The sequence below is a fragment of the Lolium rigidum genome, chromosome 2 (genome assembly GCF_022539505.1).
Source record: "Lolium rigidum isolate FL_2022 chromosome 2, APGP_CSIRO_Lrig_0.1, whole genome shotgun sequence".
Lineage (NCBI taxonomy): Eukaryota > Viridiplantae > Streptophyta > Magnoliopsida > Poales > Poaceae > Lolium > Lolium rigidum.
Window position 1 is genome coordinate 273,952,650 of NC_061509.1, and position 70,430 is coordinate 274,023,079.

A 70,430-nucleotide genomic window follows, 5' to 3' on the forward strand; every position below is an offset into this window, starting at 1 on the left:
GAATTCGCATCACCGCGAACAGACCGAAGCAGCCCGATGGATCTAAGTCACCGGCAGACCGAGCCTTATTTCCTCTCGGCAGAACCCTGAACCCTGGAAATACATCGGCATCCAGCCTCACCTCCTAGCCGTCTCCAACCGACCGCGTCGGCGGGGAAGGCATCGGAGTGACCCGGTTCACCATGTGACAATTCTCGAAACCCTATAGCTGAACCGGAGACGGAAGGGATAAGAATGAGTCAACATTACTAGAGGTCTAGAACTTTCCACGGAGTATATTTCCTGTCTTGGCAGTAAAATACCAGCTGCAGGCTAGGTCACCGGCCGGACTTAGCTGTTCGCACCTTGCAAGGTAGCCCGAGTTGGATCCGGTCCAGCTCGATGCACGTACCCTACCACTCCGTCTCCTTCTTCTCCTTCCTCGCGTGTGGGGTGCGCCGATAAGTCAGCCGTGTGGTGTGTATGTAAATCGTGAGGCCGTAGTGCTTCTCCACTCCTAATCAACCTGCCTGCACGCCTCTCTGCCCTCCAAAACCCTACAAAGCCCCCACACGACTATAACACTTTTCTCAATCCGGTGCCTGTGAAACCTCTCTCGGTTTATTACCTTCCCAGCCATCACGTTCTCCACCAATATTTAATCCCCTCTCTCCAGCCTGCCCGTATAATAATACCCAATCTTGTTCCTCTCTCTCTGTGCCTGTGCCTTCAGCCATCATCTTCTTCCTCCTTGAGCTGAGAGTAGAAGAAGGAGCGGGGGTTCGAATTGAATTGAATTCCACCGACCGGCCCACGCAGCGCCTCTTTCCATTTACCTCCACCTATATAGCGCCCCGTATTTCCACCCCGCCCTCGCTCTCTCTCATAAGAGTACAGTGCGGTGCTTGCTCTCCATATAATTAGGCCGGTGCAACACCAGGCGCGCAGCAGCTTTCTCTTCCTCACATACTCGGACAACACAGCCAGCCAGCCATGCAGCAAGAGTGCTAGATAGCTAGCTAGTTAGATAGCTTTCTCTTTCTCTTCTTGATCGGCAACGGCAGCAGATAGGAGGAGTTTCTTGTCAGTTTTCGCACCAGGCAAGCCAGGAAGAACGGGAGAGAAGTGAAGCCGGTGATCAGTTTTGGAGGAAGAGAGGAATTCGTTCACAGGTGAGTCAATCACAGGCGGTGCATAAATTCCCGTTTCTCTGTGCACATAGCCAGTTTCTTCTCACCGGGAAAAAGGGGGCAAATGATCAAAATTCAAGTTCAGAAGCCCCTCTGCAGTCTTTGGTTTCTTCACCGCCGGTTTTGAATTTACAATTGTCATTTTCGGCAACTCCCTGACAGTGCTGCGCCATGGCCGTCCGCCGTCACGGCGGCAGCGGCAGCTTCGTCGCCATACCCAATCAATCTTGCACACCGTTTGCATGATTGACCAGTTCTTTCACCATCCCGTCAAAAAATGACAAATGAGCGGGGAAAATTGCACCAATTTTGGGAAATTTTGGTTTTCAAAACTTGAAGGTTTCCAGTCAATAATTTCTCCCTGAGCCGTGGGTTCCTTCGAGGAAATGGGGAAATTTCCGCCGACGACGTCACGGCGGCTACCGTAACAACAACTAGATGTGGATGGGATGCTCTGGCACGGTATTCCTGCCAGCCCAGCTTTTCCCTCCAAGTCCATGTTTTTTCCAGTTTTCCTACTTTTGTCCTTCTACCAGTCTGGATTCTTCTCACCCAGGGAACAGACGTGAAGGTCTCACATGTGCATGATTTAAAAATCTTGGTGTGAACAATTTTACCCGGTCGGCAGTAATGAAAAGATTCCTTCCATCGCGGACGCCGAGATTCCCTTTGTGTGATCCGTACGTACTGTGCGCGGTAAACGCGCTGCTGCGATAGATGGATCGAAGCATCCCATTTTCCTCGGTTTTTCCACCCGTTGGAGTCTGGGGAGGCGATAGTAATTAGCCGCTTTACCCAGGGGCGAGGCGGCTTCCTCCCGTGCGTTTGACGCGTCCCACATGGCGCGCCGGTGACGCGTCCGGGCCAATGGCGCGCCGCCGCGTCAGCAAGCCACGCCTTTCTTTTTGACGGGTTCCTTGTGCTCACCGGTTTGACTTTTACCTTGGTGGTGAATCAACCCGGACCGAACAACAACAACTAGGAGTAGCTTTTTTTTTCTTTGGGATGGAGTGGTGCGCCATCTGGATGGTAGCCTTGCTTCGGAATAAAGAAATCGGTGGAGAAAAAAACCCGCACGTCACATGCGCGTGTCACATGGGGCGTGGGTGGGCCCGGACCACGCCATCATCATGCACCGCATACATGTGGGGCCCTAGCCGGCCCGCGCCTGGGTAGGGTGCCGTCACTTTGAAAAAGGAAGTTCGTCGTCGTAGTATATCTCGGCGCCGTTTCCTTCCTTTATTTACAGCTCCACAAAGATATCGCGTTTCGTTTCTATCCAGATTAGGAGTAGCCAGAGTCCGAAACAAATCGGATCCTTTTATTTTTTGGGAGGGGACGGAGGCAATCAATCAATTAGTAGCATAATAGGTGGGTGTATCCGCGTTGCCTTAATTTGGTTCCTTATACTAGGATTACGATTAATGCTATGCATATCCAGAAATTACGATCTCCCATTCATTCATATGCCATCCATCCCGGCCGTGTATTTATATAGTTCCCTGACCGATTGTGTTTCTGTCAGACTCAGAGTCATCAGAAGAGAGATTGCGGAGGCGATGGCGAGCGGGCGGTTCATGGAGGAGATGATGAGGGAGCACGAGCAGAGCCTGCTGGAGTCGGCCTGCGGCGGGCTCTTCGACCACATCGACGACCTGCTCGACTTCCCCAAGGACGACTGCGCCGCCGACGTGCTCCTCCTCGACGCGCCCGCCCCCGGCAGCCCGCTCGCGGCGCGCGTCCTCGACGCCTGCGGCCTGCCGCCCGTCAAGCCCGAGCAGCCGGCCTTCCTCGCCCTGCCGCCGCCGCCGCCGACGCAGTCCGCGGCCGGGGTGGAGGAGTCCGCGTTCATGGCCGCCCTCGGCGACGGCCACATTGGCTCGGTGAGTTTGTCAGACGATTTTTTACTGCTGTTTTTGTGCAGTTGGTTCAGTTCGTCGGCGTGCCTGCGTACGGTTGGGTGGTTGCGACGGACTCCGCGCGCCCGCGCGTACGGCCGAGTTTAAGGAAACCTAACCTAACCGACGAATTTGCTCGTCTTTTTTTCCAATCTCCCATCGCCTACCTGCCTCTGCCTGCCTGTGCGCCGTGCGCGTGACCACCGCCCCTGTCGGCAGTTTCAAAAAAAATCTCCCCCTTGTTTCCTCTCCAGAGAGTTCGAATTCCAAGTTCAAAACAGCTGGGCGCCAATCACGCGTCCAAATAATCACCGGTACTATCACCACGGAGCCAGGACAACTTCACTTCACCCACCTGCGTTGTCCGGGTGCGAGCGGGAAGGGGGAATAATGAAATCAAATCAAATCGAGCCAAACCGACCGGCACCGCCACCGGCGTGAATGGCTCTGGTGGTTGGGTCATGGGCAGGGCGGAGGAGGTGTCGGTGGTACGGCGAACGTGATCGGAGTTACGCAGCACCGGTTGCTTTTCTTTTCTTTTTACCGGGCCGGACTCCGTGGGGTGCGGGCCCGGCCATGTTACGTACCGGGGGCCCATCGCTTTCGGTGGGTAGCTAGCCCAACAACAACTGAGCAACTACTCCAGTGCACCACCAGCCCAGTCCTACCTGTACTACCTTTTCCCGTAGCTATTCTCTCACCTTTAAGCAACACAAATTAAACCCACTCGTCATGGGCCCCGGCCCGACGGGACGTAGATGGAGTGTCATTGCCTTTACTGATTGAACAGTGCTATTGTAGTATACTAGTCTATTCCGATGCTAGTGTCAGTGATGTGTGGATAGATTCAGTAGGGAAAAGCTGCGGCGAACTGTGATTTTCCTGACAATGGTGTTTGGTTTTGAATGGGTGCAGTGTGTCGTGCTGGACATGGACATGGATTTGGCGCAGCTGGAGTGGCTGTCGGGGCTGCTGGACGACGCGTCCATCCCGACCGAGCCGGCCTTCGCGGCCTGCGCGCAGCCCATCATCAGGGCCTCCGCCCTCAGCGCCAACGCCGGCGTCGTGCTGCCGCCGGACCACACGGAGGAGGACGCGCTCTTCCGCAGCTCCAGCCCCACCTCCGTGCTCGAGGACAGCGCCGGCGGCTTCAACGCCAACAAGAACGCCAACGGCGGCGGCGGCGGCTCCTCGGCCTCCTCCTCGTCCTCCTCCGCGTCGTCCTCCTCGGAGTCCTTCTCCGGGGCCGCGCGCCCCTGGTCGGTGCCCGTCTCGCCGCGCCCGGAGCCGCCCGTGTTCGTCGTCCCGGCGCGCGCGCGCAGCAAGCGCTCCCGCGCGTCCGCGTTCCCCACGGCCATCCGCGCCGCCGCGCCGCCGCCCGAGGCCACCATCCTCGTGCCCACGCCCATGTACTGGCCCACCACCTCGTCCTACTCCGAGCCAGAGAGCATCGCCGAGTCCAACACCTCGCAGAAGAAGAAGAAGAAGGCAAAGAGGCCGGCGCCTCCGGTCACCTCCGACGCCGAGGGCGACGGCGATGCCGACTACGAGGAAGGCAGCGGCGGTGGCGCCGCGCTCCCGCCGGGCGCCGTGCGGAGGTGCACGCATTGCCAGATCGAGAAGACCCCGCAGTGGCGCGCGGGGCCGCTGGGGCCCAAGACGCTCTGCAACGCCTGCGGCGTCCGCTACAAGTCCGGCCGCCTCTTCCCGGAGTACCGCCCCGCGGCCAGCCCCACCTTCGTGCCCGCCGTGCATTCCAACTCCCACAAGAAGGTGGTGGAGATGCGCCAGAAGGTTGAGCCCAAGGGCGACGATCTGCTCCAGTTCATCCGCCGCCGGGATTGAGAGCTCCCTGCCGGCCGGCGACGGTCGGTCTCGTCTCCCTTAGCTACAATATATTATATGTATACATGCTAGTATGTATGCATGCATGCTTGCTTCCAGCTAGTCAGTCAGTCATCGTCATCGTCCTCATCGCCATGAACATGGACAGTGCTCGCCTGCTCGGCATTGTTTTCATGAATGCATCCACCCACCTTCATCGCCATGCATTGGTTTTCCCTCAGCATCCATCCATCCACCGCCGGTCATCCTGGCTGGCGTTAGTTCAAATAGGGCTTTTCTTTTGGGTTTTATTTCACCTTTTCTTCTTCTTTGTCTATTACTTAATTGGTTCCCCCTATGAAGATTTTTTTTCCGTTTGTATAGAGGAGGGTGAGGAGGGCAGGAGAAATAGATGAATCAATCACAGAGTGGTTGTTGCATTGCAGTTGCTTGCAAGTTAGGTAGGTGAGAAGGAGAGCTGAGCTAGTTGCAGCAGAGGGAGACAGATTTTAGGAAGGAAACTTTGCAGCTAGGCAGTCAATTAGGAAAGAGGCTGTGCTCCAAGGGAGAGTGAGAGGTCAAGGAAATTTGTTGATTTGCTAAGTTAGAAAGTTTGTGTCAAGTAGTAGCCATCAGGAGGTTGAAGCAGGGGGATCACCAATCATAGTCAGTTTATATTGGAGCTTGGTGTACTGAACTCTGAATATTCTTTTTGCAGTTCGTCTGTGTCTAGGGATTTATAAGTGCTGTTTGGTTTTTATACTAGTAGTGTCACCTTTGTATTAGACATTAATTACTTTTTCTTTTCTGCTGCTCATGCCTTGTTGCCTCAACACAAGATGTGATCATCCAATCAGAGGAAATATAATCCTTTAGCTCTTGCTCAGCTGTTTGCCTTCAATTATGCACACTAACTCTGACAGTGACTGCTGTAAATGCTAATGTGCTGGATCAGTCCAATAAAACAACATAACACACATAATGCAAACATATGCTCACAATGAGGGCGATGTAGAATGGAAGAGAGACAGTGCACATGGTCAAATTCAACGTCCTGGTCCTGGTGCACTCATATGTGGCCTGTCAATCCATATAATAAATTGATGATTGATGGCAATGAACATTCCCCTGCTCCACCATGCTGAATTGGATACCTTGACCATGTGCTCTGCTAGTCCTCCAACTCATAGAGAGAGTGGGTCACATCGTGTTGCCACCACTCAAGACATGGGCTTACTGGATTTAAGCACTAATAATTGTAGCAAAATGCTACTGGGTCTTGCAAATTACCACTTCCTCATCTGCAGCTCTTGTGCATTATCAGTTTCATCTCAACTTGCCTTAGAACAATTCTTATTTTTGTAAATAGCTTGTTCAAAAGAAACCGGGCAAAAGATAGCGAATTAAAGAAAACAGATGATATATGAAGAATCTATTTGACTCGAGCTTAGTGGAGCTGGGTTTGAAAAAATGAAAATCTATTAAAAAGTTTCAAAACAGTAAAGAAACTGTGATATGTACACACGGGATCTATATCTCCTTCAAATTTTGTTAAAAATACTGTATATTTTGAGTTGTGCAAGAAAGACAAAACTATGGTTCCAAAAAGGAAAGAAAAAACTAGATTTTGATCCCTAGATTTTTTTTTTTTGGTGTAGACCAAATATTATCATATGTATGGACACAACATTGTAGGCGCATACTATACATGTTTATGTACTTGTCTATTTGTTTTCAGAAATTTTTGTGTTTTAAAATGAATTTTTTATTTTATTTTTCAAAACGAGCATCAGTGAGCTCATGAGCCAGAGAGACTTTTTCATGGACGAAGGGCTATAAGAAATTGGTCTAAGGCCTATTTATAGTGGTCTGCAGGCATTGGTTACTGGGTTAAAGTAAACTGTAGCAAAATGCGATTGTTTTTACCAAATGACACTTCAGCATATGCTTCGAGGTAAAATCATTTGAACAACTTACATTTTTATTTGTGCCCTTGTTGGAATCCGTTCATGTACCTATTCAAATTAAAAATTCAGAGTGGAAAGCTCTCCTTTGTCGACGATTCACGAAATGCAGCCGGCAAGCTAAATCACCACTGCATCTATAATTCAAATGAATAGGTGCAAACTCTTATGTAGCTTCACCATAGGTTCTCTGCAAAGCAGCAACAAAATGATACAGACAAGGGCAACATATGCAAAGGAACATAGCAGCAACACTTCAAGAATAAAGGTGAAGAGAAGACATTCTTATACACAAATGAGAGAGGTTACCAGATCCAGATCATCCAGTCCACGGGCTAAGCAGCAGAGCACGGGGTTGCTGCCTACAGTGAACGCCTTTAGGTAGGCTCAGCCGACGGACAAAACAATGCAGCGACAGGCTCCACTTTTCACAACCTGAAACTTGAAACATCAAAAAATCTTAGCATGCAATTCCTAAATAGAGATGAAAGTAAAAAAATAAACATAAAAGTGAAGTTTCTTTTTGCAACCAAACTTTATCCGTCACCCGATGGACAAACAAAGCAGCACCATTTTCATGTTTTAGAAGTTCCCTTTTTTATATAAAACGAATATATTAATACCAGGATGATATGAAATACACCCAGACTTTGAACAAATAATAAATGACCGTGAAGGAATTATTCCATTGAACCAAATCTACCAACCAGTCTGAAATTAAATCCAAATTCAGTGACCCTGTTCTCTTATCTTGCTATGACTTTGAAGGTACAGGTACACGATTGTACAAAGAGATTACGTTGATCAAGCACGACACCTCATGTCGTCAACCCGTGAATACCGGTTCAAGAAGGAGGGGACGGCGTTGGGAGGTCAAGCGCCCATCACCGCGAACACTTCCCCCTCCAGTGGTATCCAACGGCACAGACGATGCAGGCAGCCTTGAATCTCCAAATAGCGGCGTGGGTTCCGGAGCAGCGCGAGGATCCCCATCATCCGTAATCTCGCATCAGGGAAAAGCGCTCTACATGCTGGCGGCTAGCCGCCTTGGCCGGCACCGACAGCCATGGGGAAGGAATGACCTAGATGGGCTACATGGAGATAGTTGACGGAAGCCCATGTTGTTGGGCCCATTCACTACATTCTAAGCGCAACACCACTTTGATCGAATCCAGAAAATTCTCTTTGTCCATCTAGGTCATTCCTTCAAATAAAAAATAAAAAATAAAAAAAGGAAAGCCATGTGAAGATAGTCTTGAAAGGGTATTCGGTCATTTGAGTCTCATCTAATTAATCAACTGCTCAGGGAGTAGATACTAAAAGGCGCTATATATTTCTTTCAAGAAAGAAGTATATATGATATGGATCAGCATGGTAATCAAATTAAATTTTCATTGATAATTTTTCATTTTTATGACAAAGTGATTCGATACATTTCATTGAACCGAAGCGCTGGAACTACTGATAAGAGAAAACTGAACACAAAGTCAAACAAAGATGTCATGAACTTTATCTTGAGCAGATTTGCAGTAAATAACCGAGTTGATGCATTTCATTGAAATGTAGTATGGAACTACTGGTAAGAGAAAAATGAGCATCAAGTAAACAAAGATGGCCTGAATTTTGTTTTGAGAAGATTTGCAATAAAGAGAACACTTAAAGCATTAGAAGTGGCAAGTTCGTAGATTAATTTGTCAACTTGCACAATAAATAGTTCTCCACTACCACAACATCAGGATGGTGACAAACATATACTATTATGAAGCACAGAAAAAAGATGCACTGCTCATAATTCGAAAATAAGAAGTACCTTAATGCTCCTGTATCATCGTAATCCAAAAACAAAGTGAGTATATATATTACTACATTTATGCTCCTTTGTACAGCAATTTCACGTGTCCAGCAGAAAATAGAAAAAAGTTCAGGTATTGACGCAGCGATGATTCATAACTTGGGGAAAGCAAATATATAATTTTGCTCCTGTATCATCGTAATCCAAAAACAAAGTGAGTATATATATTACTACATTTATGCTCCTTTGTACCGCAATTTCACGTGTCCAGCAGAAAATAGAAAAAAGTTCAGGTATTGACGCAGTGATGATTCATAACTTGGGGAAAGCAAATATATAATTTTTTTTATGCTTCCAGCTCTTACTATGACCATTTGGTAACTTATATACTGTCTAGTTGTAATTAAGGATGAAGTGGTCCTTTGTGTCTTCTCGAAAAATTAAAGACGAAGTAGCAGCGCAATCTAAAAGCAAGGAAACATGGCACATGATTACATTTAATATTCCTATTGATCATGATTACAAACAAAAATACCAGAGGGTGCAGGTGTTAAATGTAACCAAAATATTAAAATTGCATTAAATTCCCTGTTTTTGGGAAAAACAAATATACAGTATGAAATAATAACTCTCTTAATATAAAGACATCATCCAGAACAACATATTCTCAATCGAGGCGCAACCGAATTTATGACGGGTGCATTAAGTAAATTATCTTTACAAATCACATATGTGAAGTTGAAATGCTAGAGGAGGTTGATTTCTGAAATCATGCACTACACTGAGAGACAAAGAAAAAAATAGGTTCTCATTCATATAATCAATCCAAAAATAATGAAAGATGTAAAATTCCAAAACAAACCTACTACTTAGCCACACAACTTCAGAAGTTTAAGTAATATGGTTGATCCCATTGTAGGAATCTACAGAACTTTCAGCTGAAAAAAAATCGTAGGACGCCAATGATATTGTTGGGTGGGACTCACAAGCATTGACGCAATGTTAACTTCGCCAAATGTACAAATTAAACAGGCAAGGGGGTTTCCTTGAAATTTTGGAAATAATATGGCAGTTGAAATTCGCAATTGCATATTCCTTAAAATTATAAGCTAACCAAAATGAAACAATTCGATACCACGGAGACAGTAACACCATGCATTTTTTCCAGAATATTTCAAACATAGTTTGTGGATGTTAAATGAGAGGGGCCGGTGATCAAATATATGCCGGTAGAATCATGCCCATCTCAAGCTTACCAGGTGACTTGATCACCTCCGCGAGTCCTGCCTCAAGGGCCTCCATCACATTGGCTTGGGTCAAGGTATTTGTCTAATGCCACGCCGCAAGAGTTGTTCAGCATAGTATAGTACTTATTTGCCTCGTGTCCGCAATCCAGTTTGCCGGTGGCTGATGAGCTTCTGCGAGGTAGCATGGAAGCTACCTCGCCATGGGCAGAATGGGGCACCATATCTTAACAACATGTGACAACTTGCAAATAGATGGTGTGCCGTCTCCTCAATAATTAGGTAGAAAGGGCACTCATCGTTGTGTGGCCATCCTCGACGCGCGAGTGATACGTCTCCGACGTATCGATAATTTCTTATGTTCCATGCCACATTATTGATGATACCTACATGTTTTACGCACACTTTATGTCATATTCGTGCATTTTCTGGAACTAACCTATTAACAAGATGCCGAAGAGCCGATTGCTCGTTTTCTTCGTTTTTGGTTTCGAAATCCTAGTAACGAAATATTCTCGGAATTGGACGAAATCAACGCCCGTGGTCCTATTTTGCCACGAAGCTTCCAGAAGACCGAAGAGGAGTCGAAGTGGGGCCACGAGGCGCCGCCACACTAGGGCGGCGCGGCCCAGGCCCTGGCCGCGCCGATCTGTGGTGTGGGGCCCTCGTGTGGCCCCTCGCATTGCCCTTCCGCCTACTTAAAGCCTCCGTCGCGAAACCCCCAATACAGAGAGCCACGATACGGAAAACCTTCCAGAGACGCCGCCGCCAATCCCATCTCGGGGGATTCTGGAGATCTCCTCCGGCACCCTGCCGGAGAGGGGATTCATCTCCCGGAGGACTCTTCACCGCCATGGTCGCCTCCGGAGTGATGAGTGAGTAGTTCACCCCTGGACTATGGGTCCATAGCAGTAGCTAGATGGTTGTCTTCTCCTCATTGTGCTTCATTGTTGGATCTTGTGAGCTGCCTAACATGATCAAGATCATCTATCCGTAATACTATATGTTGTGTTTGTCGGGATCCGATGGATATAGAATACTATGTTATGTTAATTATCAAGTTATTACCTATGTGTTGTTTATGATCTTGCATGCTCTCCGTTATTAGTAGAGGCTCGGCCAAGTTTTTGCTCTTAACTCCAAGAGGGAGTATTTATGCTCGATAGTGGGATCATGCCTCCATTGATATCTCGGGACAAGTGACGAAAGTTCTAAGGTTGTGGATGTGCTTGTTGCCACTAGGGATAAAACATTGATGCTATGTCTAAGGATGTAGTTGTTGATTACATTACGCACCATACTTAATGCAATTGTCTCGTTGTTTTGCAACTTAATACTGGAAGGGGTTCGGATGATAACCTGAAGGTGGACTTTTTAGGCATAGATGCATGCTGGATAGCGGTCTATGTACTTTGTCGTAATGCTCAATTAAATCTCACTATATTTATCATGACATGTATGTGCATTGTTATGCCCTCTCTATTTGTCAATTGTCCGACTGTAATTTGTTCACCCAACATGCTTTTATCTTATGGGAGAGACACCTCTAGTGAACTGTGGACCCCGGTCCATTCTTTTATGCTGAAATACAAATCTGCTGCAATACTTGTTTTACTGTTCTTGCAAACAATCATCTTCCACACAATACGGTTAACCCTTTGTTACAGCAAGCCGGTGGGATTGACAACCTCACTGTTTCGTTGGGGCAAAGTATTTTGGTTGTGTTGTGCAGGTTCCACGTTGGCGCCGAATCTCCGGTGTTGCGCCGCACTACATCCCGCCGCCATCAACCTTCAACGTGCTTCTTGACTCCTACCGGTTCGATTAAACCTTGGTTTCTAACCGAGGAAACTTGCCACCGTGCGCATCACACCTTCCTCTTGGGGTTCCCAACGGACGTGTCAACTACACGCATCAAGCAAATTTCTCGGCGCCGTTGCCGTGGAGATCAAGACACGCCGCAAGGGGAGTCTCCACTTCCCAATCTCTTTACTTTGTTTTTGTCTTGCTTTATTTTATTTACTACTTTGTTTGCTGCATTATATCAAAACACAAAAAAATTAGTTGCTAGCTTTACTTTATTTACTGTCTTGCACTCCATATCAAAAACACAAAAAAAAAATTAGTTCACTTGCATTTACTTTATCTAGTTTGTTTTATTTACTACTGCTAAAATGGCCACCCCTGAAAATACTAAGTTGTGTGACTTCACAACCACAAATAATAATGATTTCCTATGCACACCTATTGCTCCACCTCGCTACTACAGACAGAATTCTTTGAAATTAAACCTCGCTTTATCGAATCTTGTTATGAGAGAGCAATTTTCCGGTGTTAGTTCTGATGATGCTGCTGCCCATCTTAATAATTTTGTTGAACTATGTGAAATGCAAAAGTATAAAGATGTAGATGGTGATATTATTAAATTGAAATTGTTTCCTTTCTCATTAAGAGGAAGAGCTAAAGATTGGTTGCTATCTCTCGCCTAAGAATAGTATTGATTCCCGGACTAAATGCAAGGATGCTTTTATTGGTAGATATTATCCCCCTGCTAAAATTATATCTTTGAGGAGTAGCATAATGAATTTTAAACTATTGGATAATGAACATGTTGCTCAAGCTTGGGAAAGAATGAAATCTTTGGTTAAAAATTGCCCAACCCATGGACTCGACTACTTGGATGATCATCCAAACCTTCTATGCAGGACTAAATTTTTCTTCGCGGAATTTATTGGATTCAGACTAGCTGGAGGTACCTTTATGTCCATCACTTTGGGGGCGGCTACAAAGCTTCTTGATAATATGATGATTAATTACTCCGAATGGCACACGGAAAGAGCTCCACAAGGTAAGAAGGTAAATTTCGTTGAAGAATCCTCTTCCTTGAATGATAAGATTGATGCTATTATGTCTATGCTTGTGAATGATAGGACTAATGTTGATCCTAATAATGTTCCGTTAGCTTCATTGGTTGCCCAAGAAGAACATGTTGATGTAAACTTCATTAAAAATAATAATTTCAACAACAATGCTTATCTGAACAATTCTAGTAATAACTATAGGCCATATCCTTATAATAATGGTAACGGTTATGATAATTCTTATGGGAATTATTATAACAATAATAGGAATACACCCCTGGACTTGAAGCTATGCTTAAAGAATTTATTAGTACACAAACTCGCCTTTAACAAATCCGTTGAGGAAAAGCTCAATAAAATTGATATTCTCGCTTCTAAGGTTGATAGTCTTGCCTCCGATGTTGATCTTTTGAAATCGAAAGTTATGCCTAATAGGGATATTGAAAATAAAATTGTTACTACAGCAAATGCCATCCAAGTTAGAATTAATGAGAATATAAGATTAATGGTTGAACTGCGTGCTAGGTGGGATAGAGAAGAAAATGAAAAACTAGCTAAAGTTTGGACTATTACCACCACTAGCAATGCTATTGATTCACATGTTGCTGCACCTCCTACTATTAATGGTAAAATAATTGGTGTTGGCAATATTTCTACTCCTAGTGCAAAGCGCGCAAAATTACCTGAAACTGCTAAAACTGCTGAAACTGCTCGTGATAAACTCGCTGAAATTTTTTCCAACCTTGGGGATGATAATCCCATTGCTGTAGCTCATAATGATTTAGATTTTGATGATTGCCACATCTCTGAAGTTATAAAGTTCTTACAAAAACTTGCTAAGAGTCCCAACGCTAGCGCCGTAAACTTGGCTTTCACAAAACATATTACAAATGCTCTCATAAAAGCTAGAGAAGAGAAACTAAAACTTGAAACTTCTATTCCTAGAAAGCTAGAGGATGGTTGGGAGCCCATCATTAAAATGAGGGTCAATGATTTTGATTGTAATGCTTTATGTGATCTTGGTGCAAGTATTTCGTTATGCCTAAAAAAGTCTATGATATGCTTGACTTGCCACCATTGAAAAATTGTTATCCGAATGTTAATCTCGCCGATAATGCTAAAAAGAAACCTTTGGGGAAAGTTGATAATGTTCATATTATGGTTAACAATAACCTTGTCCCCGTTGATTTTGTTGTCTTGGATATTGAATGCAATACATCTTGCCCCATTATATTGGGAAGACCTTTCCTTCGAACCGTTGGTGCTACTATTGATATGAAGGAAGGTAATATTAAATATCAATTTCCTCTCAAGAAAGGTATGGAACACTTCCCTAGAAAGAGAATGAAGTTACCTTATGATTCTATTATTAGAACAAATTATGATGTTGATGCTTCATCTCTTGATGTTACTTGATTTACACTTTCTGCGCCTAGCCGAAAGGCGTTAAAGAAAAGCGCTTATGGGAGACAACCCATGTTTTTAGTACAGTATTTTTGTTTTATATTTGAGTCTTGGAAGTTGTTTACTACTGTAGCAACCTCTCCTTATCTTAGTTTTGAGTTTTGTTGTGCCAAGTAAAGTCTTTGATAGTAAAGTAAGTACTAGATTTGGATTACTGCGCAGTTTCAGATTTCTTTGTCGTCACGAATTTCGACCTGCCTCCCCGTAGGTAGCTCAGAAAATTAAGCCAATTTACGTGCATGATCCTCAGATATGTACGCAACTTTCATTCAATTTGGGCATTTTCATTTGAGCAAGTCTCGGTGCCTCAATAAAATCCATCTTTACGGACCGTTCTGTTTTGACAGATTCTGCCTTTTATTTCGCATTGCCTCTTTTGCTATGTTGGATGAATTTATTTGATCCATTAATGTCCAAGTAGCTTTATGCAATGTCCAGAAGTGTTAAGAATGATTGTGTCACCTCTGAACATGTTAATTTTTATTGTCCACTAACCCTCTAATGAGTTGTTTCGAGTTTGGTGTGGAGGAAGTTTTCAAGGATCAAGAGAGGAGTATGATACAATATGATCAAGGAGAGTGAAAGCTCTAAGCTTGGGGATGCCCCGGTGGTTCAACCCTGCATATTCTAAGAAGACTCAAGCGTCTAAGCTTGGGGATGCCCAAGGCATCCCCTTCTTCATCGACAACATTATCAGGTTCCTCCCCTGAAACTATATTTTTATTCGGCCACATCTTATGTACTTTGTTTGGAGCGTCGGTTTGTTTTTGGTTTTTGTTTTGTTTGAATAAAATGGATCCTAGCATTCACTGTATGGGAGAGAGACACGCCCCGCTGTAGCATATGGACAAGTATGTCCTTAGGCTTTACTCATAGTATTCATGGCGAAGTTTCTTCTTCGTTAAATTGTTATATGGTTGGAATTGGAAAATGCTACATGTAGTAATTCTAAAATGTCTTGGATAATTTGATACTTGGCAATTGTTGTGCTCATGTTTAAGCTCTTGCATCATATACTTTGCACCCATTAATGAAGAAACACCTAGAGCTTACTAATTTGGTTTGCATACTTGGTTTCTCTAGAGTCTAGATAATATCTAGTATTGAGTTTTGAACAACAAGGAAGACGGTGTAGAGTCTTATAATGTTTACAATATGTCTTTTATGTGAGTTTTGCTGCACCGTTCATCCTTGTGTTTGTTTCAAATAACCTTGCTAGCCTAAACCTTGTATCGAGAGGGAATACTTCTCATGCATCCAAAATCCTTGAGCCAACCACTATGCCATTTGTGTCCACCATACCTACCTACTACATGGTATTTATCCGCCATTCCAAAGTAAATTGCTTGAGTGCTACCTTTAAAATTCCATCATTCACCTTTGCAATATATAGCTCATGGGACAAATAGCTTAAAAACTATTGTGGTATTGAATATGTACTTATGCACTTTATCTCTTATTAAGTTGCTTGTTGTGCGATAACCATGTTTTCTCGGGGACGCCATCAACTATTCTTTGTTGAATATCATGTGAGTTGCTATGCATGTCCGTCTTGTCCGAAGTAAGAGAGATCTACCACCTTAATGGTTGGAGCATGCATATTGTTAGAGAAGAACATTGGGCCGCTAACTAAAGCCATGATTCATGGTGGAAGTTTCAGTTTTGGACATATATCCTCAATCTCATATGAGAATAATAATTGTTGCGACATGCTTATGCATTAAAGAGGAGTCCATTATCTCGTTGTCCATGTTGTCCCGGTATGGATGTCTAAGTTGAGAATAATCAAAAGCGAGAAATCCAAAATGCGAGCTTTCTCCTTAGACCTTTGTACAGGCGGCATGGAGGTACCCCATTGTGACACTTGGTTAAAACATGTGTATTGCAATGATCCGGTAGTCCAAGCTAATTAGGACAAGGTGCGGGCACTATTAGTATACTATGCATGAGGCTTGCAACTTGTAAGATATAATTTTCATAACTCATATGCTTTATTACTACCGTTGACAAAATTGTTTCATGTTTTCAAAATAAAAGCTCTAGCACAAATATAGCAATCAATGCTTTCCTCTTTGAAGGACCATTCTTTTTACTTTTATGTTGAGTCAGTTCACCTATTTCTCTCCACCTCAAGAAGCAAACACTTGTGTGAACTGTGCATTGATTCCTACATACTTGCATATTGCACTTGTTATATTACTCTATGTTGACAATTATCCATGAGATATACATGTTACAAGTTGAAAGCAACCGCTGAAACTTAATCTTCCTTTGTGTTGCTTCAATACCTTTACTTTGATTTATTGCTTTATGAGTTAACTCTTATGCAAGACTTATTGATGCTTGTCTTGAAGTACTATTCATGAAAAGTCTTTGCTTTATGATTCACTTGTTTACTCATATCATTACCATTGTTTTGATCGCTGCATTCATTACATATGTTTACAAATAGTATGGTCAAGGTTATAATGGCATGTCACTTCAGAAATTATCTTTGTTATCGTTTTACCTGCTCGGGACGAGCAGAACTAAGCTTGGGGATGCTGATACGTCTCCGACGTATCGATAATTTCTTATGTTCCATGCCACATTATTGATGATACCTACATGTTTTATGCACACTTTATGTCATATTCGTGCATTTTCCGGAACTAACCTATTAACAAGATGCCGAAGAGCCGATTCTTTGTTTTCTCGCTGTTTTTGTTTCGAAATCCTAGTAACGAAATATTCTCGAATTGGACGAAATCAACGCCCGGGGTCCTATTTTGCCACGAAGCTTCCGGAAGACCGAAGAGGAGTCGAAGTGGGGCCACGAGGCGCCGCCACACTAGGGCGGCGCGGCCCAGGCCCTGGCCGCGCCGACCTGCGGTGTGGGGCCCTCGTGTGGCCCCTCGCGTTGCCCTTCCGCCTACTTAAAGCCTCCGTCGTGAAACCCCCAGTACAGAGAGCCACGATACGGAAAACCTTCCAGAGACGCCGCCGCCGCCAATCCCATCTCGGGGGATTCTGGAGATCTCCTCCGGCACCCTGCCGGAGAGGGGATTCATCTCCCGGAGGACTCTTCATCGCCATGGTCGCCTCCGGAGTGATGAGTGAGTAGTTCACCCCTGGACTATGGGTCCATAGCGATAGCTAGATGGTTGTCTTCTCCTCATTGTGCTTCATTGTTGGATCTTGTGAGCTGCCTAACATGATCAAGATCATCTATCCGTAATACTATATGTTGTGTTTGTCGGGATCCGATGGATAGAGAATACTATGTTATGTTAATTATCAAGTTATTACCTATGTGTTGTTTATGATCTTGCATGCTCTCCGTTATTAGTAGAGGCTCGGCCAAGTTTTTGCTCTTAACTCCAAGAGGGAGTATTTATGCTCGATAGTGGGTTCATGCCTCCATTGATATGCGGGACGATGTGAGAAAGTTCTAAGGTTGTGGATGTGCTGTTACCACTAGGGATAAAACATTGATGCTATGTCTAAGGATGTAGTTGTTGATTACATTACGCACGATACTTAATGCAATTGTCTATTGTTTTGCAACTTAATACTGGAAGGGGTTCGGATGATAACCTGAAGGTGGACTTTTTAGGCATAGATGCATGCTGGATAGCGGTCTATGTACTTTGTCGTAATGCCCAATTAAATCTCACTATATTTATCATGACATGTATGTGCATTGTTATGCCCTCTCTATTTGTCAATTGCCCGACCGTAATTTGTTCACCCAACATGCTTTTATCTTATGGGAGAGACACCTCTAGTGAGCTGTGGACCCCGGTCCATTCTTTTATACTTGAAATACAAATCTGCTTGCAATACTTGTTTTACTTGTTCTTGCAAACAATCATCTTCCACACAATACGGTTAACCCTTTGTTACGGCAAGCTAGGTGGGATTGACAACCTCATCTGTTTCGTTGGGGCAAAGTACTTTGGTTGTGTTGTGCGGGTTCCACGTTGGCGCCGGAATCTCCGGTGTTGCGCCGCACTACATCCCGCCGCCATCAACCTTCAACGTGCTTCTTGACTCCTACTGGTTCGATTAAACCTTGGTTTCTAACTGAGGGAAACTTGCCGTTGTGCGCATCACACCTTCCTCTTGGGGTTCCCAACGGACGTGTCAACTACACGCATCAGCGAGCACGTCGGCAGTCAAGCAACGGCCTTGCTCTTCCAACCAAGCAAAGATTCGGTAGCGTAGAGGAGCGTCAAAAGACCAGATTGTCACCTTGTAATCTCGTCCAAACGCACCTTCAAATTGAAATACTACATGAGCCAAATGATTTAGCCTATTTATTTCAACACTATCAACATTTATTTACATCGATTTGTTCTTTAGTGTCAAGTTTCCTCGGTCTTTGGACCAGGACAACATCACTTGTCCGCCCAGCCGAACGTCACAACTCTGCATCTTGTTCTTCAGGATGGACAGATTGGAGGCTTGTCGCTGAATCCTTGCATTTTTTTCTTTCCAGGTGGGTTAGGGTCGTCCATCCTTTTATGTCACGCTTAGTTGTCATTATTTGCCTTGTGTCTGCAATCCAGTTTGCCAGTGGCTGATGAGCTTGCGCGAGGTAGCATGGCAGCAACCTCGCCATGGGAAGAATGGGGCACCATATATCTTAACCAACATAGGGCAACTTGCAAAACAGATGTTGTCTTTGTCTCCTCGATAATCAGGTAGAGAGGGCACTCATCGTTGTGTAGCCATCCTCGACGCGCGAGCACATTGGTTGTCAGGCAACGGCCTTGCTCTGCCAACCAAGAGAAGATTCGGTAGCGTAGAGGAGCGTCAAAATGCTAGATTGTCACCTTGTAATCTCGTCCAACCGCACCTTCAAACTGAAATACTACATGGGCCAAATGATTTAGCTATTTATTTCAACACTATCAGCATTCATTTACATCGATTTGTTCTTCAGTGTCAGGTTTCCTCGATCTTTGGAGCAGGACGACAGCACTTGCCCGCCCAACCGAACGTCACAACTCTGCATCTTGTTTTTTAGGATGGACAGGTTGGAGGCTTGTCGCTGAAAAATCCTTCCATTTCTTTCTTTCCAGGTGGGTTAGGGCCGTCCATCCTTTTATGTCGCGCTTAGTTGTCATTATTTGCCTTGTGTCCGCAATCCAGTTTGCCTATGGCTTTTTTTCATGAGCTTGCACGAGGTAGCATGGCAGCAACCTCGCCATGGGCATAATGGGGCACCATATCTTAACCAACATAAGGAAACTTTCAAACAGATGTTGTGCCGTCTCCTCAATAATCAGGTAGAGAGGGCACTCATTGTTGTGTGGCCATCCTCGATGCGCGAGCACGTCGGCGGCCAGGCAACGACCTTGCACTGCCAACCAAGTGAAGATTCAGTAGCGTAGAGGAGCGTCAAAAGACCAGATTGTCACCTTGTAATCTCGTCTAGCCGCACCTTCAAACTGGATTGCATATGATGAAACTGCAGTGTATTCGCCTGATTCAGTCCATCTCCAGGTGACGGTGTCCTCAACATTGTTGTGCACGTCAACTATTTCAATGTCTTGTTACCTTTTGGAAACATGTCCATTTTCTTGTGTGATGTGGTTAAAGATGTACTTCCTCCACCCCATAGAAGTTGTCTAAGATTTTTCTGAATTTGCATGTATCTAGATGCTAAATGACACATCAATACATCTAAAATTTAACAAATCTCAGCCAAATTTACGAGATGGAGAGAGTATTTTACTTCATTACACATGTGCTTATTAGAAAGTATACTCACCGATTTCTTTCTTTCACGATGTTTACATTCAGTTTCTTTCCCAGCTTTGAAGTCATGGAAAAACATACTATTTAGGATTACAAAAGGTATTGATTAAATAATTTGAAGAGAATAGATTTTTTTTAGGAAAATTTGAAGAAAATAGATTACACCTTTTTTTGTTGATCTAATCTCCTACGTGGGCCATCTTGTTTAGTCGGCCCAGCCCAAGTATCACTCCCGGCCTAGCCTAACCCTCTCGCACGCTCCACACCCACACTCCCTCACTCCCGACGGTTCACATGGAGGCGGCGGCGGTGGATCAGACCACCTAGCTCGTCTCCCAGCCGCCGCCGCTCCTCCATCCCACCGCCGCATCCCGTTCTCCTGCTCCCGTCCGTCGCCTTCCACTTGCGCCGCCACCATTTCAAACGGATCCGCCATGCCGCCCTTCCGGCTCTGGGAGGAGCTGCCGCCGGAGCTCGTCTGCCGCATCGGCGACATCCTCGACCTCAAGGGCTACGCCAGCGCGCGGGGGGCCTGCACGGCGTGGCGATGCGCGCTCCCGCAGCCGTTCCCGCTGCTCCTCGTCGTCCCCGACCACGACCGGTGCCGCCCGTCCGCCGCGCGCCTCGGTCCCCCCACGCGCCGCTCCTTCGAGCTCAAGGCGGTCCCTTTCGGGGCACATTGCGTAGGCTCCAGCTACGGTTGGCTCGCCCTCTCCTTCTGCATCTACGGCGGCCGGAGCCTGTTCAGCCTCTTCAACCCTATCACCGCCGCCGAGATCCTCCTGCCGCCACTGATATACAGCAGCAGGTGGGTATCAAAGTCCAAGCTCGTCTTCGCGCGCAACCCCGCCAGAGACGACTTCACCGCCGTCGCCATCTGCGACCTCGACAGGCTCGCCTACGTCACCGCTGGGGCCAGGAGGTGGGCAATCCTCGACCCCGTCCGCCTCCCCCACGGAGACCAGCTCGCTGACATCGTCTACCATGATGAAAAGAACAGAGTCTACTGCCTCACAAGCTATGGAGACGTCCACGTGCTGCTCCTACCTGAGCGCCGCCGCAGGGCCGACAACCCATCATCGCTGCCGGCGATACGACCTTCACTCTCGGGTCCGGCGAACCATGCTGAATTTGCTAGGTGGCCGATGAAACAACAGCATGATTTCATTCGTAGGAGATCTTTGGGGCCAGACCTGAATGCGGCGGCCAAGGTCCAGGCCCTGCCGTTTGGTCCTGCAACCAGTTTCGCCCCGCCATACAACACGGTCTCTGCTTTCGCTGGTGCCAAGAATCTGGTGTTCTGCGAGGGTAACTTGTACCAGATATGGAGGAACTCGAGCTGCACGGTTAATGTGCGGCTGCCAGAAGGCGGCCGTCGTCGTGTAGCAGAGAATGAAGTGTTTGTTTTTAGGTGTTTTCCGCAGCGCCAACCATGCTGGGACGCTGTGACCGACTTGGGGGGCTACTCGGTGTTTCTCGGGAGGAACAACGCGGTGTCCATGCCCCCTGCTGAAGGTCTTCCGGGGTTCAAGGGTAACTGTGTCTACTGGATCGGCGGGAGGGGTAGGGATCAGGGCATGGTCTTTGACATGGCAACCGGGAGGTCTACACCTTGCCTTCCCGCTGCTGCTGCTGCTGCTGGGGTCGCTCCGCAAAGCACAGTTTGCTGGTACTTCGTCAACGACATGGTGAATAACTGCAACAATATTAATGGAGGCAAATGAGTTTATCAGACCTGTGCGGGGAGTCCTGGCTGATCGAGCAAAAACAACAAGAGTGATGCGTCACCAAACTTGTTCAGTGAGCTCCACCAGCCATGTCTGCAAGTTGTGCGTATGGTGCCTGAGAAAGAGCCTGATCTGAAGGTGCTGAAGATATATGTAGCCAATAGTTATGCTACATGTAGCCAATAGTTTGTTCTAAGTTATCTGTTCCCTAAGATAATTTGCTTCAGCCTTTTGTTGTTGGTTTGTAGTACACCATATCATCTGATTTTCTATGTTAATGTCATGTAATGGGAAAGTCGTTTATATTCATCACAGTATGATGGAGTATACCGGCGTATATCTGGTTTATACTACCATCGTGAGGGTCTTGGTCTCTCGGACCAATCCAATGAGTTCATGTAGGTGCTTGCCGCCGGCGCTGACATGTTTGGTGTCGGTTTCTACTCTGCCTACCTTGTGGTTGAGAGGGTTGTGGTGGCCGCCAAGCACAACGGCGACAATCAGTACATCTGGGAAAGTGAGACCCCAGGCTGGTGGCTCCTTCATCGTTCCTCGTGATATGTCTGGGTATTTGGATGGTCCTGTACCTCAAGGATGACCAGGTATGAAGTCCAAGCGTTCTATATTGTGTTTATCCTACCATCAATGCTTTGATGTGTGTTTGTGCTTAGCTTGGCTGCACTAAACAGCTATAGATGCGCTTATCTTGGCTGCACTAAACAGCTATAGATGTGCTTATGCTTGATCTAAACTGTATTGTTTTGTGGCCGGTAGATCCTTCACTTTAGGTAGATACTTGGTTTATTAGGTGTCTATTTTTACTTTTTAGATAGTGGAAAAAACTCTCTTTATGTGTTATAAATATCTGCAATATCGTAACTTGATACTGATAGACCGTCTCTAGCTCCCGTCAAATGTTAGTTCATTGTATTGTCAACCTGTAGTGCCTGCAATTGAATTCGTATCGAAGCCTTATTTAACTAGCTTACTCTCCAGATGTGGGATAATAGTTCCTTCAGATATGTCAGTACGCCGGCGCTCTAACAGACTAACACCTTCTTATGCCCCGACAAGTCCATCGCAGCCGCCAGCATCAAGTTCACCCCCATATACATCCTGCTCGTGAAGTAGGACGCCAAAATGCATATGCAGCGAGTCAAAGGGGCTTATGTCTTTGATTGGCCTTTTCGGGCAAACAATCGAGTTAACTGAATCCAAAATCCAGCAAGTGCTAAATATTACAGCCTCTACTCCTGAATATAAGACGTTATGGGAATTCAGATTGAACTCTTAAAACGTCTTTATATTCAGAAACGGCGGGAGTAGTTAGTTCATATAGTAGTGATTGTGGTGGAAGTAATCGTAGGCTCTGGCCATGCATATTCAAATGACGCAGCAGCCAGCAGTAGTGGCCTAGCTAGAAGAGGCTAGAACTGCATGGAGGAGGTTCTTCTGCGTGGGCTACCGTTGGTTGGCTCTTGGCTGCTGGACGAGTGCGGCCATCTCTGTTTTAAGCTGAATCAGCATGCATGGAGGAGAGTTTGAGTTAATCAACCGCGCGCAGAGAAACCAGCAAAAGGCAGGAACTGAAGGGAGATGGACGAGGACAATGGTGTAGGACGCGCGCGCGTACCTGTCTGAATTGTCGTTTCAGTCTGAGGGTGTCGTCGGCGAGCCGGCGGACCTCCTTCTCGAGCTCCTGCACGTAGGCCCTCTTCCTGGCCCTGGAGCGCAGCGCGGACTCCCGGTTCTTCATCATCCGGACACGGGCGGTGGTCCCCTGGCCGCTGCTGACGACCTGGTCCTCCTCATGCTCCTCCCCGCCGGTGCCGATGCTGAGGGAGAGAGAGGGCGGCGGCAGGTCGTGGTGGTGGTGGTGGTGAGGATGCGGGGTGGTGGTGGAGATGGAGAAGAGGGAGCTGAAACCGCTCAGGCTCAGCCGCGGGCTTCCCGCGGCATCGTCGTCAGACATGCTTTCTTGCTTAGTTGCTTGTCGATTTGGTGATTGGGGATGCCGATGCCTTCTTATGTGAGTGGATGATAAAGACGACATACTAGCACGTTGGGCGATCCACCAATGGATCACACCACCTACCAACCCACGTGAGTAGAATTCGAATGATCCGTACAGGAGATGAAGATGCGCGGTCCAGCTGATTTCACAAAGAAAATTGGCTGGCTACAACGACGTCCGAAATTGGATGCTTGGTCCTGTGCGAAGCAAGAACGCATGACACGCTCACGGAATTGGCTGCCTACAACGACGTCGCGTGCGTCCGTACCACTGCTCGTGACTCACTAACCACTACAGTGAGGTCCATCGATCCAGATAACACACGTCTAATGAGGGGTGGTTCTCGAGATGGAGATGCCGATCGATGCCTTCTTGGATATAAAGATGATGTAGCGAGCTAGCACCAAGTTACCAACTTGGGCATCCACTGATGAATCGCAGCTTGAAATGCTCCATAATGCTTTGTTTCCGAGCTTTGCTGCGGGTGAATCGCCACAAAACTCATCCTCAATTCAGACTATTGAGTGAAACTCCTACCTTTACCCGATCTTCACAAAACGCATCTCCGATCCACAAAGATTTCAAGAGAAAGTGAGAATAAAGGACGATTAAGCTCAATACGCTAGCAACGAACATGATTTTAAAAAATAAATAAAAATTTGAGGTTTGGTGGAGATTATTTTTACTAATCCTCGCAACAAACTTTAGTGTCTAAAAAAGCCTACATGAGTGGAAGACGTGTGATCCAGCTTAAAATGGGTCTGGCAAGCACTGCGTAGGTCCTGTTAAACCAAGAATGCATGACACGCTCACAGAATTGGGTTGCTTCATTGCACGCGTCCATGCACATACCAGATCGAATGTTACATAAGAGCAATGATAATTAGAAAAAAACGAAAATCCTAAAAATATGCATTATAATATTCACATTTGTCATTTATTATATGTAAAACTTGCTAAAAATGGAATGCTTTTTTCGGGTCCTCAGTGGGGCTGGAATTCGGTTTGAACCAAGCCAGCTCCATTGAGCACACCACATCTTGTTAAGATAACAAATTAGCCCCTTCCGGACTTCACCAATCTTAGATTTCAAAATCGGCTAGCTCATGTGGTTCATGAGTTAGCTCGTTTAACTTGGCTCATTAAAATTGGGGTATTAGCAAGCTCATATTACAACTTTGGCCAGTTCGTTAATCAACGAGTTGCGCTGAGTAAGGAGCTACTCGTTTAGCTACCCGGTTTTGAATTGTATTTCTGGCCCTTGACCTCATGTCGGACTGAGCTGGAAAGTTATTCCACACACAAAAATATGCATAGATACCTGAAATCCATATGGGCATGGATATTGATTTTCATAATTTTATTTCAGAATTCAGACTCCTTGAAGGAGAGCTCATTTTTGAGTTTCCAATGTTAAATCTCATATAGATGCTATTGGTTTCCTAGCCAATATAGACCGTCCGATGAGAACGCGGTGAATGAGTAAAGTAATTGAAAAACACATTCACAAAGACGCCACCCAGTTCCACAGATATCTAAGTCATTATGTTACCCTAGAGGGACATGATCACGGTGAGTCAGCCCTTCTTGGTAACTTCTACAACTTACTTCTAAGATGTTACTTAGGGCGTGTTGGGAAGTAGTCCCGCTTCTCCAAATCCTCAAATCTAGCTCCATAGACCAAGATGCTACGTTCCATATGGAGCTCAAAACGTTCGGCACAGCTTCTCCGATTTCAGTGGGATGCCAGCCCATTTATAGCCGTTCCAGCACATTTGGAAGAAAGTTGGGTCAGCACCCCAAATCGGTGGAATCAATACTTCCTGCCACCTTCGACACACTACTGAAGGTGGCAGTACAATTTCACAAATCGGTGGCCACCAATTCGTAAAATTGGAACTGCCAATTGATTATAGGGATGGAGGGGATCCTTTGTATAGCATAAACTGAATCTGGGCTGACAACAGACGACAAATGGAGCCAATTCATTTTCATACCTTCGATTTGGGGAACGGGAATCAATCAACTCAAAGTTGCGGGAGACAACAAAGACAAAATTTGACCGAGGTCGTCGCAGCCACCAGTTCACTTTCACGGTTGCCTTATGCTTGTGGGGACGTGGCTAGGGTCGGGGTCGCCAAGCTACATGGGTCGTGTGGATGATATTATGGAGGAATGAAGGGAAATGTGAGAACATCGGAAGATGGAAGAGGAAGGGCGAACATCGGTAGACGATGGGTCACTGTCTAGCGGGCTCGTGTGGGACAGGTAAAGGAGGACGAAGAAAATTCTAATAGAAGCGGTAAGCTTCACTTGGTGGTGGAAAAATTCTGTAAATATACACGGCTCCGGATTTTGTTATTCTACGGATCTTCAAAAGACCAGATTCGCGTTTTGTACACAAAAACTACCCAGCTTCGTAGGTCTAGCTCCATGAAGTGCACGTGTTCGGCGTTGCCCCACACACAAAGTCGGAGAAGCTAGGAGCTGCAGAGATTCCAAACTTGCAAAGATGAACGTGAGAGAGTTGGCTTGCATTGCTCAACTGCTCAAAAGATTGTGGTATAAAGGTGCAGGTCGATCCGTGGTAACATAGATAGATAATACCGATGTCCTCTAAGCAGGTAAATATGTTGTGGCTGGTGGACATGCACACTAGTGAATGTCGGCTTAGGTGAGTGGTCGTATATGTAAATGCATCGTGAAATTTTCATGATATTTAGAATGGATCAAGTTTCACTACTACTCACTAATTATGTTGTGTCCTTCTAGTTAAACATACAACATGACAACATTTTGACCTAGACCGTAGAAACAAACGGTTATCACCTATTTATACTGATTTTTTAAATTATTTTTTAGTTTGTTTAAGGATGAAGATTATGTTTTACCTTTTCTATGTTAGTGTTCACATAAAAGTTATCTAGTATTTTATTTATTATATGTAGCACCATTAACAACATATATTTAAAAAAGAAATACAATGCTATTTTCATAAGATTCTAACATTTATCCTTACATGAACCTAGCACAGAACAATGTTAATCATAGAAATCTTGCGAGTATTTTAATTTTTAGTTTGCGATATTTAGTGTCACTCAGTTGTATTGTAGTACGTTTATATGCATATTTTCCTATTTTAGCATGTGTCAACATACCAGAGGGTTCTACAACATATGCGACTAAAACATATTGCTAATTCCCAAAGGAGGTTTGTATGTTTTAGATGGGAGAATTATCTAGGAGTTTTTGTAGAGAAGATTACCTATACTAAATAGTTAACTATAGTGCGAACTGTCTTCATATTGGTTTCCTCGTCATTACCTCTCTTCTTTGACTTTTTTTTTTGGTTAAAATTAGTAAAACTCATATTTTCTCGTAGGCTCAATAGCTCAATGACACATTTAGATATCTTTATATCATCACATTTGTAGTATCTATACAATCTTTTTCATATAGTTTGAATTCTTATAAGTTTGTGTGGTCATGTTTTATCGCAGATAAACAAATACCTACTGGCGAGAGCGTAGAATGACTCGAGTGAAGAGTGGAGGATAGTGGAAACAAGATCATACACGACATCCTTGTAAAAATAGATGAATAGACTATACAAATGGGACAAAAGCAAAGAAAACCAAGAATGTTCTGCTGCAATATAATCTTCTAATTTGTGGAATGATACTAGGAATAAGTATCTCTACGAGGATAAATTATTATATTTTCAGTTCATTAAGTAGTTAAGATATTGTTATTCCAACTAAACTATGGTCTTAATATTCAACATTATTATAAGCACATGAACAACTATTAACTTTGCGTTGCGTATTAGACTATTATGTTCTTCATCAAAAACATGTTGTAGCCCTAATATATGCATCTTTTATTGAAATGCATTTTAAAAATATTTAAAAATATCAAAAAATACAAAAAAAACGTCTTGTGTATATCTTGACATGTTGCATGCTCACAATTTTGTTTTTTGTTCTTGACTACATGCATGCTTCATCATCATAACATCAAGGTTTATAGATTGCTCACAAAGTTGTTTTAGCAAAAACTGACATGTTTTATGCCCTATGTAAAAAAAACTTTTGGTGCTAAAATAATCTACTTCTTGGGACATTTTTGTCCTTTTTTACATAGGGCACAAAAATTGTATGTTTTATGTGAAACTTTACATGCACTCATAGAACATGTCCCTCTACATGCGAAATTTTTTCTATTTTTTTTTACTTTTAAAAATATGGTTTGTACATGCCCGGTGCATAGCACCCGGGATCAATTTTGAGTTTCACGAAGATATGTTCATATTTTATCACATCAAAAGCATAAATGCTCATCGGAAAGAACAATCCAGCTAAAAAATCACAAACTAGAACAAATTAAGGACATTGCTAGTTCTGCCATTTTCATTAGTTACGCGAGAAGTTAAGATAGTTTAAAACAAATGGCCAACAAGATGGCCCAAAAATTTCAAAAACAAATAATACTGTCACAACCTCCGTTTCAAGGAATAAGACGCCCTCGTTTTACGTGCTTTTTGTTTCATAAAAAATACTTTAAATAGATAAAGACTGTTTGTATGAAATTAGTATTATTAAAAAGTGTTTTTTAATACGAATCCAACGATATATTAATTACATATAATATAATTGCGATTTTTTTGCTTAATTTTTATGGTCAAAGTTCGTTTTGAAATACGCATATCTCTTAGTCAACGCACCCGTCAAACGAACGGTCGAGTCCTTCCCCGCCCGCTTGGAAGCCTCGACCCAGATGCGAACATGCGTACGTACACCCGCGCCCGCCAGCCCGCCCACGGACGGAAATCCATGCCTCGATCACGCGCGACTAAAAATTAATACGGAAATCCTGCTTGCCCCCGCTCCCAACACAATCACGGGCTGTCTTCCGCGCGCGCCGGCCACTCATCGAGCATGCATCCCTTCGTCTAACTAAACCGCCCGCGTCTCACGGGCGGGCGTTTGCCTAGTAATCTGCGGCATCTACGCTCCACGCTCCATGTCACCGATCCGCGGCGTCAGCCATCTCTGCCGTTCGTCCTGGTGCTCATCCAGCCATCCATCCTCAGAGCGCAGACTTATCTCCATCTATAAAACAAGCCCATGGTCGCCGCCGCGGGCGGCAGCGCGTGCCGTGACTTATGACTTTGGACTTTGGACTTTGGCGACGGGACGGGACGGGGAGGGCCAAGATGCCGCCGGAGACCTCCTTCCCTCATCCACGAGCGTCTCTCCCGATTTCTACGCCTCAGCCGTTCCTTGTCCGGCTCTCACGCCGCACGCCTAGCTGTTGGAGGGACGCGGGAGGGGAGGGCACGATCGCTTGATTACGCGTGGCCGGCCACATGCGAGCTGCTCCCCGCGATCCATCCATCCCTATCTACCTCTCTCCTGATCACGTCTCCCTATTGCAAGGAGAACCCGGCCAGTTATTTTGTCCGCCGCGCGCCTAGGAGGAAGCCGTCGGAATGCTGACTGACGGCGCTGGTAGTTCCTATAGGGTCTTAGTGGGCAACTGAAGTAGGTCTCTACAGGGTCTCAATAGTTCATGCGGGAAGAAACGAAGCCAATTAGTTCTGGCCAAAAGCAGTTCACGGTCTCGGACGGGTTGTTATTATAACTTCAACATCATGCATGGTCAGCCTGTAGTTGCAGGGATAGCAATATCGTCAAAAATGGTAGTTTTCTAATTCAGCTCAGACTGTTACGAGACTATTGTACATACCATGTTTGACCCATTGAGCTCAAAATGCATCTTAATACACGTAGTACCTTCATACCAGTTTATTAGCTCATTACGTACATTAAGAACTAATTTGGTGGTGACATGAGCTAGTAATCCGCTATGGAGGAGGTGGTAGTACTAATCACATGAGCGGAGTTAATTCAAACTTATGCTTCAATAGCTTTTCGGTTCTTGGTTGTTCTACTTCCTGTAATCACGAAAAGAATTGCAACGGGAAACATAGCACAGTTAATTCAAAGTCATGCTTCAATGGCTCATGGTGTTTTCGAGCGATTTGAATATCAATGGAGGGTGACAAGTTGGGCCGGAAGGAGCCAAACCCCGGTTCACTCGACGGAGGTCCCTCAAATTCGTCTAGCACGGACGGCTGAGATGCGGTGTGTCATAGATTGCTGATATGGCACTCGGTTAATCGCGTGGGATTGATTTGTTTACCAATTAAGTGTGTTGACATGCAGCGGGTTAGCTGTAATTTTTTTTACTCGTTAATTGAACAGATTTGCAAACTTCCTTGTCGTTTTCATTGCGCATGTAAACGCAAACGACTTGGACTTGGAGGGAAGAGTAGTCAAACGACTTGGACTTGGAGGATTCTCCAAAATAAAGACTTGGACTAGGAGGGAAGGCTAGAGGAGCGCATGATGGATCCATCCATCCCATAGACTCCATGGTCTCTCACCCTTTCTCTTTCTCTCCCGTATGGTATGGGCAAAGCTCAAATGCAAGTAAGTTGTAGTACTATCTAGCATGGAGTTGGCACGAGAGGTAGCCTGTTAGACCTTTCCACTCATTTTCTTTATCTTTACCAGACCCATTTTCTACAGTGCATGATTGTGTCAATCGCTGAACAGCAATTAGCTAACTGCACTTGTCTGGCTGATGGCTTTGGATGAATGGATGGCTGGTTTGCTTTTTCCGTAATTAGGTTGTTGGTCATGCCGAGCATTCACTTGCTGGTAGCTAATGTCTGTTTCTGATGAAATCAACCAAGACACATCTTGCTTCTAAATATTTGATTTCTCTAGATTTAGTGCATGATTGTAGAAGTATCGCAATATCAAGGCTAGTAAAGTATTCTAGAAGTTATGTTGCGAAAATACTTTTGAAATAATGTAGAAGTGTTATGGTAGCGCCAATGTTTGGATTTTTTCCTGCGCCCGAAGGTGATCATGAGGCGGTGAAAAAAGATGATAGTATGGAGAAAATCGGTAGGTGATCATGAGGTGATGGGAAAAAGAAAGTAGTATGGCAGTAGAACTACAATGTGGTTGTGGTGCCCACAGATAAGACAACGCGCGCGGGCTAAAAGAGGCCACATACGACGGAGCAACTTTTTTCCGTACATAACATAGAGAAGGTATAGTGTTCTCATTGATTGCTTTTGGAATTGCTACAGAACGACAGACAGTGGAGTAGTTATATTTTTTTGAAGTTATTGTAGAAAAGGGCAATATTATTTTCTCCACGTGAAAGAGGCGATGAACGGTTTAGTAGTATTTTTCCTAGGTAAAATATTGTAGTAGTATAGACGAAGGACGGTGAAATAACTATAAATATATTCGGATGCTGACGTGGGAAAAGATAGCAGTATTTCCCGATAGAAGAGGTGTCGCAATAGTATAGGTGACAAAAGGTGGAGTAATTATGTTTTTCTTAGGGGGGGTAAAAGGTTGTAGTATTTTCCCGGATAAAACAAGTGATAGACGGTAAAGTATTTTTTATTTCATCACCTTTCTTTCTTCAAAAAAACTAACAAACTTTCATTACCATGTTCTAAAAGAAGATGGAGGAAACTACCACAATCAAAAGGATGTAGCGGTAGTACTTTCAGGTTTTGGTTAGTCACAGGACAATTTTTGTGTCCTCCTGTGACTTAATAACAAGCAGGATCACACAGAAGTCACTGATATCCTCCTTACCATTCTTTGTTCGGCAATTCAAACAGGGAGAGCCCTTCTTTGTCCGGCTCGCACTCCGCTTGTTGGAGAAAACCGTCGGTGGTGACGGACACGCTAGTAGTGTCTTCCATCAACTCCAAGCTTCGACCTCCGGCGACACTACTAGTGTGTTCATCAACATGTTGGCTCCTATCTAGCATGCCAAACTTCGTTGCTTAAACATGCATCTGCATGTGAACCTGATTTTTTTACCGATCTAATCATCTCTGCTTCTGTGGTTTCAAAATTTTCGTACAAGAAAACACAAGTAGCCAGGACTTAATTTCCGCTGCCAAAAGAAACAATGATCTACCGTCTCTTGTGCAAAGAAAAGTAGATATGTTGTGCACACCAACGTGTTTAATTATGAAACACATGTCGAAGAAAGAAGCCTGCTTGGTCCAAAAAACGACCAGGCGCTAGGATCAGCTTTACACTGCACATCGATCAGGTCAGGTCCAAGAAGTAATTAAGGCGCAGTACCAATGTTGCTGTTGTGCATGCAGATTAAAATTGAGAAACTATCATCAACATTTTACAGGTGAAGCTTCAGCTCGCTTGACTATTTCCAGGTCGCTAGAGTTTGTTTAATACCTAAAGCTAGTCATTTATTAGCAACGCTTCTTGTAATACATGGGCGTGTATCATCAAGCCAGTTTTTCCTAACATTACCTTGGCACGCATTGCAACATACAAAGCTCAGCTCCAAATCAACATTCCTCAATCTTTTAACTTCGCTACAGATAAGTACAAAAAAAAACAGAAATTTTGCCTACACCTTTTTTGCTTTATCAAGCATTCCGGTCACATATCAAACAATCAACAATAAAAGCAAACATATATCAGCAAGATATTTTCCAAGACCTTCCATCTTTTAGGGGCATTCGCATCACAAAGCAAATAAATCAGAGCTAAAGGAGCGTACAACACAACTCATGCAACCTGGTATGGCGAATATTACAGCAAAACACATCCTTTGCAACTATATACATCATGCTAGGTTCTGCCTGATGGCAACATCTCCCTGCCCCCGTTATTCCTTGTCGAGTGATGCATCAGCCTCAACAGTCCAGCTAAGGCCTTGTTATTTATCCTCCAGCGGGAACAAAACTTCAGCGTCGGCTTTAATAAAGCATATTTAGCAAAGACATAAATATATTTAAGAGGAAGACTTCAACTAGCCCGTGGCTAGGATGATCAGGCAGCCCGTGACTGCTCCCAGGAATAGCACAACTGCACAAGAGATAAACATATGTTAATTCCTGGTAAAAACAACCAAGTAACAAATAACTAGATCAAATTGGGAAGCATAAAAGAAAAATGAGAACAGGATTGGCATTGAGAACATTCTTTCATGTTGGAATCAAATATAAATGTATTTATACATGTAGTAGCCAAATTTTGTTCTGATGCTATTTTCTTAACCAGATGTAGGGAAATGTAAAATAATGGAGCTATTCTCCCAAAACAGGACCTGATCACTAAACATTAGTGTAAACATTTCCACAACAGGAAAAAAGAAGCAAACTTTAGCAAGCAAATAATAAATGATGGGGTTCCAATAATTTGAACAAATAGAACTGCATACCAAGAAGAAAAAGATTCCCGATCACAGCAAACCATGTATGCACTATACTGAATCAATGAGGAAACAGAGGAGATAATTACTGCATAACACTTCCAGCAACGGTTAGCACAATACCAGATCACCAATCACAATACTCACTCCCAAACACAGAATATCAACAAACTAACGGACACTAAATCGAGTTGTGGAAACTACCTACCCCACTACAACGTGTAGCTAGGCAAGAGGGCGAGCCACAATCAGCACCGGCGGCTAATGCAATCAAACTGTGGCGCATATGGACGTTGTAATATCAATGGAACCGAACCACACCGAACTTTAACAAACAGGAAATTGGCAACATACCTTGCAGATCATGTGCTACTCCTTCTAGAGGCGCTACAGGCTGCCCTTGAGGCGAAACTGCAGTAGATTAACAATATAGAAGAGATGATTCAGAAGGTAAGTAAAAATGGATAAGAACTGAAATCCAAATGAGTAAAAATCTTCGGTCTACCTTGCCACCGGGATTCCTGTCTATGCACTGTCATTTCCACACCATTGCGGCCAAGAGACAAAAGTGCAGTCCCGTTATTTGTATATAACACAACGACAACCTATTCAGGAAACAAACAAAGCACATCATTCTTCAGAAATAAGCATGATCCACAAGGATAATTGGCAATATTCGAGTGTGACTAGAAAGAGCTATAAAGGGGAAACAATGACCAGGGATAAAAAAAAATCAAACATAGTAGTATTCTCTTCTTATTATTCATGCCATCATCAGAATCAGAACAAATCCATTCTCCCCAACCAAAACTAGAACCACAACAAATAAGAGGTATTTCTCCCTAAATAAAAAGGCTATCATCAGAATCAGAAGATCATCAATCGCTTATGTCACCAACAGAGCTATGAGAAATCACATCTCTTTACACATAAGTCCATAGAATTTCCAAGAATAAATCAAAGATAACGAAAGCATAAGTGATGCCATCTCAGAACACATACATGTGCATCAACTAAATATGCGTTATCAGAGACCTTATGTTCTACAATGCTTCTACCAGAGACAGGTGTAGCAGTTGTTCTGTATACTTATCAGTCCTTCCACCATAAATAAATCATGATAGATCTAAAATGTTTTAATCTATTTCCTTAGCCAAGGGATCGAATTATTAGCAATAAGTAGACATACAGATGCATTAAGCAGGTTCGATAAGCAGTTCAAACATTATATTCCTATGCTAAAAATGGGCAAAGTTAAGCACGCCATGACTAAATTAAAGACCGGCCGTATGCCAAAACTACATATCCATTTTCATACCATATCAATCACCGATTAGCCCAATACCAGCCCACCAATCACAAAAACCACTCCCGCACCACATCATATTTCCCATTAAAAAGAATGACGGTAAATACAAAATACGCAGATGGAATCAGCGGAAACTCCCTACTACACCACTCCAACATATTGCTAGACGATCCACAATCAACACAAACAGAAGCGCATCAGGACGTTATCCTCATATCAATGGCTCGAACCAAACCGAATCGAATCAAGGTGGCAAGCTAACCTTGCAGATCACGGAGTATTACTCATTCTGGAGGCGCTAAAGGCTGTCCTTGCAGGACATGGTGAAACCCTTGGTGCACAAAGAAACTCGAATCAGATCATGTACTAGTATGAAATCTTATCTTAATAGTCCAATCAGTTGTTCTACCGAAGCAAGGACGAAGAACAAATTTCCCATGAGATTTGTAGCAGCACCACACATGCCATCAGCGGCACATCTCCCCTGCCCTTCAGCCAGCATCAGTTCTTCTCCTCTGCAAAGAAAACAAAATTGTCACACTGCAACTCTGAACCTGGAACTGTCGTATGCTAAAGTTCCTGATAATAGTGAAGGGTTAATGAACTCAAAATTGTGCTCAGAGTAAAACGTCAATGATGGAGTGTGACATTTTTCAAGAATCTCTAATAACCAAGTTTAGTGATACAACTGAAATTCCTTGCTGTATTAATTTTCAACTGAAGGTTGCAAGATTGATTTAGTTTCCGCATTGCATCATAGAGACTGAGCTTTTCATTATAAGTAAAAAGGTGATGAAACTACAACAACATGTAATGTGAGCATTGAAAGGAGAAACTAACCAGTATAGCGAACACACTTCTGGTACTTTGAAGAAATAATTTATAGCATTGATAGTATTGATAAAGCACTAACTGAGAATTACAATAGACCTGCAGCAAGAATTTATCTTTGTGTAGATGCACTCTATATTTCGGCAATTAACTACTTCATCAAGCCCAGTTCCAGTAATGCAAACTAGTCCAGTTAATTGAGAAATTTTTAGTAATTCAAACAAGTGCAGCTCCAGTAATGAAACTGGCAGTAGATTATTGGTAAATTGGCAGCTTGCCTTGCGGGTCACATGCTACTACTCATTCTGGAGACAGCTCCAAGCTGCCCTTGCAGGCCACGGCGAAACCCTGGGCGCACAAAGAAAATCGAACCAGATCATGTACTAGTACCAATCTCTTCCTAATAGTCGAATCAGCTGCTCTACCAAAGCTAGGACAGAGAGGGAATCTAGAAGCTGCTACCTTTAAAGCCGACGCCGACGGTGGCGTCTCCGGGACTAGCAGCTTTGACCTCCTGGTCGTTTCAACAACAGGAAAAAAAATGAAACTTTAGAAAGCAAACTTTACTAACAAATATACATGACAAGTTTCCAATAATTTTTTGACAGAAAGAATGTAGTACAAAAAGAAATAATAAGCCTTTCTGATCATATCCATCCTATATGCATCAAATGTCCATGAATTTCAAACAATGAGAAACAAGGGAACAAGTTATTGCTTGGTTGATTGGCAGCAAGCAATGGCAGCGTATCTATTTGAAGCAAGCAATGGCAGCGTATCTACATAAAGTGAATATTTGAAGCATGCAGAATTTTCAACAAAAGCAAGACGACCTTGAGCTTTTCAGCTGCTACAAGATGCTAGTTGGCAGCTTCCCAAAACCTGCCTGCACTCTATATTTCGGCAATTAACTACTTGATCAAGCACAGTTCCAGTAATGCAAACTATTCGAGTTAATTGAGAAAAATTTAGTAATTCAAACATGTGCAGCTCCAGTAATGAAACTGGCAGTAGATTATTGGTAAATTGGCAGCTTGCCTTGCAGTTCCATGTTACTACTCCTTCCGGAGATAGCTTCAAGCTGTCCTGCAGGCCACGGCGTAACCCTGGGCGCACAAAGAAAATCGAATCAGCTCCTCCTAATAGTCAAATCAGCTGCTCTACCAAAGCCAGGACAGAGAGGGAATCTACAAGCTGCTACCTTTGAAGCCGATGCCGACAAGCCCCTGGACGGTGTCGTCTACAGGACTAGCAGCTTGACCTCCTGGTCGTTCAACAACATGAAAAAAATGGAACTTTAGAAAGAAAACTTTACGAACAAATATACATGACAAGTTTCCAATAATTTTTAGACAGAAATAATGTAGTAGAAAAAAGAAATGATAAGCCTTTCTGATCATATCCCATCCTATATGCATCAAATGTCCATGATTTTCAATCAATGAGAAACAAGGGAACAAGTTATTGCTTGCTTGATTGGCAGCAAGTAATGGCAGGGTATCTACATAAAGTGAATTATTTGAAGCATGGAGAATTATCTTATGAAAGCAAGACGACCTTGAGATTTTCAGCTGCTACAAGATGTTAGTTGGCAGCTTCCCAAAACCTGCCTGCACCTAGATGATCTATGGGTGGGAAGATATTGAGCTCGCCCTGCTGTAGCTCCTCATGCTGCTGCAAGACGTCCCGGCTGAGGCCACCGCTCCCATCAATTAACAATTAGCTGTAGGAAAAGGTTTTTTTGTGTTAGTGTGCAGAAATGAAACTAGGATGATAACTAGCCGATAACCTCTAAATAAAATGATAGTACTAGCAATAGATGTAAATCGGTGTATGTCATGCAACTGCTGTATATATGCAGAAAACTTATTGGCCTATTGCTGCCTACGTATGTATTGCTACTAGCATTCAACAATTCAAGAAAAAGGTATTGCCAAAAGGAAACCAAATTGTTACCAACATGAGAAAGGGGAACCGCTAATCAAATGGAGAAATCGCACAACATAAAGGATATGTCATTTATTTACTGGCTCATTTCACCAAAAAGCTTGCCATGAATAACCAGATTATACTGGTATGCTATAAAAGGGCAAACAAAAGCACATCCATAACTAAATCAAGAAGAATCACTATGGTAAAACTTAATAAATATAAGAATATACATCTTAGAAACTATTTCCACATCAATGAACGATTTGTGTGGTATAGGCAACCAATCACAATACCCACCCACGAAAACAAAGAATAGTTTGCATTGAACCAAATGACGGTAATACAGGGGTGGAATAAGTGGAATCTACCTGCACCACTCCAACACGTAGCTGGGCAAGCGGGCGAGGAACGGCCAGCACCAGCAGCTCCTGCAACCCAAACCGAGGTGCGTCAAGGACATTGTCAACAAATGGACGAAATCGAACCAAAGAGGAAATTGGCAGCTCGCCTTGGGGACCGGCGCGGTCGACGGAGCCGCGGGCGGCGTCGACGAGCAGGCCAGTCGCGCCGCCTTGGTGGCTGCTGCGCGGCGCCTCCTCTTTCGTCTGCGAGGATGTGGCGGCGGTTGGGAGGAGGGATTGTGGGGGGAAGCCGGCGGCGGCATGTCGACCTGGTGCAGGGGAGGAGGGAGACGGGCTTGCCGCACGCCGTGGAGAGGTGGGGGAGAAGGGGCTGGCGGAGAGGAGGATGTGCCGGTGCTGGGGAGCCCAGACGAGGCGGCGGAGGGCGCGTGCCGACGGCGACGAGCGGTGGTTGGGGAATGGGATGCCCGCGAAGGAGAGCGAGGAGGTAGCGATGGGAATAATAACCTCCAGTACCACCTAAAATTGAGGAGGCGGCGTGATTTTCGTTTTGTCTTGTGATTTCCTGATTAGCAGCAATTATTACTGGCATGATCTTTGTTTCTCGCTCGCAATAATAACTCCAGTACCACCTAAAATTATGGAGGATTTCATCTCACCAAAACAGATTGCGGAGGATTCCACGCGATCAAATTTATTGCTGAATCGAATCGTTACAACTCCCTCCAGATTTCAAGGAGATGGAGCAAGGAAGGGCCATAATTAATTATCCGATCATCTCGGAGTATTGGGCCGGTAATTTAGATCAGTGTTACTAGTCTAAGTTACTATCTTCATAGCGGGTACTAACTTATATGTGGCGTCATGCATTGTATTATTTATTATATTGTTGACTCATCTTGCCTTGAGGTTTGTGATGTTATGGTAACATAGCTCGTTACCACCTCACTTTTTTTTTCATTTTTTAGCATGACATGTCACCAAAATGCTTTGAGATGTGTGATATTACTAGCAATTTTACTCTCACTATGAGCAGTCTTATATATCCCCACATGCCCGATTAGCAGCAATTATATTAATGAGCCCATGCATACGGAGCGTCCCGTCCTGATTATTACTATCAATCACGCTCTAGTTTCTCGGGCACTTAATTCCGTTGGGACTTTTATCCATGCAAATTAGGACCAACAGTGATTCTGGCACGCCATTGATAGAATTGCTTAATTTGCCTCCCAGCAATAATAGCTACTACTAAAATTATAGAGAAATCCATGCGATTTTTAACGAGGCTCGCGGATTAGCTGCGCGCTGAATTGAATCGTTACAGCTCCCTCCTGATCTGAAGGACATGGTGTACTACAAGAAACAACCATGATTTAATTATTATACCCAAAAAATCATCCCGGAAATTCCATTTAAGCCAAAAGAAAATATTGATGCCGCTCCCCGCGAACTCTCAATTATTTTGCCTAGCTATACTTCCAAAAAAACGGAGGTGTGCGATGATGACAGTAATTCGCGAATAAGCCACAAGCCTTGATTCGTATGCTGGTCACGTATGCTGGTCACGTCAGGAGGTTGTTAATTAATCCATGAAATATTCCTAAATATCATCATATGTCGATTCCTTGGTCACGGGGCGGTGTCGTCTAACCCATGCATGCACGTACTAGTAGCTATGTAGTAGCTCTGCAGTAGCTCTGCACGTGATCCCTTATTGTAGGAATAATGCATGTGACCTAATCAGAAGCATGTGAATTCACCTAGTACTGCAACGACGCAAACGTTAGAAGCTCTAATGGTTAGGGTTAGGCGACATGGGAGGCGACCAAGATCGCACCACAACTTGCCCTCCCCATCCTCCACCGCCACCAGAGGTCACGCAGGGCAAAGCACATACGGTGATGGTGGCGCGGTCTCTCACATGGGAGGCAAATTTTTCCCCTTGCGGGGGGGAGTGCTTTGCGGATTTGGCGATGAGGGCGACGTAACTGGGTGAGGCTTCTTCCCCGCTCTGGTGTGCCTGTTGCTGTTGCAGCTGAGTCGACATAGAGGTTCCCCATGATCTTCAGGTCAAGGACGGTCATGGAGAAGGGAAGGTACCCGACGTACCCTAGCACATGATCCCCGCCTCCAAGTCGACACGTACGTGTAATAAAAATGTGGAGCCTCGGGCTCGAACACGCGACCTCGCGGGAGCGGCCGTGGATGAATGGGGTAGCTACCATCCTGGTCGATGACCAATGTGAGTAATGTGAGCTCCGATAGATTCCACATATACAACTGGCTACTGGCTCCGACCCATGATGCGTGCTAGCTTCAAATCGATGGGCCGGTCTACGGGGAGATACCAGAATAAGTGAGTGAGCTTGTCGTCATAAAGAAAATTAAGAGAGTAAACAGAAACTCAGAGTCTTGCAAAAAAAAACAAAACAAAAACATTCTGATTTGTACATGAGAACCTCCACGTAGAACATGTTTGCAACATAGTGATTCCTATTATCCCTTGTGCTCCATCAACATTCACACCCATTTTATACTCTTGCGCATTGTTTCTTCTCTTTATTTTCTTTTTAGCGTGGCACTGTTACGATAACAATGCCTAACGTAATATGACTATATTTTTTTTTGTAATGCCATATAATGTATAAGTCATATTAAGTTGGTCTAACTTGACAACTTAAAATCCGTGCAAGACTAATCAACCAAAAAGGAGGGATATAGATGGCCTGATTAGTATTAGCTCGATGGACATGGATTGGATTGCATAGCTAACTAACATCACTCGCGAGGTACCAGCAAGCTCGTCGTGGCAACCAGGTAGTGTCGGGCTCACCTCCAAGTTATTGGTCTTGCCAAGGGCGCTGCATGAGACCAGCATGGATGCGGCGCTCGGTGAAGCTTCTCCTTGACGTGTGGAAGCTACACCAAGTTGGATCCATGTAACATTATTGCACTAGGAATGGACTGGCTGGAGTGCTGGACCGATCCGGTGCACATGCATGCACATGGTCTCACTATTTTTTTTTGTCTACAAACCAAGTCTTGTGCAACTCGACATGTTCAAGGTAAATACTACACCCTTCTATCCAATAAAAAAGTGTCAAAACCTTAGTATAATGTTGGTTTACATTTTAGTCCTTCTAAATTCAAAATGAAGCACTATGCCTAACTCGCATCTCGACCATCTCCCTCGCATCGCCCACATCTTGCTCGCATGTCTCCGAATCGCTCACTCCAACTAGCTTCTGGGAAGATCACTCGCTTTTTACCGGATCGCTCCCTTCTGGTCGGATATCCAGCTAGCTTCTAGCCAAATCTCTAGCACGTCTCAGACTTGGTCGGAGGAGGATCCCCTCTCCGTGCAAGCTCTATGATAGCTCCTCCGCCACGCCAACTCCGACTATGGCCAGCTCCTCCTCAGGCCAAGACTGCCTTCGTGCTGGCTAGGTCCTCCTCCAGCTGGCTCCTTCTCCATTCCTCCTATTCCAAGTGTGCCTCCACCACTCGGTGCCATTCATGGATGAACTTAGTGTAGTGGCATCTTCCTCCTACACCTCCGGATTCTACGTCCTCCTCTGGGTCAACATCAGGTACTCCTACACAAGACTAAGAACAATTCAAACTGCAAATCCAATTGATGATAATTGAGTAATTCGAGAGCTCATTGCAATTCTATTAAATGATAAAACATTAATAGATCGGTACAAGCTGCACTTGATGAGCCAAACTAGCAACAACTCACATCCAAGAACATCATAAGTATACACAAACATTGGGAGTATGTTTGTGTAGATGCACACAAGTTGATCATCCAGTATGTAGTAAATACAATTTTGGTAATGGGGGAAATCAAACCTTTTAGCACTAATTAACTAATACATGTGCTAAATTGGTGCTTACATCCAGTGGAGGGGTTGGGAATAGCAGATAGGGATGTCAAATCTCAAAAAAGAGCCACACTGGTGTAAAGAATTATGATATGGGGTCAATTAAGTGTATTCATAGCTGGGGATTATTGCACATCAGTTTTTTTGGTGTCGTCGCTTGGCAACATAGTCAGTATGCAGCTCCGCCGCAGCTTACATCATTACATGTATAGTCTAACAAGTTGCGGCTAGATTTCTCGGCGTGACCAGAGTCCCAACCACCACTTGGTGATTGTTTGTATGTTCAACTTCGACTAAGCTAAGAACCTAGCGAACTTTGGAAGGGCAAAAATTCATAGGATATTTAAGATTGGAGTGGTCGTGTTAAGTGCAAGTGCAACTCAAAACAAGGGTCTTCCTATAAAGAGGAAATTTCACCTTTCACCAACTTTTTTGCCCCAAATCTAGCAACATAAAAATGCAAGAATATCCAAAACTAGAGCATGTACTCCATTGTACTTGGCTGAGATTATGCTTAGTTTGAAATCAATAGTCAAATGATACACCATTGCATGTGATAATACTTATATCCAGGTATGTCCAATAGATACTACTACGACCAGGCAACTATATGTGACTTAGGTTTGTTAAAAATTCAAGCAACTTCTCAACGTAAATGTGCGCACACACTTCTCAACATAATTTTTGTGGCAACTAAGACATGACTACCACATCCACACAAGCAAGTGGAATTTTTGGTGTAGTATATGGCTATGTGGAACCCGAAGAAAACAAAAGGTAAATTCGTGGGAAGGAAGCTGAGCTGACATCAAAAATCCACATTGACATCTAATCTAAGCATAGGGTATCCGAATCACAGGAACACTTGTCAATTTCGTTACAGGTAGACATGCTAACTGGAGAAAACAATTTGAGCGAAGCGGAAAAGCATTTTTATACCATCTTGGAGAGTCGCTCCCTGCTCTTGGCGTTCTTGATGTTGCTTCATGGCGTACCGCCGCATGATCTTCCCCATCTCTGTCACCTTGAACCTCTTCGCCAATGCCTTAGTGACACACACACACACACAAAAGATGAACAAAATCAAGAAACACCCAAAGCAACTAATGGACTTGTAAGAACATATGCATAGGCCGAGAGGGACCAATAGGAAACCTTTTGTGTCTTCATCTTGTAGCCATTACCGTATTTTATGATGACGGCGAGTGAGCAAGGCCAACGGGGAAGATCGATGGAACAACGCCCGTTGATGCACGCAAGGTCGTGGCTACAGGGTGATCGATGCTAGCTCTATCCTCGAGGGAGCGGGACCCTTCATGTCCGACCTCGCAGTCATCGGATTAGGCCTCGCTAACATCGTGTCCGACGATTCATCGTTAGTTTGGACCAAAAAGGCCATCCTGTTTAAAGGAGGGGAGCTCGGTGAGCCAATGGAAGGTGGAGGGAGTGTGGTGATGGATGGGAAGTTGGCGCGGCGAGCGAGGGGAGCATGGTGGCGAGGCAAAGGGAGCGCAACGACGAGGCGAGGGGAGGCTCGGTGGAGCAGGAAGAGGTGAGGTCGCGAGGCTGAGCGTGAGAATGGAGTGCGGGTTGAAGTAGAAAAATCTCAAGGCCGTGAGGGTGGCACTACTTCATGATATGACTATATATCCGAGAGGTAGATTGTGAACTTACAATGCAAAACCACTACGAGGCCATCGACCCAATTCTTGTAAGAAGTTGCTCTCTCTTTTTTTGTTTTTTTTTTCATGTTGGTATGAGCTATATTATAGATAAATTATACAAAGAGTAAAGTTACATGAAATCACCACTTTGAAGTAATAAAATGTATACAAAGAGTAAAATCAAGTCGGTAGTAGCGCTAGCGAAATAAATTCCCGCGCAGGATTCGCGCCAAAGGATTTTGGTTTTTTGGGCCGTTTTGAGCGGAGACGGAGACCAATAGGGCCCAAACCCCACATTTCCCCTACTCTCCTACTCAACGAAATCCTCTCCTACTCAACGAAATCCAGATCGAACGCCGCTCTTCCCCGTCGCCGGCCACCTCCCCTCCGCTCTTCCCCGTCGCCGGCCACCTCCCCTCCGCCGCCCCCTTATCCATCCGGCCAAGATCCAACCGCTACCGAGCCCCACCGCACAAGATCGACCTCCGCCGCCATAGACTCGCCAAGAAGAGAGGCGGCGCCCCATGAACCGCTCTGCGTCGCGGCGGCTCGTTCGCCGGCGCGCTTGTGCGCTGGTAGAACGGCGCGCAGCGCTCCGTCGAACCTTCTGCCGACGTCTCGCGCGCGGCTGACTTGGGCTTTCACGCCGGCGAGGTGGTGCAGGCCGCCCGGACGCGGCGTTCTCCGTCTCCGTCTCCGTCTCCGCCATCGACCAGACCGTGGCCTCGCCCTGCTCTGCTCCGGGGCGTCGCCGTGCAGGTATATGGTATCCGAACCCTAATCTTAATCCATCTTGCCCCTAATTCGGTTTTCTTGACTGGGAAATTGTTTCTCTGCAGAGGATCAGCAGTAGGATCGAACGAGGCGTTCCAGTACTAGTGCTGCCGGTACAGCAGCTTCTCCTGCCAGGAGTGGATCACATCCGTTGGGAGGGGCTGCAGTTTCAGGTATGTGAAGCTCTTTTACTCGTGTTGGTTCAGGACACTTTTACTCGTGGAACTGGGATATCAGTTTGATATGTATGGACTAATGGGGGCTAGATAGGCTGAAACTGCAATTTGGTGGTAACACTGTCAGCTGTCTGTCAGTTTTAATGGATGACTAGTCTGCTAGATAAGGAAAGTACAGCCTCTCCTCCACGAAATCTCCATCCCCACTCACGATAGTATCCATGTCAAATTGGGATTGCTGCTTCACATCTCTCATGTGTAACTTATATTGTTTCTTTGCCTGTCTGAAATGGGATCAGTAGTATTGATTTTCAACTCTGGCGTCTCCTGGAATAAATAATTGATTTAGTCATCAAAGTTTGATTCCTCTCTGTGATGTCCAGCAAATATCTTTGGTATGACTGTTTGAACGGTTTAGTACCATCTATGGTACTGGACTTGTAACCCAAAACTAGTTTATACGTGGATGCATATCTATGGTATTGGAGCTTTAGTAAGGTTCAGCCATGACATGAACACTAATTCTTTTGGCGTAATAAGACTATATTAGAATACTGCAAAAAGAAGCATAATCATATGGCAGGCGTGCACAAAAAGCTGTCGGAATTCCCTGAGTCTTCTTATTTCGTCAGGCTGCAAATACATCCTGAATTCACTACCTTGTGCAGTGCATGGACTTCAGATAAGGTGTTAGTTCATACTGAATATTGGGACCAGCACGTTTTGTTTTTGTACATCCCTCTACTCACCGAAGGTCAACCTTTGCTTCTTCCTTGTGACCTCTGCCTGGTGTGTCTGACTGACCCTGTTGACACCGTGTTAAACAACTAGCAGAAACAGTAGAGAACTTTGGTGAAAAGTTCAGATTTTTTGGTGTCCATTTCCATCTGAGCTAGTTGTACATTTAGATATGATTTTAGTTTAGGTTTGCTCTAAACATTAACTCGTGATGTGCAAGATTCACTTGTCCGGGCTGTCAAAATGCACGCATACACGGTGCTATTGCTCCCCATTTTCTCTTCATTGCAGATTGATAAAACACATTTGATAACGGAAAACATCTTTGTTTCCAGCCTTGCTCTAAACATTGACTCGTGATATGCAGAATTAGCTAGTCTGAGCCGCTCGAGATGCATGAATACGCAGTGCTATTTCGGCCCATTAGCTCTTCATTGCAGATTAATAGAACAAATTCGAACTACTACATGTTTATATGAAACTAAATCAAGTTTTGAGATCAATTTCCACTGATGTCTATTTCATTCTAATTGGGAAAGTGTCCCGCTAGTTTAATGCATGAATCGGTTCATAATTCTTTGGCTGTAATAATTTGTCTTCATATGCTAGTTTTATGCCTCTCTTCTGTAGTGTATCATTCAAATTTCTTCTCTACTTTATGCAGGAAGTGACACGGCAAGAGGCATTGGTGCTGTACGAAGACACCGGAGGCTTGGCTTTAATTTGGAGTTATACAAGGGCACCGAAGTCTTTGCTGTAATTTGGCTATCAGGTACTTGTTATCTTTAGGATCTTGTGATAAGTGTATGTACACAGCATAATGACCATGGTGTACTCAATTGATAAATTGTATTTATCCCGATGTCTGCCAACAGGTCCCAAATCAGTAGAGAGTTTTAGGTGAAAAGTTCAGATTTTAAGGTTTCAATTTCCATGTGAGCGAGTACGTGTACATCCAGATAAGTTTTAGTTTTGGTTTGATCTAATATCGACTCATGATATGCATGATTAGCTAGTCCGAGCTATCAAGATGTATGTGTACATTGCATTTCTGGTTACTTATAAGATGTGCACGTGCTGTGCATGGTGGTGGATGTATCCAATCTAGCTATTTCATCTTTGTGTTGTGCATGATGCTGGACAATTCTAATTCATATCTTTGTTATTGTGGTAATTCTGATTATATAATAGATAAGAACATCGTTTGCCGTACTGACCATGTGTTGTTCTTCTTCAAGGGCAAGGAGGAAGACTAAATGACAGGCAATAGGTGTTGCGGCTAATGGAGGAAGGTTGGCAAGCGGCTCAGCAGTCAGCATGGTCTTGGTCACACGATCAGTGGCTCATTCTTACATTAATTGATTTGTGCTAGTTGTATGAATTATTCTGTTGCTGCTCCTGTGTGATAAGATAGTCGATGTCATGTGTTAAGAAGTTGTTTTGTTTGGTTGAGTTAGTTTTGAATCTGAGATTGAAATTTTGCTGATGCTTTGGTGGCTGTTGACTGTCCCTGATTTGACATATAACCTGCATGTGTGATGCCATGAGCTCCATTAATAATGCTCTAAAATTTTGCATATGCATTTCTGTGCAACTGGCTTGTTGCGTGTGAATTCTTGGAGTGCAACCCATCTCTGTTTGGTTCAAGATGTATCTTTTATTTATGGGTGTCATTTCATTTAGTACGGCAGGCATAATATAATGTCAATGGTTCTAGCGCAACGCATCGATGATAGAAGCGAACGAGTTTTTGGCCCTGCGTTTGAAGTCCAATGAAAAGAGAATCGAAAAAAAAAAGTCGAATGAAAAGAAGAAGGAGCGCGTCCACGGGAACAACAATTCTTTGAGGAATTCCTTTTTTTTGGGGGGTCCCGTCCTGCACAAGCTCAACCTCGCGGCGTGGCGGAGGCCAGTTTCGTTTGAGTACGTGCTGGAGCCAGGCTGGCGTGGCCGTGAGTGGCGTGTTCGGTCGGATCAGCTCGCGCGCCCCGTTCTTCTAAGGCTCAACAACTTGATGCCCGATTGGAGTGGCGTGATCCGCCTCCACCGCACCGCGTGGCGATGCACGCTCGCGCAGCCGTTCCCGCTGCACCACGACAGGTCCTTCGAGCTCAAGGCCGTCTCTTTCGGGGCGCATTGCGTAGGCTCCAGATACGGGTGGCTCGCCTTCTCCTTCTGCATCTACGGCGGCCGGAGTCTACTGCCTCACAAGCTATGGAGACGTCCACGTGCTGCTCCTACCAGAGCGCCGCCGCAGGGCCGACAACCCATCATCGCTGCCGGCGATACGACCTTCACTCTCGGGTCCGGCGAACCATGCTGAATTTGCTAGGTGGCCGATGAAACAACAGCATGATTTCATTCGTAGGAGATCTTTGGGGCCAGACCTGAATGCCGCGGCCAAGGTCCAGGCCCGCCCGTTTGCTCCTGCAACCAGTTTCGCCCCGCCATACAACACGGTCTCTGCTTTCGCTGGTGCCAAGAATCTGGTGTTCTGCGAGGGTAACCTGTACCAGATATGGAGGAACTCGAGCTGCACGGTTACTGTTCGGCTGCCAGAAGGCGGCCGTCGTCGTGTAGCAGAGAATGAAGTGTTTGTTTTTAGGTGTTTTCCGCAGCGCCAACCATGCTGGGACGCTGTGACCGACTTGGGGGGCTACTCGGTGTTTCTCGGGAGGAACAACGCGGTGTCCATGCCCCCTGCTGAAGGTGTTCCGGGGTTCAAGGGTAACTGTGTCTACTGGATCGGCGGGAGGGGTAGGGATCAGGGCATGGTCTTTGACATGGCAACCGGGAGGTCTACACCTTGCCTTCCCGCCGCTGCTGCTGCTGCTGCTGGGGTCGCTCCGCAAAGCACAGTTTGTTGGTACTTTGTCAATGACATGGTGAATAACTGCAACAATGTTAATGGAGGCAAATGAGTTTATCAGACCTGTGCGGGGAGTCCTGGCTGATCGAGCAAAAACAACTAGAGTGATGCGTCACCAAACTTGTTCAGTGAGCTCCACCAGCCATGTCTGCAAGTTGTGCGTATGGTGCCTGAGAAAGAGCCTGATCTGAAGGTGCTGAAGATATATGTAGCCAATAGTAATGCTACATGTAGCCAATAGTTTGTTCTAAGTTATCTGTTCCCTAAGATAATTTGCTTCAGCCTTTTGTTGTTGGTTTGTAGTACACCATATCATCTGACTTTCTATGTTAATGTCATGTAATGGGAAAGTCGTTTATATTCATCACAGTATGATGGAATATACCGGCGTATATCTGGTTTATACTACCATCGTGAGGGTCTTGGTCTCTCGGACCAATCCAATGAGTTCATGTAGGTGCTTGCCGCTGGCGCTGACATGTTTGGTGTCGGTTTCTACTCTGCCTACCTTGTGGTTGAGAGGGTTGTGGTGGCCGCCAAGCACAACGGCGACAGTCAGTACATCTGGGAAAGTGAGACCCCAGGCTGGTGGCTCCTTCATCGTTCCTCGTGATACGCCTGGGTATTTGGATGGTCCTGTACCTCAAGGATGACCAGGTATGAAGTCCAAGCGTTCTATATTGTGTTTATCCTACCATCAATGCTTTGATGTGTGTTTGTGCTTAGCTTGGCTGCACTAAACAGCTATAGATGCGCTTATCTTGGCTGCACTAAACAGCTATAGATGTGCTTATGCTTGATCTAAACTGTATTGTTTTGTGGCCGGTAGATCCTTCACTTTAGGTAGATACTTGGTTTATTAGGTGTCCATTTTTTACTTTTTAGATAGTGTAAAAACCTCTCTTATGTGTTATAAATATCTGCAATATCGTAACTTGATACTGATAGACCGTCTCTAGCTCCCGTCAAATGTTAGTTCATTGTATTGTCAACCTGTAGTGCCTGCAATTGAATTCGTATCGAAGCCTTATTTAACTAGCTTACTCTCCAGATGTGGGATAAAAGTTCCTTCAGATATGTCAGTACGCCGGCGCTCTAACACCTTCTTATGCCCCGACAAGTCCATCACAGCCGCCATCATCAAGTTCACCCCCATATACATCCTGCTCGTGAAGTAGACGAGATTGAAGTAGGACGCCAAAATGCATATGCAGTGAGTCAAAGGGGCCTTTTCGGGCAAACAATCGAGTTAACTGAATCCAAAATCCAGCAAGTGCTAAATATTACAGCCTCTACTCCTGAATATAAGACGTTATGGGAATTCAGATTGAACTCTTAAAACGTCTTTATATTCAGAAACGGCGGGAGTAGTTAGTTCATATAGTAGTGATTGTAGTGGAAGTAATCGTAGGCTCTGGCCATGCATATTCAAATGACGCAGCAGCCAGCAGCAGTGGCCTAGCTGGAAGAGGCTAGAACTGCATGGAGGAGGTTCTTCTGCGTGGGCTCCCGTTGGTTGGCTCTTGGCTGCTGGACGAGTGCGGCCATCTCTGTTTTAAGCTGAATCAGCATGCATGGAGGAGAGTTTGAGTTAATCAACCGCGCGCAGAGAAACCAGCAAAAGGCAGGAACTGAAGGGAGATGGACGAGGACAATGGTGTAGGACGCGCGCGCGCGTACCTGTTTGAACTGTCGTTTCAGTCTGAGGTTGTCGTCGGCGAGCCGGCGGACCTCCTTCTCCAGCTCCTGCACGTAGGCCCTCTTCCTGGCCCTGGAGCGCAGCGCGGACTCCCTGTTCTTCATCATCCGGACACGGGCGGTGATCCCCTGGCCGCTGCTGACGACCTGGTCCTCCTCATGCTCCTCCCCGCCGGTGCCGATGCTGAGGGAGAGAGAGGGCGGCGGCAGGTCGAGATGGTGGTGGTGAGGGTGCGGGGTGGTGCTGGAGATGGAGAAGAGGGAGCTGAACCCGCTCAGGCTCAGCTGCGGGCTGCCCGCGGCATCGTCGTCAGACATGCTTTCTTGCTTGTCGATTTGGTGCCTGGGGATGCCGATGCCTTCTTATGTGAGTGGATGATAAAGACGACGTAGTAGCACATTGGGCGATCCACCAATGGATCACACCACCTACCAACCCACGTGAGTAGAATTCGAATGATCCGTACATGAGTTGAAGATGCGCGGTCCAGTTGATTTCACAAAGAAAATTGGCTGGCTACAACGACGTCCGAAATTGGATGCTTGGTCCTGTGCGAAGCAAGAACGCATGACACGCTCACAGAATTGGCTGGCTACAACGACGTCGTACGGCGATCGTCGCGTGCGTCCGTGCCGCTCAGCTGCCCGTGATTCACTAACCACTACAGTGAGGTCCATCGATCCAGATAACACGTCTAATGAGGGGTGGCCGGTTCTCGAGATGGAGATGGAGATGGAGATGTCGATGCCTTCTAGCACCAAGTTGCCAAGTTGGGCATCCACCGATGAATCGCAGCTTGAAATGCTCCGTATTGCTTTGTTTGATGTTAGAGCTTTGCTGCGGGTGAATCGCCACAAAACTCATCCCCAATCCAGACTATTGAGTGAAACTCCTACCTTTACCCGATCTTCACAAAACGCATCTCCGATCCACAAAGATTTCAAGAGAAAGTGAGAGTAAAGGACGATTAAGCTCAATACGCTAGCAACGAACATGATTTTAAAAAATAAATAAAAATTTGAGGTTTGGTGGAGATTATTTTTACTAATCCTCGCAACAAACTTTAGTGTCTAAAAAAGCCTACATGAGTGGAAGACGTGTGATCCAGCTTAAAATGGGTCTGGCAAGCACTGCGTAGGTCCCGTTAAACCAAGAATGCATGACACGCTCACAAAATTGGGTTGCTTCATTGCACGCGTCCATGCACATACCAGATCGAATGTTACATAAGAGCGATGATAATTAGAAAAAAACGAAAATCCTAAAAACATGCATTATAATATTCACATTTGTCATTTATTATGTAAAACTTGCTAAAATGGAATGCTTTTTTCGGGTCCTCACTGGGGCTGGAATTCGGTTTGAACCAAGCCAGCTCCATTGAGCACACCACATCTTGTTAAGATAACAAATTAGCCCCTTCCGGACTTCACCAATCTTAGATTTCAAAATCGGCTGGCTCATGTAGTTCATGAGTTAGCTCGTTTAACTTGGCTCATTAAAATTCGGGTATTAGCAAGCTCATATTACAACTTTGGCCGGTTCGTTAATCAACGAGTTGCGCTGAGTAAGGAGCTACTCGTTTAGCTACCTGGTTTTGAATTGTATTTCTGGCCCTTGACCTCATGTCGGACTGAGCTGGAAAGTTATTCCACACAAAAAAATATGCATAGATACCTGAAATCCATATGGGCATGGATATTGATTTTCATAATTTTATTTCAGAATCCAGACTCCTTGAAGGAGAGCTCATTTTTGAGTTTCCAATGTTAAATCTCATATAGATGCTATTGGTTTCCTAGCCAATATAGACCGTCCGATGAGAACGCGGTGAATGAGTAAAGTAATTGAAAAACACATTCACAAAGACGCCACCCAGTTCCACAGATATCTAAGTCATTATGTTACCCTAGAGGGACATGATCACGGTGAGTCAGCCCTTCTTGGTAACTTCTACAACTTACTTCTAAGATGTTACTTGGGGCGTGTTGGGAAGTAGTCCGCTTCTCCAAATCCTCAAATCTAGCTCCATAGACCCAGATGTTGCGTTCCATATGGAGCTCAAAACGTTCGACACAGCTTCTCCGATTTCAGTGGGATGCCAGCCCATTTATAGCCGTTCCAGCGATTTGGAAGAAAGTTGGGTCAGCACCCCAAATCGGTGGAATCAATACTTCCTGCCACCTTCGACACAGTACTGAAAGTGGCAGTACAATTTCACGAATCGGTGGCCACCAATTCGTAAAATTGGAACTGCCAATTGATTATAGGGATGGAGGGGATCCTTTGTATAGCATAAATTGAATCTGGGCTCACAACAGACGACAAATGGAGCCAATTCATTTTCATACCTTCGATTTGGGGAACAGGAATCAATCAACTCAAAGTTGCGGGAGACAACAAAGACAAAATTTGACCGAGGTCGTCGCAGCCACCAGTTCACTTTCACGGTTGCCTTATGCTTGTGGGGCCGTGGCTAGGGTCGGGGTCGCCGAGCTACATGGGTCGCGTGGATGATATCATGGAGGAATGAAGGGAAATTTGAGAACATCGGAAGATGGAAGAGGAAGGGCGAAAATCGGTAGAAGATGGGGTCACTGTCTAGCGGGCTCGTGTGGGACAGGTAAAGGAGGACGAAGAAAATTCTAATAGAAGCGGTAAGCTTCACTTGGTGGTGGAAAAATTCTGTAAATATACACAGCTCCGGATTTGTTATTTTACGGATCTTCAAAAGACCGGATTCGCGTTTTGTACACAAAAACTACCCAGCTTCGCAAGTCTAGCTCCATGAAGTGCACGTGTTCGGCGTTGCCCCACACACAAAATCGGAGAAGCTAAGAGCTGCAGAGATTCCAAACTTGCAAAGATGAACGTGAGAGAGTTGGCTTGCATTGCTCAACTGCTCAAAACATTGTGGTATGAAGGTGCATGTCGATCCGTGGTAACATAGATAGATAATATCGATGTCCTCTAAGCAGGTAAATATGTTGTGGCTGGTGGACATGCACACTAGTGAATGTCGGCTTAGGTGAGTGGTCGTATATGTAAATGCATCGTGAAATTTTCATGATATTTAGAATGGATCAAGTTTCACTACTACTCACTAATTATGTTGTGTCCTTCTAGTTAAACATACAACATGACAACATTTTGACCTAGACCGTAGAAACAAACGGTTATCACCTATTTATACTGATTTTTTAACTTATTTTTTAGTTTGTTTAAGGATGAAGATTATGTTTTACCTTTTCTATGTTAGCGTTCACATAAAAGTTATCTAGTATTTTATTTATTATATGTAGCACCATTAACAACATATATTTAAAAAAGAAATACAATGCTATTTTCATAAGATTCTAACATTTATCCTTACATGAACCTAGCACGAACAATGTTAATCATAGAAATCTTGCGAGTATTTCAATTTTTAGTTTGCGATATTTAGTGTCACTCAGTTGTATTGTAGTACGTTTATATGCATATTTTCCTATTTTAGCATGTGTCAACATACCAGAGGGTTCTACAACATATGCGACTAAAACATATTGCTAATTCCCAAAGGAGGTTTGTATGTTTTAGATGGGAGAATTATCTAGGATTTTTTGTAGAGAAGATTACCTATACTAAATAGCTAACTATAGTGCGAACTGTCTTCATATTGGTTTCCTCGTCATTACCTCTCTTCTTTGACTTTTTTTTTGGGTTAAAATTAGTAAAACTCATATTTTCTCGTAGGCTCAATAGCTCAATGACACATTTAGATATCTTTATATCATCACATTTGTTGTATCTATACAATCTTTTTCATATAGTTTGAATTCTTATAAGTTTGTGTGGTCATGTTTTATCGCATATAAACAAATACCTACTGGCGAGAGCGTAGAATGACTCGAGTGAAGAGTGGAGGATAGTGGAAACAAGATCATACACGACATCCTTGTAAAAATAGATGAATAGACTATACAAATGGGACAAAAGCAAACAAAACCAAGAATGTTGTGCTGCAATATAATCTTCTAATTTGTGGAATGATACTAGGAATAAGTATCTCTACGAGGATAAATTATTATATTTTCAGTTCATTAAGTAGTTAAGATATTGTTATTCCAACTAAACTATGGTCTTAATATTCAACATTATTATAAGCACATGAACAACTATTAACTTTGCGTTGCGTATTAGACTATTATGTTCTTCATCAAAAACATGTTGTATCCCTAATATATGCATCTTTTATTGAAATGCATTTTAAAAATATCAAAAAATACAAAAAAAAAAAACGTCTTGTGTATATCTTGACATGTTGCATGCTCACAATTTTGTTTTTTGTTCTTGACTACATGCATGCTTCATCATCATAACATCAAGGTTTTTAGATTGCTCACAAAGTTGTTTTAGCGAAAACTGACATGTTTTATGCCCTATGTAAAAAAAAACTTTTGGTGCTAAAATAATCTACTTCTTGGGACATTTTTGTCCTTTTTTACATAGGGCACAAAAATTGTATGTTTTATGTGAAACTTTACATGCACGCATAGAACATGTCCCTCTACATGCGAATTTTTTTCTATTTTTTTAACTTTTAAAAATATGGTTTGTACATGCCCGGTGCATATGCACCCGGGATCAGTTTTGAGTTTCACGAAGATATGTTCATATTTTATCACATCAAAAGCATAAATGCTCATCGGAAAGAACAATCCAGCTAAAAAATCACAAACTAGAACAAATTAAGGACATTGCTAGTTCTGCCATTTTCATTAGTTACGCGAGAAGTTAAGATAGTTTAAAACAAATGGCCAACAAGATGGCCCAAAATTTTCAAAAACAAATAATACTGTCACAACATTATACTACCTCCGTTTCAAGGAATAAGACGCCCTCGTTTTACGTGCTTTTTGTTTCATCAAAAATTACTTTAAATAGATAAAGATTGTTTGTATGAAATTAGTATTATTAAAAAGTGTTTTTTAATACGAATCCAACGATATATTAATTACATATAATATAATTAAAAAAATTTGCTTAATTTTTATGGTCAAAGTTCGTTTTGAAATACGCGTATCTCTTATTCGTTGAAACGGAGGTAGTATCTCACAAATGTTTTACCTTCGGGGATCCCAAAGAGTTGTTCTTTTTTTAATGTTGGCGAAGATAGCCGCTAGCATGGAGGATATATTATTCTAAAGACCAGCGTGTTCCTCTCAATCTAAATTTTCCAACAAACAATCATGAATAGCGACATAATCGAGCTAGGATGGGTGCCCTCGATATTTGTGACGGGAACCTGGTGATGGAGCTGGTATACGAGAGTTGGCTTCAGCTGAACCAAGGAAACTTTTACTCATTGAATTACTCTTTGAAGACAGAAATTCGAAACGGAACTCGGGTCCATATGATACCTATATCGGGACCATTCAATTTCATCATGATCCGTGTGGCGGACAATACAGTGGGTGGTATTCCACAACCTATATCAGTTTGTAAACAGTACATTTCTGCCACGCAGTGTCCTCATTTAAAGCAATTCAAACGTTATCATGTTCTTGGTCCGTCTATCGATAGACGAATTGAACTACTCCGAACCAGTAGTCGAACGGAGACCCAGGGCAACACGTCGCAAAGCACGTGTCTGTCATCGGAATTTCTTTTTATTTTAGACAGCTTGCCCACCACCTCCCACATTTCTCCTTCCTCCACATCCCTCACGACTTGCTCTCTAACCTCTTCTCAGACCACCGGATCCAGATCCATGGCGTGCTCTGCTTCATCGCAGCTCTGGTGCAACCGGAGGCAACGGTGGTCCAGGGGCGAACGCCAACGACCCTCTGCCGCTCATCCCATGCCCATTCGGGAAGTTTTTTTTCTATTTTTTTAACTTTTAAAAATATGGTTTGTACATGCCCGGTGCATATGCACCCGGGATCAGTTTTGAGTTTCACGAAGATATGTTCATATTTTATCACATCAAAAGCATAAATGCTCATCGGAAAGAACAATCCAGCTAAAAAATCACAAACTAGAACAAATTAAGGACATTGCTAGTTCTGCCATTTTCATTAGTTACGCGAGAAGTTAAGATAGTTTAAAACAAATGGCCAACAAGATGGCCCAAAATTTTCAAAAACAAATAATACTGTCACAACATTATACTACCTCCGTTTCAAGGAATAAGACGCCCTCGTTTTACGTGCTTTTTGTTTCATCAAAAATTACTTTAAATAGATAAAGATTGTTTGTATGAAATTAGTATTATTAAAAAGTGTTTTTAATACGAATCCAACGATATATTAATTACATATAATATAATTAAAAAAAAATTGCTTAATTTTTATGGTCAAAGTTCGTTTTGAAATACGCGTATCTCTTATTCGTTGAAACGGAGGTAGTATCTCACAAATGTTTTACCTTCGGGGATCCCAAAGAGTTGTTCTTTTTTTAATGTTGGCGAAGATAGCCGCTAGCATGGAGGATATATTATTCTAAAGACCAGCGTGTTCCTCTCAATCTAAATTTTCCAACAAACAATCATGAATAGCGACATAATCGAGCTAGGATGGGTGCCCTCGATATTTGTGACGGGAACCTGGTGATGGAGCTGGTATACGAGAGTTGGCTTCAGCTGAACCAAGGAAACTTTTACTCATTGAATTACTCTTTGAAGACAGAAATTCGAAACGGAACTCGGGTCCATATGATACCTATATCGGGACCATTCAATTTCATCATGATCTGTGTGGCAGACAATACAGTGGGTGGTATTCCACAACCTATATCAGTTTGTAAACAGTACATTTCTGCCACGCAGTGTCCTCATTTAAAGCAATTCAAACGTTATCATGTTCTTGGTCCGTCTATCGATAGACGAATTGAACTACTCCGAACCAAGCAGTCGAACGGAGACCCAGGGCAACACGTCGCAAAGCACGTGTCTGTCATCGGAATTTCTTTTTATTTTAGACAGCTTGCCCACCACCTCCCACATTTCTCCTTCCTCCACATCCCTCACGACTTGCTCTCTAACCTCTTCTCAGACCACCGGATCCAGATCCATGGCGTGCTCTGCTTCATCGCAGTCTGGTGCAACCGGAGGCAACGGTGGTCCAGGGGCGAACGCCAACGACCCTCTGCCGCTCATCCCATGCCCATTCGGGAAGTTTTTTTTCTATTTTTTTAACTTTTAAAAATATGGTTTGTACATGCCCGGTGCATATGCACCCGGGATCAGTTTTGAGTTTCACGAAGATATGTTCATATTTTATCACATCAAAAGCATAAATGCTCATCGGAAAGAACAATCCAGCTAAAAAATCACAAACTAGAACAAATTAAGGACATTGCTAGTTCTGCCATTTTCATTAGTTACGCGAGAAGTTAAGATAGTTTAAAACAAATGGCCAACAAGATGGCCCAAAATTTTCAAAAACAAATAATACTGTCACAACATTATACTACCTCCGTTTCAAGGAATAAGACTAGGGATGGCACCCGCAGGGTATGGGTACGGGTAGAGCCATCCCATACCCGTACCCGTCACCTTTATTCTTACCCGTCATCCGTACCCATACCCGTCAACGGGTACAAGTTTTTCCCATACCCGTCACCCGACAGGGTAAATGGGTACCCGCGGGTAAAAATACCCGCGCTTACAACACATCAAATTGATTAAAAAAAATATGACAAGATGTGAAACGATCCTAAATAAGGGTCTAATCCTCGCTAACCTACCAACGATTGCGAGATCGGGGATCGTGAGGTTCAGCCTAGCAACATGAAGGCATGATTAGGGAAAAATTAAGTAGTTTAGAATATTGCAGTGACCTACTTGTTAATTTTAGATGGGTACATGGGTATGTGGGTATGGGTTCTATGATCCTATACCCGTACCCACTCTACCCGATGGGTATGATATTTTCCTATTTACAAACCATGGGTAATACGTTGTCCCAAACCCGTACTCCTATTGGGTTTTTACCCGGCGGGTACGCGGGTCATGGGTACCCATTGCCATCCCTAAATAAGACGCCCTCGTTTTACGTGCTTTTTGTTTCATCAAAAATTACTTTAAATAGATAAAGATTGTTTGTATGAAATTAGTATTATTAAAAAGTGTTTTTTAATACGAATCCAACGATATATTAATTACATATAATATAATTAAGATTTTTTTGCTTAATTTTTATGGTCAAAGTTCGTTTTGAAATACGCGTATCTCTTATTCGTTGAAACGGAGGTAGTATCTCACAAATGTTTTACCTTCGGGGATCCCAAAGAGTTGTTCTTTTTTTAATGTTGGCGAAGATAGCCGCTAGCATGGAGGATATATTATTCTAAAGACCAGCGTGTTCCTCTCAATCTAAATTTCCCAACAAACAATCATGAATAGCGACATAATCGAGCTAGGATGGGTGCCCTCGATATTTGTGACGGGAACCTGGTGATGGAGCTGGTATACGAGAGTTGGCTTCAGCTGAACCAAGGAAACTTTTACTCATTGAATTACTCTTTGAAGACAGAAATTCGAAACGGAACTCGGGTCCATATGATCCCTATATCGGGACCATTCAATTTCATCATGATCTGTGTGGCAGACAATACAGTGGGTGGTATTCCACAACCTATATCAGTTTGTAAACAGTACATTTCTCCACGCAGGTGTCCTCATTTAAAGCAATTCAAACGTTATCCTGTTCTTGGTCCGTCTATCGATAGACGAATTGAACTACTCCGAACCAGTAGTCGAACGGAGACCCAGGGCAACACGTCGCAAAGCACGTGTCTATCATCGGAATTTCTTTTTATTTTAGACAGCTTGCCCACCACCTCCCACATTTCTCCTTCCTCCACATCCCTCACGACTTGCTCTCTAACCTCTTCTCAGACCACCGGATCCAGATCCATGGCGTGCTCTGCTTCATCGCGATCCGGTGCAACCGGAGGCAACGGTGGTCCAGGGCGAACGCCAACGACCCTCTGCCGCTCATCCCATGCCCATTCGGGAAGTTTTTTTTTCTATTTTTTTAACTTTTAAAAATATGGTTTGTACATGCCCGGTGCATATGCACCCGAGGATCAGTTTTGAGTTTCACGAAGATATGTTCAAATTTTATCACATCAAAAGCATAAATGCTCATCGGAAAGAACAATCCAGCTAAAAATCACAAACTAGAACAAATTAAGGACATTGCTAGTTCTGCCATTTTCATTAGTTACGCGAGAAGTTAAGATAGTTTAAAACAAATGGCCAACAAGATGGCCCAAAATTTTCAAAAACAAATAATACTGTCACAACATTATACTACCTCCGTTTCAAGGAATAAGATGCCCTCGTTTTACGTGCTTTTTGTTTCATCAAAAATTACTTTAAATAGATAAAGATTGTTTGTATGAAATTAGTATTATTAAAAAGTGTTTTTTAATACGAATCCAACGATATATTAATTACATATAATATAATTAAGTTTTTTTTTGTTTAATTTTTATGATCAAAGTTCGTTTTGAAATACTCGTATCTCTTATTCGTTGAAACGGAGGTAGTATCTCACAAATGTTTTACCTTTGGGGATCCCAAAGAGTTGTTCTTTTTTAATGTTGGCGAAGATAGCCGCTAGCATGGAGGATATATTATTCTAAAGACTAGCGTGTTCCTCTCAATCTAAATTTCCCAACAAACAATCATGAATAGCGACATAATCGAGCTAGGATGGGTGGCCTCGATATTTGTGACGGGAACCTGGTGATGGAGCTGGTATACGAGAGTTGGCTTCAGACTGAACCAAGGAAACTTTTACTCATTGAATTACTCTTTGAAGACGAAAATTCGAAACGGAACTCGGGTCCATATGATCCCTATATCGGGACCATTCAATTTCATCATGATCCGTGTGGCGAGACAATACGATGGGTGGTATTCCACAACCTATATCGGTTTGTAAACGAGTACATTTCTCGCCATGCAGTGTCCTCATTTAAAGCAATTCAAACGTTATCCCGTTCTTGGTCCGTCTATCGATAGACGAATTGAACTACTCCGAACCAGTAGTCGAACGGAGACCCAGGGCAACACGTCGCAAAGCACGTGTCTGTCATCGGAATTTCTTTTTATTTTAGACAGCTTGCCCACCACCTCCCACATTTCTCCTTCCTCCACATCCCTCACGACTTGCTCTCTAACCTCTTCTCAGACCACCGGATCCAGATCCATGGCGTGCTCTGCTTCATCGCAGTCTGGTGCAACCGGAGGCAACGGTGGTCCAGGGGCGAACGCCAACGACCCTCTGCCGCTCATCCCATGCCCATTCGGCGACAGCCGGGTCTCAACAGCGATCTCTCGGCACTCCATGATATATCTAGTCCCGGACTCCAGAAAGACTCCAGGGGCGCCGCCGACATCGCGAAACTCCAATTCGGGGGGCATAATCTCTGTTCCGGCACGCCGCCGGGACGGGGAAGTGCCCCCGGAAGCCATCTCCATCGACGCCACCGCCTCCATCATGCTCCGTGAGTAGTTCCCCCATGGACTACGGGTTCTAGCTGTAGCTAGTTGGTACTTTCTCCCCCATGTACTTCAATACAATGAACTCATGAGCTGCCTTACATGATTGAGATTCATCTGATGTAATCGGTGTTGTGTTTGTTGGGATCCGATGGATTGTTACTATAAAGTTTATGAAGTTATTGTTGCTGCAATCTTGTTGTGTTTAATGCTTGTCACTAGGGCCCGAGTGGCATGATCTTAGATTTAAGCTCTATACTTATTGCTTAGATTGTATCTACAAGTTGTTTGCACATTTCTATGTCCGGAACCCGAGGCCCCAGAGTGACAGCAACTGGGATAACTGGAGGGGAAGGCTTAGGTATGAGGATCACATGTTTTTACGGAGTGTTAATGCTTTGCTCCGGTGCTCTATTAAAAGGAGTACCTTAATTTCCAGTAGATTTCCTAGAGGCCCGGCTGCCACCGGTCTGGTAGGACAAAAGATGTTGTACAAGTTTCTCATTGCGAGCACGTATGACTATATATGGAAAACATGCCTACATGATTAATAATCTTGATGTTCTGTCTTAATGCTATTTCAATCCTATCAATTGCCCAACTGTAATTTGTTCACCCAACACTTGTTATTGGAGAGTTACCACTAGTGTAGATAGCTGGGAACCCCGGAATCTCTCATCATCATATACTCGTTCTATATGTCATTGGAAGTAGTATCAACTATTTTCTGGTGCCATTGCCTCTGTGTTACTATTACTGTCGCTCGTGTTATCTGTTACTATTGCTCTCATATTATTGCTACTTTCACATCACCCCTGTTACTAGTGCTTTTCCAGGTGCAGCTGAATTGACAACTCAGTTGTTAAGGTTTATAAGTATTCTTTACCTCCCCTTGTGTCGAATCAATAAATTTGGGTTTTACTTCCCTCGAAGACAGTTGCGATCCCTATACTTGTGGGTTATCAAGACTATTTTCTGGCATCGTTGCCGGGGAGGCATAGCTCTACTCATAAGTTCACCTGAGGAGTACACTCTACCTCTCTCTCTGTTTTATTTTATTTTGTTTTGCTTAGTTTACTTTTGTCTAGTTTATTTGTGCTTAGTTTATTTCTGTCTAGTATTATTTTGCTTAGTTTACTTTCGTCTAGTTTATTTTTGTCTTGTTTTATTTTTCTCATATACCCGAAAATCCATAAAAATTTGAAAAACCGAAAAATTAAAAAATGTTGCTATGGGAGAACCTACAACCTATTTGGAGCTTATTGAATTATATAATAATTATATAGAATCAAGAACGGGTAAAGTTATGAGTGCTGTGATAGAAAAATTGAATGCAATTGCTAAAATCTTGCTTAAACGCCATGATATATACTGTTGCTCTAAACAGGATACTAAACATCTTAAATTTCAATGTGGCTTCAGTGAGGAAGTTTTAGTTAAGAACTATAACTGGAATAGCTATATTCATTTTGGGTTCGAAGAAGTAGAACAATTTGTCTTATTTATGGGAGCTTCTGAAATAGAATCCTGCATTGCTAAAAATTATGAAACTTGTGTTGTTTGTAAGGACCTTAAAAATTATGTCTCTTTTATCCTTAATTTTTGCATAGAAAGCTACAGTGATAATCCTTATATCATTGATTATAAAGAGAGACTCATTAATGCACACGAATGCACTCACAATTTGCAGGAACCAGTGGAAGAAGAAATTGATGAACCTGAAAGCTCATTGGATGAAAAAGAGGAGGCGAGTGATGAACAAAAGGAGGAAGAATGGATTAGCTACCCATGCCAACCTTCTAATGAGAGTAACTCTTTATCTCTTACACTATTTGATTGTCCTCCATGCTTACCAAAGGCAGATGAATGTTATGTTCCTGTGGATTCTCTTGAAATATTCCCTATGAGTAAAACTTGTGAGAATAATTATGCTACTGTTATCTTTGATAATCCATGCTACTTTGATAAATCTTATGATAATGCTTTGTTTGTGCCTGATGTCGAAATGCATGATACTAAAGAGTTTTGCTTGGCAAATGTTTATGATAAATCTCTAGATGATGGTCCTATGTTACTTGATACTATTAATTGTACTACTAATGAAAATGGGATTGGAGAGATCTTGACTTTATCTATGAGTCCCATATCTCTTGAGAATGATCAATCATCTTGTTATATTATTGATAAAAGTGGGTTTGAAAGTTTTGATCCTATTATTTCTGAGCTTGATAAAAATTATGTGTTTGTGAATCATGAAAAGCATGCTGTATGTGATAGTTATGTTGTTGAGTTTGTTCATGAAGCTACTGAAAATTATTATGAGAGAGGAAAATATGGTTGTAGAAATTTTCATGGTACCAAAACACCTCTCTATATGCTTAAAATTTTGAAGTTACTTTTGTTTTACCTTCTTATGCTTGTCACTTTGTTCTTCATGAATTTATTTGTGTACAAGATTCCTATGCATAGGAACTGGGTTAGACTTAAATGTGTTTTGAATTTGCTTCTTGATGCTCTCTTTTGCTTCAACTCTTATTTCTTGCGAGTGCATCATTAAAACTGCTCGAGCCCATCTTAATGGCTATAAAGAAAGCACTTCTTGGGAGATAACCCATGTCTTTATTTTGCTACCGTATTGTTGTGTCTTGGAAGTTGTTACTACTGTAGCAACCTCTCCTTATCTTTATTTTATTGCAATGTTGTGCCAAGTGAAGTCTCTAATAGAAGGTTGATGCTAGATTTGGATTTCTCGCAGTAAATGCATTTCTTGCTGTAACGAATTTGGTAGGATTCTCTATAGGTAACTCAGAAAAATCTGCCGATTTACGTGAGTGATCCTCAGATATGTACGCAACTTTCATTAGTTTTGAGTTTTCTGATTTGAGCAATGGAAGTACCTCTTAAAAGTTCGTCTTTATCGGCTGTTACTGTTTTGACGGATTCTCGTCTCTGTTTTTTTGCATTGCCTCTTGTGGACTTTAAGTGAGGCTTTTTAGACGTGGAGAGTCGTAGCTAATGTTTTATTGAGTTCTTGCAATGTGTCACTACAGGACTAAAGTGGATTAAAGTTTTTTGAGTACTAACCCCTCTAATGAAGTTTATGAGAAGTTTGGTGTGAAGGAAGTTTTCAAGGGTCAAGAGAGGAGGATGATATATGATCAAGAAGAGTGAAAAGTCTAAGCTTGGGGATGCCCCCGTGGTTCATCCCTGCATATTTCAAGAAGACTCAAGCGTCTAAGCTTGGGGATGCCCAAGGCATTTCCTTCTTCATTGACAAGGGATTAACTTATCAATGCCTACAAATTGTAGACTAGGGTTTTAGTCGGAAGTAGAGGGCAAGTAAATCTCGAAGGTTTCAGCCAAAAAATACTCGACGATATGAAAACTAGGGTTTGTGAGACAATGATTCGATGCTTTCTTTGTCCCTCGACTCCCCCTTATATAGGAGGCGGAGCCGAGGGATTCGTAATACAGAGTCCGGGAGGGTTTCCAACTTATCCCGTAAGATTACAAGTATTGCTTCCTAATACAACTCTAGCTTTCCTTAATAATAATTTGGGCTTCCGATTCTTCTTATCTTCGGGTCGTGGGCTTTCAGTAAACCCCGGGTACTATCCCATTGGGGATGCCTATGTCATTCATCAACAACTTATCAGGTCACCTCCAGTGAAACTATAATTTTATTCGGTCACATCTTATGTGCTTTACTTGGAGCGTCTGTGTGTTTTTATTTTTGTTTTTGTTTGAATAAGATCAGATCCTAGCAATCCTTGTGTGGGAGAGAGACACGCTCCGCTTTTTCATATGAACACTTGTGTTCTTCGTTTTACTTTTACTGTTCAATGACAAAAGTTGGAAGCTATTGCACTTATTGTTATTTGGTTGGAAACAGAAAATGCTTCATATTGTCTTGAATAATTTGATACTTGGAAATTGTTTTGAGCTCTCAAGTAGATCAAGTTTAAGCCCTTGCATCATGTAGTTTAAACCTATTAGTGGAGAACTACCGTAGAGCTTGTTGAAATTGGTTTGCATGATTGGTCTCTCTAAGGTCTAGATATTTTCTGGTAAAAGTGTTTGAGCAACAAGGAAGACAGTGTAGAGTCTTATAATGCTTGCAATATGTTCTTATGTAAGTTTTGCTGTACCGGTTCATACTTGTGTTTGCTTCAAACAATCTTGCTAGCCAAAGCCTTGTACTGAGAGGAAATGCTGCTCGTGCATCCAAAACCTTGAGCCAAAACCTATGCCATGTGTGTCCATCATAACTACCTACTATGTGGTATTTTCTGCCCTTCCAAGTAAATACTTCATGTGCTACCTTTAAACAATTTAAAACTTTATTATCTCTTATTTGTGTCAATGTTTTATAGCTCATGAGGAAGTATGTGGTGTTTTATCTTTCAATCTTGTTGGGCAACTTTCACCAATGGACTAGTGGCTTCATCCGTTTATCCAATAATTTTGCAAAAAGAGATGCCAGCGGGGTCCTGACCCCAATTAATTAACTTTCATTAATAATTCTCTTCACGTGTTTTGCCCTGATTCATCAGTAAGCAACTTAATTTTGCAAATAGACACTCCTTCAGTGTATGTGAATGTTGGAAGGCACCCGAGGATTCAGTTAGCCATGGCTTGTGTAAGCAAAAGGTTGGGAGGAGTGTCAACCATAAATAAAACTAAAGTACATGTGTAAACAAAAAAGAAGAGGGATGATCTACCATGTCGGTAGAGATAACGTCCTTCATGGGAGCCGCTCTTTGAAAGTCTGTTTGATGAGGGGGTTAGAGTGCCCACTACCATTCGTTGACAACAACAAACACCTCTCAAAACTTTACTTTTATACTCTCTATATGATTTCAAAACTTAAAAAGCTCTAGCACATGATTTAATCCCTGCTTTCCTCCGCGAAGGGCCTTTCTTTTACTTTATGTTGAGTCAGTTTATCTACTTCCTTCCATCTTAGAAGCAAACACTTGTGTCAACTGTGCATTGATTCTTACATACTTGCTTATTGCACTTATTATTCTACTTTGTGTTGACAATTATCCATGAGATATGCATGTTGAAAGTTGAAAGCAACTGCTGAAACTTATATCTTCCTTTGTGTTGCTTCGATACTTTTACTTTGAATTTATTACTTTATGAGTTAACTCCTATGCAAGACTTTTGATGCTTGTCTTGAAAGTACTATTCATGAAAAGTTTTGCTATATATTTGTTAGCAACTATAGATCATTGCCTTGAGTCACTGCATTCATCTCATATGCTTTACAATAGTATGATCAAGATTATGTAAGTAGCATGTCACTACAGAAATTATTCTTTTTATCGTTTACCTACTCGAGGGCGAGCAGGAACTAAGCTTGGGGATGCTTGATACGTCTCCAACGTACCTATAATTTCTGATGTTCCATGCTTGTTTTATGACAATACCTACATGTTTTGCTCACACTTTGTAATGTTTTTATGCGTTTTCCGGAACTAACCTATTAACAAGATGCCGAAGTGCCGGTTCTCGTTTTCTGCTGTTTTTGGTTCCGGAAAGGCTGTTCGGGCAATATTCTCGGAATTCGACGAAACAAAGACCCGATATCTTATTTTTCCCGGAAGACCCCGAACACCGAAGGAGAGTCGGAGGCGGGTCGGAGGGCCACCGCACCATAAGGCGGCGCGGGCCTAGGCCCGGCCGCGCCGACCTATGGTGAGGAGGCCCCGTGCGCCCTCTCGCGCCGCCTCTTCGCCTATAAGACCCCTTTGACCTAAAAACGCGATACCAATTGACGAAACTCCGGAAAGACTCCAGGGCGCCGCCGCCATCGCGAAACTCCAATTCGGGGACAGAAGTCTCTGTTCCGGCACGCCGCCGGGACGGGGAAGTGCCCCCCAGAAGCCATCTCCATCGACGCCACCGCCTCCATCATGCTCCGTGAGTAGTTCCCCCATGGACTACGGGTTCTAGCTGTAGCTAGTTGGTACTCTCTCCCCCATGTACTTCAATACAATGATCTCATGAGTTGCTTACATGATTGAGATTCATCTGATGTAATCGGTGTTGTGTTTGTTGGGATCCGATGGATTGTTACTATAAAGTTTATGAAGTTATTGTTGCTGCAATCTTGTTGTGTTTAATGCTTGTCACTAGGGCCCGAGTGGCATGATCTTAGATTTAAGCTCTATACTTATTGCTTAGATTGTATCTACAAGTTGTTTGCACATGTCTATGTCCGGAACCCGAGGCCCCGCATTGACGAAGAATCGGGATAACCGAAGGGGAAGGCTTAGGTATGAGGATCACATGTTTTCACGGAGTGTTAATGCTTTGCTCCGGTGCTCTATTAAAAGGAGTACCTTAATTTCCAAGTAGATTCCCTAGAGGCCCGTGCCACCGGTCTGGTAGGACAAAAGATGTTGTACAAGTTTCTCATTGCGAGCACGTATGACTATATATGGAAAACATGCCTACATGATTAATAATCTTGATGTTCTGTCTTAATGCTATTTCAATCCTATCAATTGCCCAACTGTAATTTGTTCACCCAACACTTGTTATTGGAGAGTTACCACTAGTGTAGATAGTCGGGAACCCCGGTCCATCTCTCATCATCATATACTCGTTCTATATGTCATTGGAAGTAGTATCAACTATTTTCTGGTGCCATTGCCTCTGTGTTACTATTACCGCTGCTGTGTTACTGTTACTATTGCTCTCATATTACTGCTACTTTCACATCACCCCTGTTACTAGTGCTTTTCCAGGTGCAGCTGAATTGACAACTCAGTTGTTAAGGCTTATAAGTATTGTTTACCCCCCTTGTGTCGAATCAATAAATTTGGGTTTTACTTCCCTCGAAGACTGTTGCGAACCCCTATACTTGTGGGTTATCACTCGGCTGGAGGAGCAGGAGGCGGCAAACGACAAGGCGGTGGCAAGGAAGGAGGCCAGGGCCCGCCTCACGCTACATCCGCCGCGTGGCCCGCCTCACGCTACATCCGCCGCGTGCACCGCCTCACGCTGCTAGCGGGCCTGCTGCTCGAGTGCCTCCCGCTGCTGCCGACGATGTGCACGCCAGTTCTCCATCCCTCGCCGCCGCCGCTCTTCCCGGGCGGCGACGTCGATGCCGAACTGCGAGTCCGGGAGTGGAAGTGGAGGAGATGGCGGTGGAGGGAACTGGCCAGCGCCTGGGTGGTTCGCCATTGACACTGGTGGTGGAGGAGACGGCGGTGGAGCGACGAGGGTCGTGTTTGTTGCCGGCGGGCCGTGGTGGCTACCAGTGAGCCGGGAGACCTTTTATAGACGCCGGCGTCGGGAAGAAAGCGCGGGAAGAGGCGAGAAGAAGCGGGAAGATCGCGCGGGAACGGGCGGTGGCGTGCGAACGCCGGCGACGCTTGGAGGCTGCGCATCACCGACGAGACGTCTCGCCTGCCCCTCCGTCGCCATTAAGGTAAAGATGCCGTCGTGTGTCACTGCGCGCGAATAACTTCCGCCGCGAGGTAGGCGATGGTTAGGTTAAAATTTAGTGTGCCGCTGACGCGTCGGCCCCGCCACTCCCCGCCTCGCTTTTCGTTGTGTCCGGCGTGCCCGGAGCGTCCCTTGTGGGACTGGGACGGGCTCGGGGCGCCGGACACCGTATCGCAACGCGCCGGACAAAATTGGGCTTTAAAGGACGCTGCTGAACAGTTTTTTTGGTCCGGCGCGTCCCAAATTGCTTTGGGAGATGCTTTGGGAACGGGACTGGAGATGCTCTAAGGCGTGTGGTGTATTTCCGTGCCGGTTCGTGGGGTAGGAATCGTTGCTGCGCAAAGTGGATGGGGCCAGTTCGTTGGCCACGTGGACGATGAGCCGATGACGTGTGCGATGCGTGACCAGTGAATCTCCTCCCGCACACTTTTGCCGCCGCACACGCACTTGCTGCCCACCGTCGTCACTCCCCCACCCGCGCCGCGCTCTTCCACCGGACTTCCGGCGGCCGATGCGATGCCGGCACTGTTGCGGCCCGCCGTGCTGCCCGTCTGCGCCGTGACTAGCGGCGGCGGCAGCGGGGGCAACGACAAGTGGGCGCCGCGGCAGCAGCGGTCGTGGTGGGGGAGGAGCAAGCAGAGCCTGCCGCACCAGCCGGGCGGGAGCGGGGGCGGGCCCCTGGACCAGGTGCTCGGCGTGCTCCGCCGCGACGGCGAGTTCCTTCAGGCCGCCGCCGCCGGCGGCCAGCTCCGCGACGCCCTCTGGCTCCGCTTCCTCGAGAAGAAGAAGAAGCAGCATCAGAGGGGGAAGCAGCCGAAACCTAAGCCCGTGAACGAGGAGGAGGCGCCGGCACCGGCGCCTCGAGCCGCGGCGTTCCCAGCCTATCCGCCAGGTTCCTCACCGGCGCGCGGAAACACCACCTCTCAAGTTGCTCAAATTGCCCTCTTGCTGGCCACATTTCTGATTTCTCCCCATTTTTTCGTAGGGCTGTCTTGCGTGGAGCTGGCGATGGCCGATCTACAGGCCCTCAAGGTGTACGCAGATTCGTCGAGGAAGGAGTTCGTGCTGCGATTCCTCGGAAGCAAGCAGCAGCAGCAGCAGCAGCCTCAATCTCAACAACAATCTGCTAAACCCAAACCAGTTTTCCAGAAACAACTTAAACCCAAAAAACCCAAACCCGATGAACAGCAGAAACAGCAGCAGGCGCTTCAGGCGCCGGCCTTCCCTCCCCATTCCTACCCACCAGGTTCCTCACTATACACGCAAGATTGGATTTTTATCGCAAAAAAAGCAAGATTGGATTTCAGTAGCTTCACTGGTCAAAATGCTAACCTTCTTACTCCATGAACTTTGGTAGGGATGTCTTGCATGGAGCTGATGATGGCCGATCTTGAAGCCCTCAAGCTGTACGTCAACTACTTCTTGGCCATTCTCACCACTCCTCTGCCCCAGCATTACGACCCTGATCTCCTCGCTCAGTACTTCGTTTCGCGGCCTCACATCCTTGTATTTCGCATGGTTGAAGTAAGCTACAATTGCCCACCATGTTTGCTTTTACCTAGGTTTACCTGCTTCAGTTCATCTATATGATGGCTTGATGCGATATGCATATCTACTCTGTAGATACTGTTTGCATTCCTTGTGGGTGCGGTAAAGGTGCAAATGTTCAAAAGAGCCAACCTCACCGCAGATGCTACCCACAGCAGTAGTGTCAGCAACAATGGTTTCAATCCTTCCCAACAATACATGGTTGGACAGCTTCTCAAGGATACATTTATTGGCCTTGGGCCTACTTTTGTGAAAGGTCTGGTATTCATGTTTGCTAGCTTTTAAGCATTGGTAGTGCTCATCTGCCACATATTGCTGCTAATACACCTATTATATCTTATGTATGCAGTCGGACAATCCCTCTCAACAAGACCTGACATTATAGGCTCGGAGATTTCTGAGGTTAGGTATAATTCTCCAGGATACCACTAAATTTTGCATTATATTGCTTCATCTTCTTAACAAGCATTTGCTTCGCAGTTAAGTAGTGGCCATATTCTTTCACTGGAAATTAACTGGCCATAGCACCTCGATTTTAGGTACTTTCTGAGTTGCACGAAAGAGTTCCTTCTTTCCCAAGGGAGGATGCAATGGAGATCATTGAGGGGGAATTTCAGCGCCCTGTTTCGCAAGTTTTCAGTTACATTTCGGATGAACCTGTTGCTGCAGCTTCCTTTGGACAAGTAATCGCTATTCAAGATTTCGCCCACTGCTTCTAATATGTTAACTTTTTTTTTTTTTGGAATTTCTGATCTATTCTTATTCATTTTATTGTACCGTCTCCATCAGGTTTACCAGGGACGAACGATTGATGGTGCTCTCGTGGCCATAAAGGTCCAGCGGCCGAACCTTCTTCCTTCTGTATTGAGGGACATCTACATTCTACGGCTTGGGGTCTGTAAATTTTCAGTTGCTAAAACACAAACTTATCTATAAGTTCTTTCATTCTTTGGCATTCGAGTGATTTTTGTTGGCTTCATCACTATATGACCTGGAACATCGCTGTAGTTGCTGGTGCTTTTATTCTGCCTTTTTTAACTTGCTATGACTAATTTGTTGTTTGCTTTAGCAATTCAATGGTAGTCTTCACTTTTCAACTGCCAACAAGCTTTACCTTTTTATCCCTCCAGATATTGTGTTGTGAATTGATAATGTAACTACAACCGGACACAGGAAGCACCACATAAATAGTTTCTTCCTATATTGTGTTTAGCTTCCCTGTTCTTTCAATGTCCCTTTAATGCTTTTTAACTACAATTGCAGTTTTTTCTGCTATTGTAGTATCATTTGTTTTATGCCTAATTTATTCAGTTGTTTACTTTCTACTATTTGTCGCAGCTTTCTCTTGTGAGGAAAGTTGCAAAGCGAAGAAGTAACATTTCCCTATATGCTGATGAGTTGGGTAGAGGTTTTGTTGACGAGCTGGACTACAATATTGAAGCTGCTAATGCTACTAAATTCCTGGTGCTTCTTTGTTCTTGTCTCCCTCCGATGCTTTGCTAACAGATGCCTTTTCTAGGTTTTTTTTTTTAACCTGCAAAAGAAAAGCTCATGATTTCCATTCTTGCAGGAAACTCACTCTAGATATTCATTTATGGTGGTTCCAAAGATTTTCAAACAACTTACTAGGAAGAGGGTTTTGACTATGGAGTGGGTGGCTGGTGAAAATCCTAGGGATTTGCTTTCTTTGTCTAA

At 44.1% G+C, this 70,430-nt stretch overlaps 7 protein-coding genes and 2 long non-coding RNA genes across 11 annotated transcripts in view; 5 read left to right on the forward strand and 4 right to left on the reverse strand.

Annotated features, from left to right (window-relative positions):
• The first annotated feature begins 2,515 nt into the window (after positions 1 to 2,515).
• LOC124693460 (serine/arginine repetitive matrix protein 2-like) lies at positions 2,516 to 5,777 on the forward strand. Its single transcript, XM_047226935.1, has 2 exons — positions 2,516 to 3,052; positions 3,983 to 5,777. Exons 1-2 carry the CDS (start codon positions 2,594 to 2,596, stop codon positions 4,910 to 4,912), a joined length of 1,389 nt encoding a protein of 462 aa, XP_047082891.1. The 5' UTR covers positions 2,516 to 2,593; the 3' UTR covers positions 4,913 to 5,777.
• A 14,548-nt stretch (positions 5,778 to 20,325) lies between these two features.
• LOC124688818 lies at positions 20,326 to 21,997 on the forward strand. The gene has a single exon (XM_047222446.1). It carries the CDS (start codon positions 20,396 to 20,398, stop codon positions 21,683 to 21,685), a length of 1,290 nt encoding a protein of 429 aa, XP_047078402.1. The 5' UTR covers positions 20,326 to 20,395; the 3' UTR covers positions 21,686 to 21,997.
• Positions 21,998 to 23,212: 1,215 nt separating this feature from the next.
• On the reverse strand, positions 23,213 to 23,732 carry LOC124693461 (protein FD-like). Its single transcript, XM_047226937.1, has one exon. It carries the CDS (start codon positions 23,658 to 23,660, stop codon positions 23,235 to 23,237), a length of 426 nt encoding a protein of 141 aa, XP_047082893.1. The 5' UTR covers positions 23,661 to 23,732; the 3' UTR covers positions 23,213 to 23,234.
• Positions 23,733 to 32,229: 8,497 nt separating this feature from the next.
• Positions 32,230 to 35,414, reverse strand: LOC124693463. Its single transcript, XR_007000023.1, has 5 exons — positions 34,706 to 35,414; positions 34,559 to 34,627; positions 33,493 to 33,592; positions 33,342 to 33,398; positions 32,230 to 32,641 (listed from the first exon to the last, which is right to left on the reverse strand). It is a non-coding gene; the product is annotated as an uncharacterized LOC124693463 (long non-coding RNA).
• Positions 35,415 to 35,589: 175 nt separating this feature from the next.
• On the reverse strand, positions 35,590 to 37,489 carry LOC124693464. Its single transcript, XR_007000024.1, has 4 exons — positions 37,428 to 37,489; positions 36,685 to 36,850; positions 36,329 to 36,391; positions 35,590 to 35,641 (listed from the first exon to the last, which is right to left on the reverse strand). It is a non-coding gene; the product is annotated as an uncharacterized LOC124693464 (long non-coding RNA).
• A 5,311-nt stretch (positions 37,490 to 42,800) lies between these two features.
• Positions 42,801 to 47,608, forward strand: LOC124690958. Its single transcript, XM_047224267.1, has 3 exons — positions 42,801 to 42,863; positions 43,815 to 43,922; positions 46,808 to 47,608. Exons 1-3 carry the CDS (start codon positions 42,801 to 42,803, stop codon positions 47,582 to 47,584), a joined length of 948 nt encoding a protein of 315 aa, XP_047080223.1. The 3' UTR covers positions 47,585 to 47,608.
• Positions 47,609 to 48,757: 1,149 nt separating this feature from the next.
• LOC124693462 (protein FD-like) lies at positions 48,758 to 49,548 on the reverse strand. The gene is made up of 2 exons (XM_047226938.1): positions 49,213 to 49,548; positions 48,758 to 49,092 (listed from the first exon to the last, which is right to left on the reverse strand). The coding sequence occupies exons 1-2, from the start codon at positions 49,546 to 49,548 to the stop codon at positions 48,991 to 48,993; spliced, it is 438 nt and encodes a 145-aa protein (XP_047082894.1). The 3' UTR covers positions 48,758 to 48,990.
• Positions 49,549 to 67,619: 18,071 nt separating this feature from the next.
• On the forward strand, positions 67,620 to 68,777 carry LOC124690959 (the record flags this gene model as incomplete). The annotated part of the gene is made up of 3 exons (XM_047224268.1): positions 67,620 to 68,079; positions 68,173 to 68,433; positions 68,545 to 68,777. Coding segments are annotated over 3 exons (954 nt in total), but the record flags the coding sequence as incomplete, so codon positions are not given.
• Positions 68,778 to 68,796: 19 nt separating this feature from the next.
• LOC124693465 (uncharacterized protein slr1919-like) overlaps positions 68,797 to 70,430 on the forward strand; it is a 5,774-nt gene continuing 4,140 nt past the window's right edge. For 2 of the 3 annotated variants that reach the window (XM_047226939.1, XM_047226940.1), the window contains exons 1-6: positions 68,797 to 68,991; positions 69,085 to 69,137; positions 69,275 to 69,418; positions 69,525 to 69,629; positions 70,074 to 70,199; positions 70,306 to 70,430. The exon at positions 70,306 to 70,430 is cut by the window's right edge and continues 73 nt beyond it. In XM_047226939.1, the coding sequence (XP_047082895.1) occupies positions 68,850 to 68,991; positions 69,085 to 69,137; positions 69,275 to 69,418; positions 69,525 to 69,629; positions 70,074 to 70,199; positions 70,306 to 70,430 (695 nt within the window). In that variant the 5' untranslated portion in view covers positions 68,797 to 68,849. Of the gene's footprint in view, positions 68,992 to 69,084; positions 69,143 to 69,274; positions 69,419 to 69,524; positions 69,630 to 70,073; positions 70,200 to 70,305 lie in introns of all 3 variants that reach the window. The other variant, XM_047226941.1, reaches the window with a different exon arrangement.

What these genes read in the sequence shown, in the direction of transcription:
- LOC124693461 (XM_047226937.1), bottom strand. Translation starts at nt 23,660, where the DNA reads ATGTCTGACGACGATGCCGCGGGAAGCCCGCGGCTGAGCCTGAGCGGT.
- LOC124690958 (XM_047224267.1), top strand. Translation starts at nt 42,801, where the DNA reads ATGGTGGCGAGGCAAAGGGAGCGCAACGACGAGGCGAGGGGAGGCTCG. An exon ending in GCTCGGTGGAGCAGGAAGAG is followed by an intron (nt 42,864 to 43,814) that starts GTGAGGTCGCGA and finishes GTTTCTCTGCAG; the next exon opens with AGGATCAGCAGTAGGATCGA. An exon ending in GGGAGGGGCTGCAGTTTCAG is followed by an intron (nt 43,923 to 46,807) that starts GTATGTGAAGCT and finishes CGCATTGCGTAG; the next exon opens with GCTCCAGATACGGGTGGCTC.
- LOC124693460 (XM_047226935.1), top strand. Translation starts at nt 2,594, where the DNA reads ATGCTATGCATATCCAGAAATTACGATCTCCCATTCATTCATATGCCA. An exon ending in GCGACGGCCACATTGGCTCG is followed by an intron (nt 3,053 to 3,982) that starts GTGAGTTTGTCA and finishes GAATGGGTGCAG; the next exon opens with TGTGTCGTGCTGGACATGGA.
- LOC124688818 (XM_047222446.1), top strand. Translation starts at nt 20,396, where the DNA reads ATGCCGCCCTTCCGGCTCTGGGAGGAGCTGCCGCCGGAGCTCGTCTGC.
- LOC124693462 (XM_047226938.1), bottom strand. Translation starts at nt 49,548, where the DNA reads ATGTCTGACGACGATGCCGCGGGCAGCCCGCAGCTGAGCCTGAGCGGG. An exon ending in TGAAACGACAGTTCAAACAG is followed by an intron (nt 49,093 to 49,212) that starts GTACGCGCGCGC and finishes ATGCTGATTCAG; the next exon opens with CTTAAAACAGAGATGGCCGC.